At 41.0% G+C, this 68949-nt stretch overlaps 1 protein-coding gene and 1 long non-coding RNA gene across 2 annotated transcripts; one reads left to right on the top strand and one right to left on the bottom strand.

The window, feature by feature from the left end:
- Window positions 1-10727: 10727 nt before the first annotated feature.
- On the top strand, window positions 10728-12645 carry LOC139028242 (uncharacterized). Its single transcript, XR_011480433.1, has 3 exons — window positions 10728-10799; window positions 11973-12026; window positions 12132-12645. It is a non-coding gene; the product is annotated as an uncharacterized lncRNA (long non-coding RNA).
- Window positions 12646-34569: 21924 nt separating this feature from the next.
- LOC111962165 (bridging integrator 2-like) lies at window positions 34570-59681 on the bottom strand. The gene is made up of 12 exons (XM_023985036.2): window positions 59457-59681; window positions 57276-57356; window positions 53557-53611; window positions 51481-51575; window positions 44807-44902; window positions 42943-43050; window positions 42762-42847; window positions 40933-41008; window positions 40640-40722; window positions 39700-40393; window positions 39482-39574; window positions 34570-35014 (listed from the first exon to the last, which is right to left on the bottom strand). The coding sequence occupies exons 1-12, from the start codon at window positions 59547-59549 to the stop codon at window positions 34970-34972; spliced, it is 1605 nt and encodes a 534-aa protein (XP_023840804.1). The 5' UTR covers window positions 59550-59681; the 3' UTR covers window positions 34570-34969.
- Window positions 59682-68949: the final 9268 nt, after the last annotated feature.

Raw genomic sequence — 68949 nt, 5'->3', positions numbered from 1 at the left:
GTCATCGAGACTCACCTGGACTGCTTCACCTCTTTGATTACCTGCCCTATATAAGTCACTCCCTTTGGTTCCTTCCCCAGGTTCATTGTTCTGTTTCATGTCTGTGCATTGTTCGTGTTTCTTGTTTTGTATTATGTTTCATTTATTTATTAAATGATTCACTCCCTGAACTTGCTTCCCGACTCTCAGCGCACATCGTTACAGTTAGTTGTACTCTTGTGAAAAAGATTTGCATGATGTAATACCAAAAATTACAATTTATTAGGACTCATTACAATATATTATACTGTATGTTAACGCTATTATGTATGTTAACGCTATTCAACAGATGTCAACACTACAGTTCTGCATTGATAGTAATTCAATTCTATAGACAAAAAACTCACCAAATATTATAATTTTTCAGCTAAAGGACTCCACAATAATGAGTCTCGAAGGTGGAGTGCTTACGCCAATGATGTATATCCACCCTGGGTTGCTGAGTATATTTATTGGCCATATAAAGGCTTTGAAGCCACCGGTCAGCGATATTGGCACTCCCCAGTAGGAGCTGTCCTCGATAGAAATTAATGGATTCTACAGTATTTAATTAAATGTTTCAAGGACAGAATTACATGTATTTAAGTATTTGGACAGTAACATTAGTAATCTAAAAAAATATGTATCTAGATTATATTTTTATATACAGTTCCAGTCAAAAGTTTGGACACACCTACTCATTCCAGGGTTTTTCTTATATTTACTATTTCTACATTGTAGAATAATAGTGAAGACGTCAAAACTATGAAATAACACATAGAATCATGTAGTAACCAAAAAAGTGTTAAACAAATCAAAATACAGTACATTTTATATTTGAGATTCTTCAAAGTAGCCACCCTTTGCCTTGAGTACAGCTTTGCACACTCTTGCATTCTCTCAACCAGCTTCACCTGGAATGCTTTTCCAACAGTCTTGAAGGAGTTACCACATATCTTAGCACTTGTTGGCTGCTTTTCCTCACTCTGTGGTCCAACTCATCCCAAGCCATCTCAATTGGGTTGAGGTTGGGTGATTGTGGAGGCCAGGTCATCTGATGCAGCACTCCATCATCTCTTTCTTGGTCAAATAGCCCTTACATAGCCTGGAGGTGTGTTGGGTCATTGTCCTGTTGAAAAAACAAATGATAGTCCCACCAAGCGCAAACCAGATGGGATGTGTGTGTATCGATGCAGAATGCTGTGATAGCCATGCTGGTTAAGTGTGCCTTGAATTCTAAATAAATCGTTTCTCTTTGCTTATTCTCTTTGCTTATTTGAGCTGTTCGCCAAATATGGACTTGGTCTTTTACCAAATAGGGCTATCTTCTGTATACCACCTCTACCTTGTCACAAACACAACTGATTGGCTCAAACACATTAAGAAGGAATAAATTCCACAAATACATTTTTAACAAGGCTACTTTGAAGAAGCCTTTTTAACAAGGCTACTTTGTCGTCTGCCACGACAAAATGCTTTTCACCAGTGTATTTAATGCATATTCCCGCCTCAGTGCATGATGCACCAGATGATTACCCAACCCCGCACTCTATGGTGCCAACGACACCCGCATCCTGGGAGATCCAGATGACCCTCTACAACCAAGGCTGCTGGCTCCCTTAAAAGACAACAGCCATCTATCATGAGTTCAAAAAAAGCTTCAACAACTCACTCTGCAGCACAAAGTGCACAATGGAGAGGTCCTTCGCCCACCTGAAGGGAAGGTTCAAGGCGCCTGAAGTACCTTGATATGAACCGCATTGACCTGATCCCACGCTGCATACTCACATGTTGTGTGCTACACAACATTTGCCTCTACAATGATGATACCATTGACGGTGTGTCTCGCGCGTGCTTCTTTGTGGAACACCGACAGAGAGCAGGGCATGATCAGGTCAATCTGGTTCATAATCAATACTTCAGGCGCTTGAACCTTCCCTTCGAGGTGGCCGAAGACCTCTCCATTGTGCACTTTGTGCTGCAGAGTGAGTTGATTGAAGCTTTTTGTTCTTCTCATGATAGAATGCTGTTGTCTTTTTAGGGACCAGCAGCCTTGTTGTGAGGGTCATCTGGGATCTCCCAGGATCGGGTGTGCGTTGGGCACCATTAGAGTGCCGGCGTTGCGAGAATTCACTGGATGCATCATGCACTGAGCGGGATATGCATTAAATACACTGGTGAAAAGCATTTTGTCGTGGCAGGACGACAAAGTAGCCTTGTTAAAACAAGCTTCTTCAAGTAGCCTTATGTTAAAAATGTATTTGTGGAATTTATTTCCTTCTTAATGTGTTTGAGCCAATCAGTTGTGTTGTGACAAGGTAGAGGTGGTATACAGAAGATAGCCCTATTTGGTAAAAGACCAAGTCCATATTATGGCAAGAACAGCTCAAATAAGCAAAGAGAATAAGCAAAGAGAAACGATTTATTTAGAATTCAAGGCACACTTAACCAGCATGGCTATCACAGCATTCTGCATCGATACACCATCCCATCTGGTTTGCGCTTGGTGGGACTATCATTTGTTTTTCAACAGGACAATGACCCAACACACCTCCAGGCTATGTAAGGGCTATTTGACCAAGAAAGAGAGTGATGGAGTGCTGCATCAGATGACCTGGCCTCCACAATCACCCAACCTCAACCCAATTGAGATGGCTTGGGATGAGTTGGACCACAGAGTGAAGGAAAAGCAGCCAACAAGTGCTAAGCATATGTGGTAACTCCTTCAAGACTGTTGGAAAAGCATTCCAGGTGAAGCTGGTTGAGAGAATGCCAAGAGTGTGCAAAGCTGTCATCAAGGCAAAGGGTGGCTACTTTGAAGAATCTCAAATATAAAATGTACTGTATTTTGATTTGTTTAACACTTTTTTGGTTACTACATGATTCTATGTGTTATTTCATAGTTTTGACGTCTTCACTATTATTCTACAATGTAGAAATAGTAAATATAAAGAAAAACCCTGGAATGAGTAGGTGTGTCCAAACTTTTGACTGGAACTGTATATAAAAATATAATCTAGATACATATTTTTTTTAGATTACTAATGTTACTGTCCCCAAATACTTAAATACATGTAATTCTGTCCTTGAAACATTTAATTKAAATACTGTAGAATTCCATTAATTTCTATCGAGGACAGCTCCTACTGGGGAGTGCCAATATCGCTGACCGGTGGCTTCAAAGCCTTTTAATGGCCAATAAATATACTCTCAGCAACCCAGGGTGGATATACATCATTGGCGTAAGCACTCCACCTTCGAGACTCATTATTGTGGAGTCCTTTAGCTGAAAAATTATAATATTTGGTGAGTTTTTTGTCTATAGAATTGAATTACTATCAATGCAGAACTGTAGTGTTGACATCTGTTGAATAGCGTTAACATACATAATAGCGTTAACATACAGTATAATATATTGTAATGAGTCCTAATAAATTGTAATTTTTGGTATTACATCATGCAAATCTTTTTCACAAGAGTACAACTAACTGTAACGATGTGCGCTGAGAGTCGGGAAGCAAGTTCAGGGAGTGAATCATTTAATAAATAAATGAAAACATAATACAAAACAAGAAACACGAACAATGCACAGACATGAAACAGAAACAATGACACCTGGGGAAGGAACCAAAGGGAGTGACTTATATAGGGCAGGTAATCAAAGAGGTGAAGCAGTCCAGGTGAGTCTGATGACGCACAGGTGCGTGTAACGATGGTGACAGGTGTGCGCCATAACGAGCAGCCTGGTGATCTAGAGGCCGGAGAGGGAGCACACATGACAATACCCCCTCCCCGASGCGCAGCTCCTGCCCGCAGGACGCCGACCAAAATGACGATCCCGGCGATCAGGAGCRGACCAGACACCTCTGCTGAGGCGCGGGAAACCTGTCAGTCTGGCTGAGACGCGGGAACATGGCGACCTAGAGCGCCGGAGAGAGAGCATATGTGAAGGTACCCCCTTCCTGGTGCGTTCGGCTTCAACCGCAGGACGCCAACCAAAGGGACGATCCCTGGGATCCGGAGCGGACCARTCGCCTCCGCKGAGGCGCAGAAACCTGACGAACCGGCTGAGGCATGAGAGCTTGATGAGCCGGCTGAGACCTCCCTGGTTGCCTCGGTCGAGGCATGGGAACCTGTTCACCAGCTGAGGCATGGTAGCCTATCGAGCCCGCTGAGGCATGGAAAACCGTCGAGCCAGCTGAGGCAGGGGAACCCGACAAACCGGATGAGGCCTCCCAGGTAGCTCCGGTTCAGACACTCGGACCCAACATTCACTCTCTGAACTTGCTTCCCGACTCTCAGCACACTTGTTACAGAATAACATCTCACCTAAGGGAAGCATCAGGAAGTTGTTGTTTTTTTGTCAGAGTAATGATGTCGGTTCCGGGAACTGCTACAGGCTCTCATGCCTCAACCAGATCACAATGCTTCCCTGCCTCAGCCGGCTCGTCAGGCTCTCATTCCTTAGTCGAATCRCCAGGCTCCCCTGCCTCAGCTGGCTCGTCGGGCTTTCATGCCTCCGCCGGATCGCCAGGCTCCCCTGCTTCCACTGGCTCATCAGGTTCTCATGCCTCAACCGATCTGTCAGGTTTCCCGTGCCCCAACTGACTTGGCAGGTTCCCGTGCCTCAGCTGGCGTAACAGGTTTTCGCGCATCAGCAGGGGTGACCGRTCCGCTMCKGATCCCCGGGTTCGTCCCCTTTGACGGCATCCTGCGGCTTGGGCCGCGCGTCGGAGAGGGGGTACTGTCACATATACTCCCTCTCCGGTCTCTAGGTCATCAGGCTACTGATTATCCCGCWCACCTGTCACCATCGTCTTATGACACTCACCTGGACTCCATCACCTTCTTGATTATCTTCCCTGTATCTGTCACTCCYCTTGGTTCTTTCCTCAGGTGTTATTGACTCTGCTTTTATGTCGATGTGTTGTTTGTGTTTCGTGTTCATTGTTTCTTTTATTTATTAAAACATCCACTCTCTGAACTTGCTTCCAGACTCTCAGCGCACTCGTTACGCTAACAAGATCTCCAAGGGGCTGGACGAAGGTTACAAAGGTCGAGTCAAGTGCTGCCTGTAAGGTTCCAGCCTCGTAGACTGGCGGAGGAAATGCAAACCACGTACATAAGTATGTGATTATGGAAGGACTCCAGCTAAGACCTAGATCAGGGAAGGTCAACTCCCGTCCTCAGGSMCCTGATTGGTGTCACACTTTTCCCCAGTTTCTAACTGTCATTAAACTAATTGCATTCTAAACTGAAGACTATGATTAGCTGATTATTGGAGTCAGCTGGGGCTGGGGCCCCAGAGGACTGGAGTTGCCCGTCCCTGACCTAGATAGACAACAAATCAAACATGCTCCATCAATCCCAATCCTAATTTGGAATATGATTTTACCACTTCCATGACCATCATTCTTAGATTTCCAGGGTAAATACATTCAGTTTAGGATTTTTTTCATCATTGGATAAACAAGGTTTTTAGGCAGAATGTAGCGAGTAGATTCTGAACCTACCGTTTCAAGTTTTAGTAGTCGTATGTATGGGGTAAACAGTACATGCACCAGAATTAGGGTACACTTTATGACCTCTCAGATAAATATCAGCAAGCTTGGCTAGCTATATACAGCAAAATAGCTAGCTAGCTCTCTGCTTGGCTAGCTAGTTCGCTGCTTGGCTGAACACAGAACGTTAGCGCACTGTTAATATGATAAGCTAAATCGATTCTTCTCGTTGCAAGACTTTGGCTAAAGAGTTTAGCTATTGTAGGCCTAGTTACATGTTGAATCTTCTTGGAAACTCCAGCCAATGACAGATCAAACTAACCACTGCGTCGTGTCTCATTTTATGTATCTGAACTGGGCTTTATGATCAGGGATATTCCGTGCCAGTAGGGTAGTGTGTGAAGTAGYTAGCTAGCTAGCCAATATCAGCGTGGCTTTCAGACCACAGACATCAGAAATATAACACAAGGTAAAGTAGCCATACATATAATTTAGCTAACTAATTACGACTATCTAGTGAAGTGACATTTTATATTAAAATGAAACAAACCAGTCACAGTCAGCTAATAAGCTACACTAGCTAATGTTAGCCAGCAAGCTAATACAAACTAATGGATGCGTGGCTTGAAAACAACAATCAAAACAAGTAAAAAACACTTGTATATACAGTGGGGAGAAGAAGTATTTGATACACTGCCGATTTTGCAGGTTTTCCTACTTACAAAGCATGTAGAGGTCTGTAATTTTTATCATAGGTACATTCAACTGTGAGAGACGGAATCTAAAACAAAAATCCAGAAAATCCCATGTATGATTTTTAAGTAATTAAAAAAGCTGTCTGTAGGCTCGTGTCACTGGGCAGCTCTTGGATGTGCTTCCCTTTGTAGTCTGTAATAGTTTGCAAGCCCTGCCACATCTGACAAGCGTCGGACCGGTTAGTACAATTTGACTTTAGTCCGTATTGACGTTTTGCCTGTTTGATGGTTCATCAGAGGGCATAGCGGGATTTCTTATAAGCTTCCGGATTAGAGTCCCACTCCTTGAAAGCAGCAGCTCTACCCTTAGCTCAGTGCGAATGCTGCCTGTAATCCATGGCTTCTGGTTGGGGTATGTACTACAGTCACTGTGGGGACGATGTCCTCGATGCACTTATTGTAAAGCCAGTGACTGATGTGGTGTACTCCTCAATGCCATCGGAAGAATCCCGGAACATATTCCAGTCTTGCTAGCCAAACAGTCCTGTAGCTTAGCACTTGTTCATCTGACCACTTTTTTATAGACAGAGTACTGGTGCTTCCTGCTTTAATTTAGCTTGTAAGCAGGAATCAGGAGTATAGAGTTATGGTCAGATTTTGCCAAATGGAGGGCGAGGGAGAGCTTTGTACACATCTCTGTGTGTGTAATAAATGATGTCTAGAATTTTTTCCCACTGGTTGCACAATTACATGCTGATAGAAAATTGGTAAAACTGTTTAAGTTTCCCTGCATTAAAGTCACGGCCACTAGGAGCGCCGCCTCTGGATGAGCGTTTTCCTATTTTTATGGCGGAATACAGCTCATTTAGTGCGGTTTTAGTGCCAACCTCCTCCGTGGTGGAATGTAGACAGCTACAGAAAATACAGATGAAAACGCTCTTGGTAGATAGTGTAGTCTACAGCTTATCATGAGATACTCTACCTCAGGCGAGCAAAACCTTGAGACTTCCTTATATACTGTGCACCAGCTGTTGTTTACATAAATGCGTAGGCCCCCGCCCCGTGTCTTACCAGAGGCTGCTGTTCTGTTCTTGCCGATAGAGTGTATAACCCGCAGCTGGTGTGTCTTAATGTTGTCGTTCAGCCACGACTCTGTGAACCATAAGATATATATTTTTTAATGTACCGGTTGGTTGATATACGTCTCCTCAGTTCTCCATTTATTTTCCGCGATATATTATCTACTAGCAATGTCTATCCTATCTAACAGAAAAAAATGAAACTCTGGGTTAATTTTGAATCCCTCAACTCTTTAGTTCTCTCCACTGTGTAAACGCAAATCCAAGGTTTACTCGGTCCTTAGAAGGGCTCTATCACTTCCCTTGTCCTGTTGCTGCTTCCAAATGTCTCGTTTCTTTGGCTTAGATGGAGGAGTACAGTAGCTACTGCTAGGTCAGTATTTGCCCCTCCATCTGCCATGTCTGTAACTAGGTCTCCTCTAGCCAAGTGGACATAGGCTCAGCTAGCTAGATATCGCAGCTAAGGACATGGCTCAGCTGCTAATATCCGCAAGCCAAGTGTGGTAGCACAGCCCAGCTAGCTAATATCCAGAAGCCAAGTGTGGCATGGGCTCAGCTACTAGAATCCGAAAGCCAAGTGTGGACATGCTCAGCTACTAGATATCAAAGCCAAGGTGGACAATGGCTAAGACTAGATATCCTACCACTACCCGTTAAAATATCCTTGAACAGTGCACGCCCAACTCACCATCGGAAAACACATCACTCTTTACGTGTGCACAAAATCTGATGGGAAATCGGACCCGACAGGGAAAATTAAAACTAATGAACGCAGTGGTTCTCAGGCATGATGAGGTGCAATATTGTTAATGTTATATCACATTGGATTGCCACGATCATCACATCATCTGAGGTTTATTTTCTCACACATACACATCATACAAAATGATTGCCTGATGATCTTCAGAACTTCCCAATACCTTCAAACCATGCTTCCTTCAGCTTGAAATACTGCCAAAAGTACTCAGATTGATTTGTAATAGACTGTTATAGTCCCAATTAAAAAAGTAAACATTGGCCGTTGATTACATCACTTTTTTTCTAACCTCACTTACATACTCTTCATTTGTATTTATTTTATTGCCCCATCCACCCTCCTCTTCGGAGGACAAAAGTAACTTTGTTTAACTTTTTTACATGTAGATTATTCATACATTTTACATACATGGTACTTTTATACACAGTATTACCATGATAGGAATACAGTGATATACACAATGCCAGTTGAAACAGGACAATATATACAGTCCCCACATGGATCTTAGTGACCACAGAGTTTGGGTACACCGTTTAACAGTCCCATCTTCAATTTCATTGAGGAACATTCCAATTGTTAGCTAGTAACTTCAACATGATCAAAATGAAATAAATATTGTAAAAGTGTATGGTATATAATGACAATGATCTGTCTTGTAACTTATGGCCTTGTTCATGTTCAGCAGCATATTTCTTTTCTTTGGCTTTTGTTTGTCTTTCCCCCCTGGTTGTCATTTCATACGTCTTTGTGCCCACAACTTGAAACAGAACACCACTGCAAATGGAGACTTTCTTACTCTCCCAACTGCGTTTTTTCCCCCTGCTTGAAGTTCAATAAATTCTATATTACTGAGGCTTGTAGAGAAACAAACAATGTTCGGAATCCGCTATGGAATCCCCAAAAAAGAAAAGATAACTCATCTTTTTGTCCTTTCTCAATGTTATGAATTCTCGGGACATTATTGATCCCGAATGTATTTCGTTATTTGGTCCTCAAACTTGCCATTTAGAAAAGGAGGCATTTCTCCAGAAACCAGAATACACATAATACACACTCCCTCATCTGATTAGTCAGGTAGAAGGCTTCTGACTTTGTGGCTCTGGTAACTAGTGATGACCGGAAAAACAGGAGAGAATAATGACTGACCTTTTTTTAAGTTTTGGCTCCTTTCTGTGGAAAAAGAGCACATTCAGGACCACAGGTGGCTGGGTAATTCAAACAGTCTGAGGGAAAACGTTTAGAACACCTATTGCAGCTTTCACTGCAATTACTCTGTCATTATTTTGTAATGTAAGTGCTCATTAAGTATATGGGATTTTATTTTACTCTGGCTGACTTTGTGCAAAGCATGACTGAGAACCTCTTAAAGTACCTAGAGGATTTTATTGGTGCTGTTTTCACAGTCAGATGTACTTACCCACACACCACCTCTGACAATTCCCTTGTTTCTCTGCTATAAACATGCATAATATGCAACAAATCATTGTTTCAGACATTGCACAGAAATAGGACTTTAAAGAGTTGTCTACAATGATATTGTTTACATGCAGACTAATAATTCAATATTAATTTGATTATGGCAGAAGGCCAAGTATAGCATTACTCATGTAAACACCTTAAGATGTGGATGTCGATTAAGGCAGCCCTCCGCACCTCTCTGATTCCACATTGTGGAAGCTTGGCGAATTACAACAGTTAGGCTATTTTCAAACAACTTTCCCTCGCCCCTCCCATGCCCCTCCTCCGCCCCTCCCCTGCCCCTCCTCCGCCCCCTTTCTCAACAAGCCAAAAGTCACTCCCCCTTTGCACACTCTCTCTTTTGTTTTAAAACGTGTGGATTTGTTTACATAGGCATAACTAGCTAGCCATTTTGTGGGTGAGAACAGGTGCGTGGGCAGACTTGAAAAGTTCTGTTGTTCAAAACTTCCTTCTCTAACCTATCGACTTAATAGAGTGGGGACTTGGTACGTTCTGCCTGGCTGGTCTGTCCTTGTGGAAGTTGTAATYTAGTGCTGCCAGCAATGATTTGGCTTCATAGACTGGTGGTGAAAAGGAAAAATGCTTGCTTGCCTACATCAGAATATGGTTCTGGTAAGACTCAGTATGTGACTAGTTTTAGGAAACACGTTCCACAAGGCATTTCTGCCCAAAAAAATTCAAATGCCTCTCATGTGAAGTCACAGGACTTCACAGAATTTTTTGGGGCAGAATGCCTTCTGGAACGTCAACTTTCATGTGCCTTAATAATAAACTTGTGTGCCATCTGTAAATATGAATACAATTGTTAAATTGCGAGCCTAGTGGYTGGCTTACTAGCTAACGTTACGTGTATGATCTGTGTAGTAATATTATTCGTGTCTCAGAGCCATTTGCATTGCTAGTTATAGCCTAATGTTAGCTAGCTAGCTAACATTGAACGTAGTGTGTTAGTTACCTGTAGATTCATGCAGGGCAGTAACGTTATGAGTTGGGATTATAGTTCATTGTTTAGTTAGCTAGCTACATCTTTAAACAAAGACTCCACTATGCAAGTACCCATTTCACTGTACCGTTTACACCTTCTGTATCCTGTGAAATAAACTTCGATTTTATTTCATATAGTGTGTGTTTACCAGAGATGGTAATGTGAAGAACAACATGACCTGCACCAAAGTGAAATTAGGATATAAAGTTAGGCCAACCAGACAGTGTCCAAGTTCTAAAATTCTCTGGTAGTATGCCCTGCTTTTATTTCGTCACACTCACAACCGTAAGCCATTTTCTGTATTTAGCTTTACATTAACTTGTAAATAATGTTCTTGTTGTGAGTTTCTTTTCCTGTAATAATGAATACAAATTAGCTAAAGTTAAGATGTTGTCAGCTATATGATATGGTCATTATTTGAACTGGCTAGCCAGCTAACTTAACAAGCTAGAAACGAACCAAAAYATTGTTTAGAAAGTTGCTTTTAGTAGCCTGGTTTGCTCGATTGAGATATACTAMATTYATTTTTAAACAGATGTGRTTATTGGTGTTAAAATACACCAGTTATGCTATTTTGGACCACCAGGCTGCTGATGTCATGCATGTGAATCCTTAAASAGATGGGTGGGGATAAGGCTTAAGARGGTGTGAATGATGCTGAATGGGTGTAGACAAAGAATAGCTCACCAGTAKGTGTACCAAAAYATTCAAGCGCCATTTTTTCAAAAGTGAGGTTACAAGTTTATCAACTTTCAAAGCAGAATWACTTTCCCATTGTTCCTCAACTGTAGTGTATGATATACCATTTTCTAGCTCTGAGTCTCTACTTTTATCTAATGTAAARAACACAATTTCAAATGTTGMTACATWAGACSGAATCRAGCAGGTCGGTCACATATCAGCTGTYGATCTGTAAAAAAAGTTAAAATAATAATTGAACACAGACAAGTCATAATGAATGCATCATGAAATCAACAAATGTGTAATCCTCCTTTGGATGTGTACATGTCAAACATAACCCTAACACCAGGATTCCCAACCCTCTCCTCTGTGACCAATATACCAATATTTTTTTATAAATGTTCTTGTAGTCCCTAAGGACAGTACTGCAGTAATGCATAATGGAGCATTATCTGTAACCAATTGCTAAATAGGGGGAAGGATTCTTGAGAAAATATGTAACCAACCTGAAGTTTCTTGTATTTATGAAGACCTTTCAGCCACGTTTGGTGAGGACAATGTCTGTGAAAGCYTGATGTGCCTAAAACTAACCCTTTTTTATCCATTCCTTAGTGAAGTTGTCCCCTAGGCAATCATTTTCGAAATGTCCCAGTGTCCATGTGTGTTCATTCACCACATGGTGAATAACACCTCTCCACAGGTCCTGAAACATACAATTGCAATGCATGCATTTTTTTCAACAATAATCAGTGTCATTCCCCATTTTACGTATTGCAGATATGATTTCACAAACTCAGGGACAAGTACTTGCTCACAGCAAAGCACARTACAGTAAGTACAATATCACTCAACCATCATACATACATGAGAGTAATAAATAAGACAAGATAAATATGACTTACAATAAACTCCTCATATGTGTCTGCCCTTTTACAGAACAACCAAAAGTGGTTGACAACCTACTTCAACCACAGGATGAGTTCTGCCTGGCCTTTAATCTGTGCTGTTTAGATATGATAACAATTCTAACACTGGAGCAACATCTTCACACCATGCCACATATCGAGAGAGTGCTTTATTCCGCTGTGTTGATATTTTCCTTTTGCYGGGGCTGAAAAAATATGAGATGTATGTATTTCTAAACGATTCAATTTTGCAAAATAAACATTTTTAGATGTGCATAGTCATAACCAAACTTACTCCTTAAAGCACAAATCTGAGAATGTGCATCTGTGCAGATTTATTTTAGCRGGATCTCTGTAATCAGTTGATCCATGGTCCTAATCCATGGTGACAGTTTCTCTGGGTCTCCCTCTTGTCAATGTTCACTACGGAGATGATTTCTCTGAAATCATTCTCCAATATAGTGTAGGTGCAATACTGTGCAGAGTAGCCTGGCGAGTCCATGCGGCCATCAGCTGAAATTGTAAGATACATTGAAGGAATCAATAAAAAACCATTACATCCGTGTTAAATAATTGTGGTGTACTGTAAGCACACAAACAATTAAKTCCTACCTAGGACTACAACACTGTCTTTGGTTCGCAGACGGTCAATGATCACATCCCTTTTCTCCAACAATTTTATTGAGTCCACACAGTACGAGTTTTGAATGTTGAAAAAAGTGCTACTGGAAACCATCCCATTGTTCATGAATTTGAAAAGGAGGACACATTTTTGAGTTGCTGTCCMCAGAATCTTAAAACTCGTCAGACTCCTCTTCATCATAATCTTCATTCACCTGGGATTCCTTTGAGGGACTCCAGGTCTCATCAGCACCACTCTCATCAGCACCAACTTCATCATCCCATCGATGCTATCACAAATAATACATAATAATATAATGGTACATTGTAAATACAAACCACAAAAGTAAGCATACTAGCACATCACAAATACTAAGAAAAATCTTACACTCACACACTATTCAGTTAATTCTATGGTCTCTTCGGAGATGCTTCATATTCATCAGGCTAAATAAACTCAGCAAAGAAATAAACGTTGTCTCACTGTCAACTGCGTTTGTTTTCAACAAACTTAACATGTGTAAATATTTGTATGAACCTAACCAGATTCAACAACTGAGACATAAACTGAACAAGTTCCACAGACATGTGACTAACAGAAATTGAATAATGTGTCCTGAACAAAGGCTAGGTCAAAATCAAAAGTAACAGTCAGTATCTGGTTGGCCACCAGCTGCATTAAGTACTCCAGTGCACTCCTCCTCATGGACTGCACCAGATTTGCCAGTTCTTGCTGTTAGATGTTACCTGTTAGATGTTACTCACGCTTCTATCCCAAGCAATGCAACTGATAAATAGCTAACAAAATAGCCACACAGACTATCTTATTTGACCTTTATGACCTTTTGCTCTAATTGGGAACCATACTCAAACCCAAACATAGAAATAATCGACTAGAACACCCCTTAGTCACGCCCTGACCTACAACACCATAGAGAACCCAGCGGCTCTCTATGGTCAGGGCGTGACAGTAATATGGTACAGGAAATTACTTTATAAAAACATTTCCTGTATATAGTATGCTTACTTACTTACTTTATTGTGTCTTTCCTATTCTTATTTCTCGTGGTTTTTTTTCAAGTAATACATTGTTATTGATTATTGCGTTGTTGGTTTTGAGTTTGAGTTTACAAGAAAGGCATTTCACTGTACGAAAAAAATCTTTCTTGTAACCAGGCTCCTCCAGAAACTCAACCCCCCATTAGAAAAAGACTGTCGGTTATACTCCAAGCATATAGTACTTTCATTACTGGCAAACATTTTGAATACTAGAGAGAAAGACATGACAGTAACAGAGAGATACACCCCCACATAGGCTACTCAAAGAAGGCAGGCACAACAAGAGGGACACAAAAACACAGAAACCAACCATAAATGATGCACACACAAGAAAGTTCACACTACCCAATAGCGATCATAGAAAGGAATAGGAAAACGGTATSGACTTATTCTCCTACCACTCCTAGTGTGGTGCTGGAAAGCAGGCAGAGGTAACACTTTTCTTGACCGAACATTGTACTGTCTACACAGTTTGTTTATATCTAAAAAACAATTCATTAAATCGATTTTAATCAGAAGTAAAGTTTTGTTGCTAAGGATTCCACGACAAGGTTAGCATTTAAGGCTGGKACTGCAAGTTTGTGTTCCATTATTTGCGTGGATTCCACGAGTGCTAGCTGGCTGTACGAGACACCTGTCGTCATAGTGGGAAAGACTCATTGTTATCTTTTCGTAAAACAACTGGTTGCAGTAAAGAGCCAACCTGGATACTAAAGAGATCCTGAGAGAAATTGACGAGTACCAACAGCTTTACGCTATGGAGGAACAACATACTCCATCATGGAAAGATCCTACTACCTCACAAAATAACTTTAACCCGACAAAAAAAGAAAAACAGATTCCTCTACAGACACAGACAATTTACTTACTGTTGAAATAGAGACTAGTGCTCTGGCTGTAACACTGGAAAAGTTGTGTGAGGAGGTAGTAGGGCTGAGGGGGAGTTTTGAGTTTAGCCAGAGTGAAATTATCACGCTCCAAGGAGAAAACAAGGCCATCACAGCCAAGGAAAAAAACCACGATTCCAACATGGATTGTCTACTCAGGGAAAACAGGGTGATGAAGGAGTCGCTACTAGACATACAAAGTCGTAGCATGTGTGAAAATATTTTTTTCTGGGATTCCTGAGGATGCATCCAATAATCCGGAGGGCGCGATCAGAGAATTCATGCAATTCGCCTTGAAACTTCCTATAGAGACTGTTAACAATGTGGCTTTTCACCGAGTACACAGACTTGGAGCTCGGAGCGATAAGACCAAGGGTCCCCCGACTGATCATCGTAAAATTTGAACACTACCAACAAAAGGAGCTGATCAATATCAGGGGAAGGGAGCTTAAGGGGMCCAAATTCGGGCTCAATGACCAATTTCCAAGRGAGATAAACAAAYGTCGTAAGAGACTGCATCCGGTACAAAAGCAACAAAGGGAGAAGGGTAAGCGTGCCTTTCTCATTGTAGACAAACTCTTTATAGATGGACAGCTATTACGAGACAGCTCCATAACACCATGGCTGTACTAAATTCTACAGGGACTTCAGGTTACGAAAAAAAGAAAGTATGGGAACTGTAAAAATATCTGAACACTATGAAGTGGATATGAACAGACACGTACTCAATTACATGCTCGCTTACACATACAGACTTATACATACACACCTGATATCGCTCTCTTCTCTCCCTCTCTCTCTAKTGTCGAGAACCATTTTATAATWAATATGTTTATTGTTTGTCTATCTTTTTTATGTATTTGTCTACAAGTTTATATATTTTTACAATAAGCAAGGGGAAGATATCAGAAGAGGGGCATTGGGGAATAATAACATATTGTACGGAATACATTTGTACTGTAGTGAAGCCGTCTCTAGAGTAATGCAAGGTCTCTTTCTTGATCATGTGAAACGTCAATTGCTGTGGAAATGCTGGGATGTGTTTTTCAATTATGTTAAAGGTAATTATGATGCTAAAGGTAATTATGATGCAACTATGATGGTGATATGATATGGATTACAATTATCATCATTAATATTAAGGCTATACGCACTACATGTTACACATAGACACTCAAACATGCAAATTGTCGGAGTTATTATTTATTTGGACATCACCCATTATAGTCTTACTCTTACACAGGCATCATACACACTCTCACAACCTACTCAGATTTACTACACACATAATATTTTGTCTCAATTTTCTAACATCTGTGGCATTGGCTCACAGGCAAACAGGCAAGGGAATAAAACATACTGCTGGAACCTATTTCTTGAATTCTAAATATGACATTTGAAAGCTCTAATTTTGACCATCATAAAACCTCCGATGGCAGTAACTTTACAAGCACTAATTATGGTCAATTTAGACTGAGAACAGTATCTAGTTATGGTAAGGGGTGTAATAAGTATAGCCAGTTATAATTGTAACGGTTTAGCAGATTATAAAAAAGAAGATCAGTCTTTACATGGCTAAAAGAAAAGGAATATAACGTAAACTGCTAACAGGAAACTCACTCTACATCCTTAGATGAAGTTGCGTGGAAAAAGTAATGGACAAAGGAACTGAAAAGGTGTGATGATATTAAATAACARAAATTTCGATCTGAATGTGCAAATAGTCAGGAATGATTCGCAAGGAAGGTGGATCTTTTTGAATATGAAAGTGGACGAAAAAGAGATTTGGCTCATTAATCTATATGGTCCAAATTTTTTTATAATCTGCTAAACTCCTTCAAAAACATTTATACCAATTTATTGAACTTACAGGCAACAAATGATCTAATCATTATGGTAGGAGACTATGACACAGTGTTAAGTACCTCAATGGAGCGTAAAGGTAATCACTCTACAAACTATCATCACCGTGCCCTTAAGGATATCACAAATATTATGGTCACATCAAAAATAGTGGATATTTGGAGACTAAAAAACCCCCGACTAAGTGACGATAATTGCATGGAGGAGACTTAATCAAGCTAGTCGTCTTGACTACTTTCTTATCTCTCTTTCTCTCTTGCATCAAAGGTTAAAAAAGTTTTAATAGGAGACAGAATGCGATCGGACTTATCTAATTGGCATTCACATAACTCTTAAGATTTTCGACGTGGACGGGGATATTGGAAATTTAATCAAAGTTAACTGGAGGACAACTTATTTTAAGACTAGACAAAAACTAAGACAAAATAATGTATAACTGAATTTGTACAGTGTTAATTGGTTCAGCAAATCCCCTTATTGTTTGGGATACTTTAATTACCTTCAGAGGTCATGCAATTCAATATTCATCAATAATAAAAAAGCAGTTTCTGACTAAAGAGACAAGACTAACAAGGGATCCATGAACTATAGTACAGGTAGATAGCAATAAAAACAATACTACAGAGATGCAAAATAAGTTAGAGGAAAAACAAAAAGAACTTGAGGAACGTATTCAAGAATGATCTATTGTAATTTACAAAATTAAAGCAAACTGGATGAATATGGTGAAAAATGCACAAAATTCTTCTCCTGAATCTCTAAAACAGGAACGCTAAAAAAAAGAACTTGCAGAAACTCGTTACTGAAGACGGAGTCATCTATGATTCTGCAAATTATATTTTAAAGAGGAAGCTAATTATTTTAGGCAGATGTTTTCTTTTTCGTCTCATCCTCTCCCACTGAATGAAGATTACGGTAAGGAATTCTTTCCAAATAATATAAAAAATGGAAAATTAACAAATGTACAGAAAGATCAGTTGCGAAGGCCAAATTACAGAGGAATAACTTTTTGAGGCTATTGAAACCTTTCAGTCTGGAAAAACCCCAGGGCTTGATGGCATACCGGTGAGGTATATCAATCCTTTTTTGATATACTAAAAGCTCCATTGTTAGATTGTTTTAACTACTCCTATAGAAATGGTAGTCCGTCAGGTACTCAGCAGGAAGGTCTGATTTCTCTATTATTAAAACAGACCCAGATGGCAAATATAAAGACCCATCTATCTAAAAAAGAACTGGAGAACACTTACACTTCAATGTTGTAATGCAAAAATACTAGCGAAATGCATAGCACTCAGAATTAAAAGGGTTTTACCTGGTATTGTTCATCCTGATCAGACAGGTTTTTTACATGGACGATACATTGGAGATAATAATAGATAACTACTAGAAATATAAGAACAATCATGAAAGCTGTCGCGACCGGAGACCCATGAGGCGGTGCACAATTGGCCCAGCGTCGTTAGGGAGGGGTTGGCCGACGCGGATGTCCTTGTCCCATAGCGTCCCATTGTCCCATTGTCCCTTGTCCCTCCTAGCGACTAATGTGGCTTAATGGGCGCATGCATGCCGACACAGTCGCCAGTTGGATGGCGTTTCCTCTGACACATTGGTGTGGCTGGCTTCCGGGTTAAGCAAGCAGTCTGGCTTGGCAGGGTCATGTTTCGGAGGATGCATGGCTCTTGATCTTTGCCTCCTGAGTCCATATGGGAGTTGCAGTGATGGGACAAGACTGTAACTACCAAGAAAAAGAGGTAAAAAAAATAGAGAGGGGAGTATCACAAAGTCTGGTCTAAACGCATCTCCTCACAGTTTCATTCAGTAGTACAACACAACTCACATTGCATTTTATCATGAGCACAGTGGGAATTTATATCTCTGATGTTTAAATGATGTCTTAACCGCAGAGTGTGCGAGAGTACATCACTTCCAGCAGATATCCTTGCTGAGGGTGGTGTTGATCATGCACTGTTTCTCGTGGGGTGAGCCAGATGTTCCGCATGTCAYGCCTTATGTCTAAAACATGGGGATTTTTCTTCTTCGAWGCATCTACRAATTCAATGTTTTACACTATATGATGTCATATTTGATGAATTACTGACCTGTCCGTCCGCAGGTTCAATGTGCTGTAGTCTCCATAACTGGACGCTAATGCTCAGATCACATTGGCACAGGATGTACATGCACCAGATGGTCTGAAGTATGCACTCCTGTTGGACTGGAAAACAAAGCGACATTTAGTCAGTGTTTTTTTTTTTTTCAATGCGTTATCAACATCTTTGTCTGGACAGAAAAGGCATGGTTTAATATAACACAGACAACCCACCTTGGACAATGTGACAAGTGGTCCCTCAACAACCAATCCTCATGCCTCATTGTTTGTTCTTGTTTCKCAATCAACAGTCTTGATCTTCCTCTTCTGCCATGATGGATGAGCTACCTTTTCTTGTAAATACAGGGTAATTTCTCTTTCCAACCCGAAAATGGCAGCTGCAGACACAATTGTTGTCACTGGGTTTCCAGTCCGTGTATCTGAAAGACAAAAAAAAACATTTATTTTACTAGCTAGCTAAGTTGATTACTAAAATGGTAACTTCTATATTAAAATACCATAACCCACAGACCTGACTGTAGTAATGGTAAAATAGACTGGGCTTTGGTCTATCTGCACATCTAAAATCCTACTAGCACAGATTGGAATTTGTTCCGAGATTCATCCGATGGCATTGAAGAGTATACCACAKCAGTCACTGGCTTCATCAATAAGTGCATCGATGACATCGTACCCACAATGACCGTACGTATGTACATACATATCCCAACAAGAAGCAATGGATTACAGGCAACCTCCGCACTGAGCTAAAGGCTAGAGCTGCTGTTTTCAAGGAGCGAGACAATAATCCAGACGCTTATGAGAAATCCTGCTATACCTTCTGATGAACCATCAAACAGGCAAAACTGCAATACAGGACTAGATTGAATTCTACTACACTGGCTCTGATACTCATCAGACGTGGCAGGGCTTGCAAACTATTATGGATTACAAAKGTCAACATTTACAAGGCCGCAGAGCCAGATGGATTACCAGGACGTGTACTCAGAGCAAGCGCTGGCCAACTGGCAAGAGTCTTCACTGATATTTTCAATCTCTCCCTGACCGAGTTTGTAATATCTACATGTTTCAAGCAGACCACCATAGCCCCTGTGCCTAAGAATGCCAAGATAACCTGCCTAAATGACTACCGACCCGTAGCACTCGCATCTGTAGCCATGAAGTGCTTTGAAAGGCTGGTAATGGCTCACATCAACATTATCTTCCCAGAAACTCTAGATCCACTCCAGTTCGCAGACCACCCCAACAGATCCACAGATGACGCAATCTCTATTGCACTCCACACTGCCTTTTCCAACCTGGACAAAAGGAACACCTACAGTGCATTCTGAAAGTATTCAGACCCTTTCACTTTTTCCACATTTTGTTACGTTTCAGCCTTATTCTATAATGGATTTTTTTTTTTATCTACACACAATACACCATAATGACAAAGCTACAACAGGTTTGGTCATTTTGGGAAATGTATTAAAAATAAAAAACTGAAATATAACATTTACATACAGTAAGTATTCAGACCCTTTGGCAGAAATTACAGCATTGAGTCTTCTTGGGTATGATGCCACAAGCTTGGCACACATGTATTTTGGGAGTTTCTCCCATTCTTCTCTGCAGATCCTCTCAAGCTCTGTCAGGTTGGATGGGGAGCGTCGCTGCACAGCTATTTTCAGGTCTCTCCAGAGATGTTCGATCGGGTTTAAGTCCGGGCTCTGGCTGGGCCTCTCAAGGACATTCTAAAACWTGTCCCAAAGCCACTCCTGCGTTGTCTTGGCTGTGTGCTTAGGGTCATTGTCCTGTTGGAAGATTAACCTTAACCTCAGTCTGAGGTCCTGAGCTCTCTGGAGCAGGTTTTCATTAAGAATCTCTCTGTACTTTGCTCCGTTCATCTTTTCCTCGATCCTGACTAGTCTCYGAGTCCCTGCTGCTGAAAAACATCCCCACAGCATGATGCTGGCACCACCATGCTTCACCGTCGGGATGATGCCAAGTTTCCTCCAGACGTCACACTTGGCATTCAGGCCAAAGAGTTCAATCTTGGTTTCATCAGACCAGAGAATCTTATGGTCTGAGAGTCGTTTAGGTGCATTTTTGGCAAACTCCAAGTGGGCTGTMATGCCTTTTATTGAGGAATGGCTTACATAAAAGGCCTGCTTGGTGGAGTGCTGCAGAGATGGTTGTCCTTCTGGAAGGTTCTCCCATCCCCTCGGAGGAACTCTGGAGTTTTTGGGTTCTTGGTCACCTCCMTGACCAAGGCCCTTCTCCCCCGATTGCTCAGTTTGGCCGGGCGACCAGCTCAGGAAGAGTCTTGATAGTTCCACACTTCTTCCATTTAAAGAATGATGGAGGCCACTGTGTTCTTGGGGAACTTCAATGCTGCAGACATTTTTTGGTACCCTTCCCCAGATCTGTGCCTCGACAAACAAATACACCATGACAGCGCAACACACAAGGGGTGGAACAGTGGCAAAGGTACCCACAGGACAAACAGAATAATATTMGTCTGAGGAGAGATTAAATAGCATTAATACAACAAAAATAATTCAAAACACACTCCTTTAGTTTACACCAAAGTTAAACAGATGTATTTTTTCTTCATAATAAGTAGGAGTAATATTCTTAGATCAGAATGACAGCAGACTGTACTTCTATCCATGTCACTAAAGACTAACAGAAACAAAAKACAAAATTAACTAGAATGGCTTATCTTTTCTCCCCAACCCACCAAGAGGTAACATGTAGATATACACATTTACTTTCAAAGCATACACATGAAACACACCATAGTAGCAATAAAAACWAAAATTWAACTGAGGTACACTTGCGACATGTACTGAGAGTAATATTACTTGTACTGGCAACCACACAGAAGAGTTATTGCAGCATATATCAATGGGTTTGTTTTTTTGCATAGGCTAGTCAGTTACGGTACATTACAGATCTATGGACAATTCCTTCGACCTCATGGCCTGGTTTTTGCTCTGACATGCACTGTCAATAATAAGATTTGAAGACTTCTTAGGCTCAGAAATTTAATTTTGAGCTTGGTAATAGTTTGCAGTTGATATGGACAGCACACCAATGGACATTAAAATGGAGCTGATAGAACTGCAATGTAACAGCACACTGAAGGCTTATTAGTAGGATTCAGAGAACTGCAATGTAACAGCACACTTAAGGCTTAGTAGGATTCAGTCAGGGCAGACCACTTTCCCCCTTTCATCCCAGAAACGGTGCCACGGCTCCGCCTACAGGCCGCCCGTATGCTGTGCATGTGCGGTAGCACATACCTTTGTGAGCAGCTGTTCTCCGTGATGAAGAGGAACACAAAAATCTCACAGATCACATCTCACTGATTAACACCGCTCCATTCTGAGAGTTGCAGCAGCCAACCCAAAGCTTGATAAACTTGCATCAAAGAAAATAAGCCAGGTGTCTGGCTCAAGCAGTAGGAAATAGTTAGCTTCAATAGGCCTACAAACCTCCCGGGGGAACCTTAAATAGGTTGGACAATTATGATTGTATRATTGTTTTAAGTTTGAATATTACAACCTGTCTACGTGTTGTTATTTGGAGTTTTGAAACACTTTAAAGAGGCATCTTTTTCTATTAAATAATTGCCATTTTAGGTCGTAGCAGAATACATGTTTAATAAACTACCCAAAAATATATATAGGCTATGTCTGGCCCGCGAATCCAATTTTTTTATATGACCCCTGCAGTGATTGAGTGACACCCTCCGACCACACATGCAAATATACTGTAGCTCTAGGGTACAACATCTCAGCCCTCACTTCTCTAGAGTGAGTTTACCTCATGTTTTACTTTTTCAATCAAACATCTTGACTGATTTTCCAGTTGAGGAGACATTAGGTAGGTTCCCTCAACAAACGTTTACACATTTTATGTGCAGGTCTGCTCAGATTATAGGATCGTTCATTATAAAAATCTGAGCAGACCTGCACATAAAATGTGTATTTGGAATGCACCCTAAAGGCTAAATGAACTGTTCGTCCAACCACTAACATYATGTATGAATGACACCACCTTTCGGGAGACAATGTTCACAGGAAGATGCTTCCAATTTTTATAAAGACCTCCAGTTTTCCAAAGAAGACAATTGTCTGTGAGGGGAGTAGTTGTATAAACAACTGCATAGACACGGCTACAGCCATGTAGCTTAGATTGAATCCAGTTCCTTAGTTTAATATCCCATCTCGATTACCTTGGGCATGCATGCAACCAAAGAAGAACAATGTCAGCATCGGTTCAAACTCCAGATGTCTCTAGGGGACTGTATAAAAACTTATYTGACCATCTGTCATCTGCCTTGTCGACAAAGTGACATTTCTTAATGGGACCAAACACTAATAAAACACAGTTATGCTTGCGCAACCTCCATACACCCTTTCCCAAGAGGATTGGGAAGAAAAAACACACAACAAGCAAGCAAAACCAAGTACGAGTAAGTGGGGAAAGTCAGACCCCTCAACGAGAAAAGACAAGGAACGGAATGTCGATCCTTTCTGGAGAATATCACCTTTGCCTCTTAACCTCTCAGACCTTTGTAAAAGTACTATTAATAACAGACTTGCAGTCTATTCTACTGAGGGGGTTGTTATAGTGTGTGACCCCCTTTTGGCACCTGTTGTTAGAATGGAGTATGCAAGTGTATGCATGTGTGTTTTCCCAATGGTCAACTGAGAAATGGCCCTGTCGAAAGTCTGGCGCTATGAGGGCCAGGGGAGAGGACTAATATTCATGAACTTCRTTCTGTGCGCCCATATGTGACCTGCATAGCCAAGAGAAAAATAAACTGTTCGTAATGCAGTTGGAAGAGACACACAAGTGAAGTGTTGTTGATGATGGCACTGCTTCAAATACTCCCTGTTGCAGTCTGCTCCCTCTAACAAATTAACACAGCATCGAAAAGAAAAACTCTCCCCTACTACACGGCTTTAAACCCCCCCCGCACTAATAACAACCCGAAGAAGTCATACTCATGATTCCAGTTTAAAGGGATACAGAGACATAAAAATGGTGTCCACGAGTTCATCTGGTTCCAGGGCAGTAGATACAGGGTCTCATTGCCAAAATCCTGACCTTTAACATACTGTATGAAAAAAAGAGGAAACAAGATTGTCAGCCATTGGACAACCTGCGCAACAGGGAAACAGTGAATGGAGCAGATTGTAGTTGAACAAAATGTTGTTTGTTTTACCCTTATTAAAAAGGAAATGCTGCATAGATTTTGTGATACTAGATTGCCTTGTTGCTTATTAACTTGAGGAACTGCACTTAAAGCTGCAATATGTAACTTTTTGGGCGACCTGACCAAGTTCACATAAAAATGTGTGTTATAGATCTGTGACTCATTGAAAGCAAGTCTAAGAAGCGGTAGATCTGTTCTATGTGCACTATTTCTATGCTTCCTGTTATGTTTCATTTTTGCGTGTTTTACTTTCGGTTGTGTACAACAGCTTAAACAGATAAAAATACAATATTTTTTGTTATAGAAATTATATTTCACACCGGTTTAGATGGTACAATGATTCTCTACACTATACAGCATACCACCCTGCATCCCACTGCTGGCTTGCTTCTGACGCTAAGCAGGGTTGTCCCTGGATGGGAGACCAACTGGTGTTGGAGGGCCAGTAGGATGYACCCTTTCCTCTGGTCTAAATTCCCCAAGGCAGTGGTTCTCAAACTTTTTTAGTCCCGTATCCCTTCAAACATTCAACCTCCAGCTGTGTACCCCCTCTAGCACCAGGGTCAGCGCACTCTCAAATGTTGTTTTTTGCCGTCATTGTAAGCCTGCCACACACACACTATACGATACATTTATTAAACATAAGAATGAGTGTGAGTTTGTCACAGTCTGGCTCGTGGGAAGTGACAAAGAGCTCTTATTAGGACCAGGACACAAATAATAATAATAATAAATAATTTTGCTCTTTATTTAACCATCTTACATTTAAAACTTTATTTGTTAATCGAAAATTGTGAATAACTCACCACAGGTTAATGAAAAGGGTGTGCTTGAAAGAATGGCATAACTCTGCAATTTTGGGTTGTATTGGAGAGAGTCTCAGTCATAKATTATTTTCCACACACAGTCTGTGCCTGTATTTAGTTTTCATGCTAGTGAGRGCCGAGAATCCACTCTCACATAGGTACGTGGTTGCAAAGGGCATCRGTGTCTTAACAGCACGATTTGCCAAGGCAGGATACTCTGAGCGCAGCCCAATCCAGAAATCTGCCAGTGGMTTCTGATTAAATWAAATTTTCACAGAACCGCTTGTTRCAATTTCGATGAGGCTCTCTTGTTCAGATATCAGTAAGTGGACTGGAGGCAGGKCATGAAAGGGATAACGAATCCAGTTGTTTGTCTCATCCGTTTCGGGAAAGTACCTGCGTAATTGCACACCCAACTCACTCAGGTGCTTCGCTATATCACATTTGACATGGTCCGTAAGCTTGAGTTCATTTGCACACAAAAAATCATACAATAATGGAAAGACCTGTGTGTTGTCCTTKTTAATTCAGACAGAGAAGAGCTCCAACTTCTTAATCATAGCCTCAATTTTGTCCCGCACATCCTCTCCCCTGTAACTATTCCCCAAGTTGTTGCTGTAAGTGAGAATGTATTTTCAGTCAACTTACCCCATAAAATAAGGGTTCATAAATAATAAATAAATAAAACTTGCTCATTTTGTCACAAACTGAAATTAGGCTAACTTTTAGAATTTTGGAAACGAGGAAATAGCTGAACGATTTCTGCGTATTGCACCTTTAAATCACAGAGCAAAATTGGCAAGGAAATTGATAAGGTGTCTATCGCTGTTATCAACATGCATCCTGTCCTCCAATGGCTTCCTGGAGTTTAGAATAGCTGATTTATTGATGGTAGTTGTATTTACAATTGAGGAAGAGATTGTTGCCAAATCCTGTTCTCTCCTTCTAAAGCATTCCAACAGTCAAAGCCATAGGTCAAACCACATATCATCTCCTCTCATTTATAGACTGTCATTACCACGTCACTCATTACATCACAAAAAACACAGCTGAACTCAACATATTCCGACATCATCTTGGAACAGCTGTCACATGGGGATTTCCTTTGCTATTGATCAAGACAACCTAGTCTCCTTCCAGGAAAGCCAGGGCAAAATATAATTCCAGTTCCAAATCAATCCTAAATATTACTCAAGGTCCCTGACTGTGTCATTGTGGTGACTTCATGTGAATATCTTTGGCCCGTAGCCTGCAGAATGAGGTTTACGACACCAACGGGGATTTCAACAGAGCCATGTGTTTTTTGAACTGAGAAGGCCCCAGGCTCTGCCTCACAACTTTTGTTTTTCAAAAGCATTTTGAAAGTAGGCCTTCAGCAGCCGATTGTCCTTGTTTTGCCMTTTTGTTACAGAATTTCCAAAAGATTTAGTTGTTTTTAGAGGAACTATTTTTCCCGATTCTTTTATGGGAATTATCCCAACTGATTGACGGTGTATCATCGTTAAGGTTGTGTCAGGWCCAAAATGATAAAGGGTTAGCCATGTTTGAAGGTACAGTGGTTCCTCCTTTAAAAGTTGCGAGCTTACACCGCGGRACTTAGAGGTAYCCAGCGYCACGGCATMATTTCTCCAGACCACCGCAAGGGGGAGTTAGAGCACTCATTATGCATTTGGGTCCCAAGGTTTTCATATGACCAATCAAAGAGTGGTTCCAATGACGAATTTGACGCGAGCCATCTGTCGCTGGTGACTTTCTTCAGCAAAGACGTCTGACAAAATATTACAGTGGAAGCAAATGTAATTAATTTTAACGAGTCCAATTTTTTTTACAATTGAGAGGAATATGTCAATGTAGAGACAAACGATTGTGCATATTTTTTTGTCATAAAGTTAATTTCAGAAAATCGCTATTTAGCAAGTTAGCTGACTAGCTAACATTAGCCAGCTAGCTAGCGTTATTACATGAGTATGAAATTGTTATTTGTGTTGTTTAGTGTTTTAGGGACTGCTGAGCAAACCAGGCAGTCATCTTGTGAAACAGTGGATGTAAAGAATCTAGCTAGCTAAATATAGCATTTACTGCAAATTGAATRTACAATTGTGTTAGCTTGCCTTGCTTATATTTGCTATGCAATGCAGCTGAAGTAACATAGCTAGCTAACTACTTATTTGCTTATTGTATAATGGAGAATAAAAATAACTGTATGCCTATGGATGTGTTGCTACCTTCAGTATGTAGCCGATCTGTGCATGGACCCTAAAATGTTTGGTGTTACATACACCTCTTGGAGGAGGGAACGCAACATCCTGCTACACTCAACTCCCCGTGGAGTGAAAGAGGTAGGTGCGGGTAAGGATGACAGAGGCAGAAAATATTACCGTTGACTGGGAATTTATTTCCTTAACACAGTAATGTGGGGAAAAGGGGCTGGATGGAACCAAAGCAAAGAAAGTAAAAGTTAGAGTCCCCTCTCCTACCTTACCCACATGCACCCACTACTTACCTAAACTTAACRCCACCTGGCGCACTAACCAAAATACAGGGGGTGGTCCACCCAGGTCTTACCTAGTGTGCATAGACAGAGTACATACTACGGGTATATGTATGCCCGCAGGCCTCTTGCCTAAGCACTCCCAAGGTGCCTTCCCCTTCCCCCCCTAGGAACAACTGAAACAGAATAATACAAACTTTAAGTGCACAATTTCAATAGTCAAAAACACAATTCTATTAGCACACACATGCCTCAGAAGTAGCAGCTACAAAATACTTTACAATAAAACTGTCGCTGAGCAACAACCAACACAGTACATCCAAGAAGCTCTCTCTTCCTGACAAAGGAACACTGTCTTTTCAAGCTGCAGAAGGAGTCGGTAATTGCAAACAGCTGTATCTCCTGACGAGAGGGCGGGATCAGAGCTCATAATCTGCAATGGGGTCGACCAATCAGCTACTTGGGGGAATCCAGGAAGCCATTTCCTGAAATACACACATACATATACACAAAACCACAACACAGAAAATGGGGAACTTAACATTTGGTATGAATATTAGTTCAGAACCTATGAATCTCAGCTATCATAGTTGTTGTATCGACTTGAAGTCTATATGGCATTAATGAAGCCTATGGATTGAGTACAATATAATAACTTTATTGTGCCAAGCATGCAAGTCCTATATACATTTTTTTAAATATATATTTTTTATTTCACCTTTATTTAACCGGGTAGGCCAGATGAGAACAAGTTCTCATTTACAACTGCGACCTGGCCAAGATAAAGCAAAGCAGTGGGACACAAACAACAACAACACACATGGAATTAACAAACATACAGTCAATAACACAATAGAAAAGTATATATACAGTGTGTGCAAATGAGGTAAGATAAGGGAGGTAAGGCAATAAATAGGCCATAGTGGCRAAATAATTACAATTTAGCAATTAAACACTGGRGTGATAGATGTGCAGAAGATGAATGTGCAAGTAGAGATACTAGGGTTCAAAGGAGAAGAAAAAAAAATAACAGTATGGGGATGAGGTAGTTGGATGGGCTATGTACAGGTGCAGTGATCTGTGAGCTGCTCTGACAGCTGGTGCTTAAAGTTAGAGAGGGAGATATGAGTCTCCAGCTTCAGTGATTTTTGCAATTCGTTCCAGTCATTGGCAGCAGAGAACTGAAGGAAAGGCAGCCAAAGGAGGAATTGACTTTGGGGGTGACCAGTGAAATATACCTGCTGGAGCACGAGCTACGGATGGGTGCTGCTATGGTGACCAGTGAGTTGAGATAAGGCGGGGCTTTACCTAGCAAAGACTTATAGATGACATGGAGCCAGTAGGTTTGGCGACGAATATGAAGTGAGAGCCAGCAAACGAGAGTGTACAGGTCGCAGTGGTGGGTAGTATATGGGGCTTTGGTGACAAAACAGATGGCACTGTGATAGACTGCAAGTCATATATACAGAAAAAACAGTATACTCCACTTCCTATTTATATCTAACTCCCTTCATCTGCATTAATCTGAGGACACAGGATAGGTGTAGTATTTCAATGACATACTTAATTTCAACCAGTGGGGAATGTGAAACACTTTAWTGAAAGTTCATTATCCAGGTGTTATAAATACATAATACATGCATTATAAATATTATAATTGTAATATATTATAAATACAAGTTCAATATGTACTTCAATGCACATATGGTATGCATTATAAAAAAAAGCGGAACAAAGGAGGTGGGGAGAGAGGTGTAGAAGACAGAAAAGGAAAGAGATAAAACAGAGGAGCAGGGAAGACAGCATATGATTCATGAATTATAATATTCTCTCAGTTCATTACAATTACATAGTGTCTCTAGCAGTGTCTCCTAACCAGCCTTGGGCTCCCAGTCGGCCCGAAGGTTATTTTAAGAGCRGGTGAGGTGGCGATGACAGAACTGGCTTACTCTCTCACATCAAAACATACCTGCCGACGAGAGACAGATGGATAGAGAGAGAGCATGATTAAGCTTTGTTTAAAAAGAAATTCTAACACAGTCAGTCATCATAATCATCAGGAGGTGAAATGTAAAACTGACCTTGGATTATTAACTCTGGGACTACTACATCTCTATCTGTATTTCAATGTGAAGCACCTCTTAATAATACTTCCTGTTGACCCGACCAAGTGACCTCTCACCTATGATCATGCTGTGCCCTCTGTGTCAGYCAGTTCAGATGCGGGAGGGGTTCACCAACAAAGCTGATATAACTGTGTGTGTGTAATCTCACCTGGTGTCCACACTAAGTGGCTACAGAGTACTTTATGCTGAAAAACAGACACATGAGGACAAACAATAGAAGATAATGTCATTATTAGACTTTTACATTAACACATCACAAATGAATACATAAATACCACTTGAAGCTGGTGGTGAGGTGTCAGGTTCGCCTCTGTACTTAAAGGGTGATTATTCCAACTCTCTGTGAAATGCTGCAGTTCTGCCCGGTACGAGGTAGGAACACATATCCCACACAGAAGAGGTGGATAGAATTCGACAGGTCAAGGTAGCCTTCTTCCTCCAAACTGTGCAGCAAATTGTAGTACTGACATGTCACAGCACTCCAAACATTTATCCATAAGCGTTCCATAAGCGTTTTGTGGGGGGAGGAACCTAATCTCTGTGGTCTTCCTCCATGAATAGTGAACACTGAGGTTGGTCCGAGGTTATAGAAATGCAAGTTGTGTGTGCCTCTGTGAGTGGTTACTGACTATATGTGACACAGACACCTATCCGAGTGTACCTGAAACATTTAAATATAGAGGGCTATGTGTCTCACCACTTGGTTATTGGTTATTGAAATCATGACTTGGCAGCAACAGGGGCTTGATAGTCCAGTGAAAATGGCTGAGTGTTTATGTGTGGTAAATCTGAAAATTAGCAGCTGACATCTTTATTTTTTTTAAATTAATGTATGTGAGACAGCTTCCATGTACAACAAGACAGGCAGAGAGAAAGAGAGAAAAAGAACACATAACAGTTAAATTACCTCTGGTTATGGGCACTTTTGCCAGCAATAAAGCTTCCACGGCCTGTTCCTCGGACAGTGAAAGTACATCTGGCAATATCTACATTTTCGACCCCTTGATCAGCTCGCACTCTGAAAGTAAAGAAAATAGCTTATTTTTTGTAGATATGAAAACAATAAGTGAGATATGACCGTTCAATCTAAAGCAGCAAATGTCATTTTCAGGATATGTCAGTACAGCACAGAAAGCTTAACACCAGACTGGTATTGTGGTTGTTCATTAGGTGATGGGAAATATGCAAYATGCATACAAAATAATATACTTACCTTCCTTGAAAATCCATCTATACCGCCAAAGTTGACAATGTTGTATCTTGAAAAGAAGTATTGGAATTAAAAGTGAAATGTTTAACCTATTAATCTTTCATTATATATGTATTACCACATTTATGTATTTATGTATTACCATGCATCATTTAAAATGTATCTACGAATAAGTAATGATACCTGCACCATCTACATGCTGCAAAGACTCCCAAACTCTTCGCCATTGTACACGATGGCCCATTGCTTGGAGACTTCCTTTGACCATTCTAAAGCCTGCATGGGACATCCTTGCCTTAATGGCCCTGACTTTCTGGTTTAACTMTTCATCTGACATATCAGAATAGCATTCCCTGACAGACATATTGTGTTCTTTCATCCTTCTGTAAAAAAGCTAACCGTTACACTGTCATGAAATATGATTATATATCGACTATGAAACAAATAGGACATGGCCTGCTTATGAGTTGCCATGAAAGAAAGTTGGATGAATTCAACTGAAAATGGCGAGAACAGGCGTTCGTAGCAAAATGTTTTTGGTTAGCCTGAGAATAATAATTGCATGATTTATCATTCTACGGTATGTATGTATCTACATAATATAGTAGAATGTTATGAACCGACACTGAATCGTAGGAGCTAACTACTAGCTATGTAGAAGTTGGACGGAAGAATGCCCAGTGCTGCTTACCTGAGATGCCGTCATCACACAGTCCTTCGTAGGTGTCCGCTATGACTTCCTTAGTGTCGGAARAAAAGTCTGAACACTCATAAAATGGCCAAAATGGAGGGTGGTTGATAGCAAAATTAAGTTTTCTTTTCAAATACATTTTTTGTTCTCAAAATATTTTGGGGAATAAAATGCATAAAGTGTTGCACTCTAATACAAAATATTTGATTGCAAAAGACTTTGAAGCATCGTTTTTGCTTTCAGAACAATTATTTTTGATGGAAAAGAAAAAAGGTTTTGCTCTCAACAAAAAGACACAAATGTCCCTCCATAGCATATAACAATTTGCCTGTGAATAACCAGACCTTAATACAAACTTGCTATGCAGAATTCTTGACACACAACCGAAGATGCTGCCATATCCTGCCAGCACGCCCACAAGCGAGCCACTCGTGGAAGAGGGCGAGGAACGAGATGGGAGTAATAACAATTTGTTGCAAGTTGGGGAGGGGGGCTAATAGCTGAACATTCGACTATTCAACCTTTACTGAAGAATAGTCTAATAGCCCAGCTAGGTGTGAAACCCCCCCCACCTATCACAGACCAGATTTGCCCTAACGACCAAGGGTGTTAGAGCACTGATTCTGCTTTTGGATCCCAATGCACTACTGTGTCTTTAACTGACAACGAATGGGCAATATAAACCAAATAATAAGTTGATAATTGTGCATGACTTCAAATGAAAAAAGCAGGGAGCAGGTTTCGAACCCTCAACCTTCTGGCTCGAAGTCCAGCACGCTTTCGACTGCACCAAAAGCATGCTCAAGCCTCAGAGTCAATAGAGTGCGCCTCGCAGTAGCTTGCTACTCAATGTAATAAAGTAATGACTTTTCAAATAAGTTACCGTATACGTTATGTTGGCTGACAATTTGTTAGCTACGCTGTCCTTAGAAAACCACAGCAGTATGTACCGGTATGTTAGCTAGCTACCTAATGTTAGTAGTTATACATCAAACTTGCCAGTATATTAACTATAGGCTAACTACCCAACGTTTATTGACTTGATTATTCTCGTCATTGTTAGCTTAGCTAAATGGTATAGTCGTTGTTCGCGCTCAACACCCATTGAATATGGCCGGTGTCAGTAAACGTCGGCAAAAAGCRTAATTAAATTGTTTCCAACAGCACAGTTACAGTCACCAACGCTCTGGTTAACACAAAAATTGCCTAACCAGCTCTGCTAGGGGGAGTAAAATGGTCAGAGTGGTCTCATTTGTGTCTAGAAGTAGCTAGCAAGCTAGCCAATGTTAGCTTGGGTGCTTGACTGCCATTGTAAGGCCAGAACGCTCAAATCAACTGTACTCCTCAGCCCGAATGTCCAGTGTGCRCTCCGAGAGCAAAAYGGTCTTAATTTACAAACTGACAACTGAATTTATGAGCGCAGGCAATCCAAATTGAATTTAACTAGGCAAGTCAGTTAAGAACAAATTCTTATTTACAAGGACAGCCTACTCCTTCCTCCCCGACGGGCAATTGAGCCATGCCCGCACAACACAGGGATTCTTTAGCTAAACAGCCCAGTACTGTACTGCCGACCGTCACGTTGTACAGCGCCATATTTTCCGTTCCATCCTAACAGAAACCCAGAGGGTTTTTTGTTTTTCTTGGAATAGAAACACCATAATATTAATCAAATTTATTAAGCAAGTACCAGTCAAAAGTTCAGACACACCTACTCATTCTGTAAGGTTCTGTATTTATTTTCTTAGTCAACCTTGTGTTCTGTTTCATTGTGTTCTTAAATGTAGCCCTGTTTCTTTGTGTTCTTGAATGTAGCCCTGTCTTTCATTTTTGTTCATTGATTTCACCTGTGTTAGTTATTCACCTGGTCTCATCAGCTCCTTATTTAGTTCAGTTCATTATGTTTGTGCCTTTGTGAGGTATTGTTCGTTTTGACTTTACTAAGCCTTTTCCTAGCTCGTTTGTGAGAACCAGTTATAGCCTTCAGTCCTAGTTTTGATTCACCTGCCTGTTTGCCTACCTGTGTATGACCATTGCCTGCGACCACAATTCCTGCCTTCTGCGATGGCGATATAAACACCTGCTGCACTCTGCGTGTGAATCTACACCCTTTTCTCCCTCAGTATACATTACACATTCCAGGATTTTTTGTTATTTTTTWAAATGTTCTACATTGTAGACTATGAAATAACACATATGGAATCAGTTAAGAACAAATTCAGCATACTCCCTCCTCCCCGTCAGGTCTCCCTCCGTGCCCRAATTCTGTAGTACAGACATGGCCTGCGCTCCCTTATGTAGGGGATTAGGTACTTTCCCATGTTTACTACAGTATGTATTGTAGACTATGTTTCATTGTCAGACTGCACAGTAGCCTAATAAATGCAGGGGGCTTATATCTTCTAAATGCTTTATTATCCAAATGTAAAAGCATATACAGTACTGTTTTTCTTCAGCATCTTTATGCTTTCTTTAATAAAATAATGATCTCCCTTTCAAAATGCATATGTTGATTTAGTTATGGATCCATAAGAATTATTATGGGAATAAATCACTGATTTACAGAAATATTGGAACAGTTATCTAATGAAGGCAAAACAATTTAGAATCCTTCAATCTTCCTATGCCGTAGCCTGCTCCGACCGTCACATACAGCGCCATATTTTCCATTCATCCTAACGGAAACCCTGAGGGTTTCGTTTTTCTCAGAATAGAAACACCATAATTAATCAAATTAAGCCAAATTTCTAAATCAATCCCATATACTATGTTATTACAAAAAAGGTTTTAAATGATCTGGTAATGCCAATATGGAAGACTATCAAATGCTTCTCAAAGATGCCCTCTGGTAGTCAAACTAGCACTAACTTGCATTAACAGAAAAAAATGACTGACAATTAGATAACGTGCCACAGAATGCTGCAGCAGCCCGCAAGCTGTGCTGGAGTATGACAACTTTTAAATGAGCAACCACTGTAGGGCATTGGGATTTATAAAATTGATGCTAATATAGCTTCAAAATCACTGCAAAAAAACTTGGAAAAGCATCTCAAGTGGAAAAGGCTCGTCTCTGTAGTTTAAGTGTTAGACCACTACCGCCACCTTGTGCTGTAAAGTGTGATACACAGGTGCTTGACTACTTAGGGCAGGGTTTCCMAAACTCTGTCCTCGGGACTCCAAGGGGTTCACGTTTTTGTTTTTGCCCTAGCACTACACAGCTGATTCAAAAACCAAACCCCCCTGGGGTCCCGAGGACTGAGTTTGGGAAACRTTGACTTAGGGGCATATGGAAAAGTAACTGCCCTAAAAACACATGAAACCCATTTTAGACAGAATGGTAAGTATGCTGAAATAYAGCTTTTTTTTTCTTCTTACTGCTCTTTGAACAACAGCTCCACTGCTCTCAGCACTTAACTTTATTAAACTATACATCTTTCAACGGCATCAATACAAAGAGGGTTTCTATACATTTCAGTTTCTAGACTTACACAATAACAATACAAACAAGGGCAAAATACTGTAGATTAGACAATCATGGGTGAACAATCCAGAACATTCTGCAAAAATCTCCCGGTAGGTATGAAACTCATCAGTATCTACCAACAAGTTGCGACATGGAAGCATGTGAGTAATAATCACATGGGGCTTGTGTTCCTCTTTTTTTCTCGCTTTTTTTAAGAAGTCCTCCACACCATCTTGGTCCATTGCCATTTTGTGTGCAGTTGTGCTGAGTCACGACAGCAGGAAACGAAAGGCCACCATTGGCTCATTCTGAATCTGATAGATCTCCCTGCTAGATACAGGTCTTCTCCTTCACCCCCTTCGCCATGCTTTCCTGCTGTAGTGGGTAAGGGTTAACAAAAAACACACAACCATGTTATTCACATTTTAGTAGAGATCATGGCCCATATTCATAAAGTGTCTCAAATAAGTGTGCTGATCTAGGTTCAGGTCCCTCCTCTCATTCATTATGATCTTAAAGGCAAAAATGATCCTAGTTCAGCAATCCTACTTAGACGCTTTGAAAACAGGCCAGGTTCTGTTATCTTGGTAAAAAGGGAACTCTAGAGAAACTCTCGGAATTTACATGTATTTGGTGCACATTAACAAGCACATTTAAAGTGACATGCATATGGGCAAACTGTTCAACTTCAGTGTCACTGAAACTAGGGCAGTCTGATGCACAGTGCTAAGTTAAGACTGTGACCTTTAGTATTACTTACTTAGTGTTCCTATTTGGACGTTACACTACACCAAGGAGTAGTGTTGCGATTGGTTACTTGAAAAAGTAATATTAGTCGTTACATTTAACAAAAGTAAAGCGTTACTTTCCACACAAAGTAATATTGTAAAGTAATGCGTTTTTACTAATTATATATATGTGACCTGTTTCAGGAAGCTAGGCACATGTCGCACTTCACCGGAGAGGCATTAGAACGCAAAATGCGTTTTTGGGCAGAAATGCCTTCTGGAACATGTGAACTTTCATGTGTCTTAATAACAAACGTGTATGCCATCTGTAAATACAAATAATAGTATTACTTTGCGTTACTTTCATGAAAACGTCTCAAAATCTCACTGTTTGTTTGACTGTCGGAGGGAGCAAGGCGAGCCTCGCACGCTCTACCAAAGATAGGCTACTTACTAACTCAGGTTTGACCACTAGTTTCTCTTTTCATCTGTGGAGCTGCTTTTACTGTGCTAGTCTACATGTGCTACACTATACAGTGCCTTCAGAAAGTATTCATACCTCTTGAGTTATTCCATATTGTTGTTACAGCCTGAATTCAAAATGTATTTAATACATTCTCATACACCTTTGCTATGACACTCCAAATTGAGCTCGGGTGCATCCAATTTCCTTTGATCATCTTTGAGATGTCACTACAACTTGGAGTCCACCAGTCACCAATTTACCTCGATATTGTGTGTATGTACTGATATGTAGGCTGTGTGACGTTTTACATTTATTTATTTCAGTCCTTGACTAATAATGTTCTGTACAATGTATTATGTCATGTTTCATCTGGACTCCAGGAAGAGTAGCTGATGCTTTTGCAGTGGCTTATGGAGATTCTAATAAATACCAATTACAATTGGTTGGATATGATTTAGAAAGAAACACACCTGTCTATATTAGGGTTGTCATGGTACCAGTATTGCGATACAAGGAAGTCAGGAAGCAAAACATGAAGCAGACTCAATTTCTTGAGAAAAACAGTCCTAATCGGGAAAAAAGCCTGTGTTGTMACCTAGAGTCTTATTTGTTTCTTTTGCAAGCTATAGCACACTATTTCACAAAAGTAGGTTTTAAAGGACCCGAGAGTTAAGTCTGCTTTGTGTTTTCTTTTTTTCTTCTAAATCTGGTATCGTAGTATCGCAATACTGGTATCGGGACAACAGTAGTCTATATAAGGCCCCACAGTTGACAATGCATGTCAGAGCAGAAATGATACCATGAAGTCCAAGGAACTGTCCGTAGATCTCCGAAATATATACAGCATATATACAAAGGTATGTGGACACCCCTTTAAATTAGTGGATTCAGCTAATTCAGCCACACCCGTTGCTGACAGGTGTATAAAATTGAGGACACAGCTATGCAATCTCCATAAACAAACATTGGCAGTAGAATGGCCTTACTGAAGAGATCAGTGACTTTCAACATGGCACCGTCATAGGATGCCACATTTCCAACAAGTCATTTCGTCAAATTTCTGCCCTGCTAGAGCTGCCCCGGTCAACTATAAGTGTTGTTATTTTGAAGTGAAAACGTCTACGAGCAACAACTCTGCCGCAAAGTGGTAGGCTACACAAGCTCACAGAACGGGACCGCCGAGTGCGTAAAAATCGACTGTCCTCGGTTACAACACTCACTACCGAGTTCCACTGGAAACAACATCTGCACAAGAACTGTTCATCGGGAGCTTCATRAAATGGGTTTCCATGGCCGAGCAGCCGCACACAAGCCTAAGATCACCATGCGCAATGCCAAGTGTCGCCTGGAATGGTGTAAAGCTCGCCGCCATTGGACTCTGGAGCAGTGGAAATGCTTTCTCTGGAGTGATGAATCCCCCTCACCATCTGGCAGTCCGATGGACGAATCTGGGTTTGGCGGATTCCAGGAGAACGCTACCTGCTCGAATGCATAGTGGCAACTGTAAAGTTTGGTGGAGGAGGAATAATGGTCTTGGGCTTTTCATGGTTCAAGCTAGGCCCCTTAGTTCCAGTGAAGGGAAATCTGTGGCAACAGTTTGGGGAAGGCTCTTTCCCGTTTCAGCATGACAATGCCCCCGTGCACAAAGCGAGGTCCAAACAGAAATGGTTTGTCGAGATTGGTGTGTTRGAACTTGACTGTCCTGCACAGAGCCCTGACCTCAACCCCATCGAACACCTTTTATGAGAGAGAGTGGCCAGACAGATGCTACTGAGAAAAAGGCATGATAGCATGCAAGTTTGCAAAAAGGCACAGGAAAGACAGATGATAAGGCGAAAGAGTCTGTGGTCTGATGAGACAAAAATGTTACTTTTTGGCCTGAATGAAGCGCTATGTCTGGAGAAAACCAGGCAAAGCTCATCACCCGTCTAACACCATCCCTACCGTGAAGCATGGTGGTGGCAGCATCATGCTATGGGGATGCTTTTTCGCGACAGGGACTGGGAGTCTGGATACAGGGAACGATGAATGGAGCCAAATACAGGTTGATGAGAACCTGCTTCAGAGTGCAAATTACCTTAGACTGGGGGGCGCATACATTTACATTCCAACAGGACAATGACCCCAAGCATACAACCAAAGCAACGTTGGAATGGCTTCAGAACAAGAATGTGAAAGTCCTTGAGTGGCCCAGCCAAAGCCCAGACTTGAATCCCATTGAAAATCTGTGGAAAGACTCGAAGATTGCTGTTCACCGCCACTCCCCATCTAACTTAACAGAACTTGAGATAATCTGCAAGGAAGAAAATCCCCAAATCCAGATGTGCAAAGAAGACATACCCAAGATGACTCATAGCTGTAATTGCCGCCAAAGGTGCTTCTACAAAGTATTGACTCAGTATTGACTCGTCTAAAAACATGTTTTCATTATGGGGTATTGTGTGTAGATCGGTGAGATTAAAAAATATATTTTGTCCATTTTGAACTCAGGCTGTAACAACAATTTCTGAACGCACTGTATATGGGCTGCTTTATTAGCCATATATCTGTACAGATGTAAAAAAATAAATATATATATAATAATTCAAAATCTCTCGAGCCGCCAGTTCTGATTATAGACTGCATGTACACGGACCAATATAGATGAATAGAGGGCACACTTGCCACTAGATGGGAAAGCCCTCTATGGACTTTGCTATCACAGAAGCGATCCATGGCAAAGATCAGGTGCCCCCTGTATACATTTAAGGATTAAATTACTTCACTATTCGAATAATATGACATTTTTATTCGGATATCCGGATAGTCGAAAGACATGTTTTAAAGAAGAAAAAAAAAACTGTGTGTGACAGTCTATGTGTGTGGCACAGAGGGATAGAGAGAAAGTAGCCAAACCGACTCACGCTAGTTAGACAAACATATTGCTGCCATAGGTTATCTATCATACCATCTGGTAGAGGCTAGCTAGCTACAGTAGCCAGCTAAGTTAGCGAGATAAAGTAGCAAGGCTCCATTCATATATATAACAGCCTACCTGTTGGTTGATCATTGTAGCCTACTTCTTATTTAGCCAATTTTTTGTCCATTTTGCATTGCTTGCTTCACATGAAGCCTGTGACTATCGCCGCTTTGATTGACAGACAGTAACAAAAAGCTACACCTGTGAAGGCTACCGGTGTATCTTTTTTTAATGGGGAGCTGTCATGAAACTGTTGTTTTATAAAAATGTCAAATGTAATGGTCTATCCTTGTAGGCTATGCATCAATGTCAGTTTTATTTCATTTTAGACAAACCCTTTTCATTGTTAAAATATATWTTTTTTTATTCTCAAATGAATACTCTCCAAGTAATCTAATACCAATGTCCGTTCGGAGAGTCAAATAAACGTGCCCATCCCTAATACATTTCTATGGACAGCAGCTGTCATGACATTTCTCCAAACAGCCTTTCTCTGCTCGCTCGAGAACTAAATTAAGAAATAAGTTGATACATTTGACAAAGTAACTGTAATAATATTACCAAATGTGAAAAAGTAACGAGTTACTTTACACTGTTACTCATAAAAGTAATCTGATTACATAATGCATTACCCCCAACGCTGCCAAGGACACAGAGGCTGACATACAAACAAATAAACACAAACATACCTTCTCCTCTGTGTCGGCAAACATGAGAATCACGTCTTCCACATCAAACTGCAGCGTCCCGTCTTCTGAAGCGTGACCCTCCAGCGCCACTCCCTGATATCAATCACAGCGCCACATAAACAACTTTTAGACAAACTCAGCAGAAATGCTAATAGTAACGTTGAATTAAACTTATAATATATTATAAAGAGAGTACCACTACTACAATAGAGAATCACCTTGATAAGGAAACCAGGTGGATTCTGGGAGTCTGAGTAATTTCCAGTCTTCTTTGCATCACCTGCCTGCAGGGCCTGGGAAGCCCCTTCTCCCTCCTCCACCTGGCTGGCCTCCGCAGGGGGGAAGGAGTGCCTCTCAGAGGGGGGGAAGGAGCAGCGTGGAGCAGGACGAGGTGGGGGCTTGGCTTTAACATTCTCTGGAGAAACAGGTGCACTCTCCTGCTCAGTGTCATGTGGGACGTCGCTCTCTGTGGACATTGGAAGAGCCTCCTGACTGATTGTGACTTCACACCCAGTCACCTCTGACATTTGAACTTGCCCTTGCCCGACGGATTGGCTAGGGCCCTGCTCCTCTGAAGCCCCACCCTCTCGGACATCACTCAGACCCTCTGACGCGACGTCGCTCCCGACCCCGTTGTCGCTGTCACACATCGACCGTCTGTTGGGCGTAGCAGCGCCRTTGGAGCTCAGCTCGTCTGAGAAGTCGGACGTTTCTGACGTGAGGACGCTGTGAGTGCCCTCATCTGCCTCTCCTGCGAGGGAAACGTGCTCCTCAGAGATGCTCTGGGTGTGGGTCTCGTTGCTGTTTTCGGGGGCTGCGGATGCTTGGAGGGATGTGTGGTCCGAGGGGAAGGCAGTGTTACAGGGGATGGGTGCCGAGATGACCAGGGATTTCTTCTTCTTGGACTTGGTGCTAAGAGAGGAGATAGAGGGTGAGTTGATCTGGCTGGTGGCAGAACATTTGGTCTGATATTCTCAGATCATTTTCCAAATTTCAGACTTATTGAGAGAGAGTCAAGAGTAAATATTTGTTTTTTTCAATTGAAAATAAATTGACTGTTGACTTTTACTTGATTAGCAATATATACAGTATATCACATATGGACTATGAGAGGCTAAACCAATGTGATACATTCTCATGGTCATCTAAATCACTGACCCGTTGAGGCCTTTGATGATGAACGCTTTTCCTGAATGCTGAGTCTCCAGCTTCTTCATCACACTGTAAAGCTCATGGTTCAGCTGCAACCAATAGGGGTTATTCTATTAGTCAATATCAGTCGACTTGCAGTACATTTCTTAATCTGATCAGTGAGATGCCACACTACATCACACAGAGTAACATCTATTATTTATATCAGTGATGCAGATGTGTCAAAAATACTGTAATCGCTTTATTCCTTTTGGGAGAATAAAATCCATATTTAGAATGTAGGAAAAAAACAACCTCACCACACTTATTTCCTTATAGAAGACATCCCTCAGGTTGGAAATGTTTTGAAAGACGGTCACGTAACAGCCAATCCGGCTTCAGACAAAAGGRGAAATAGTCTGTTACACTGGAGCCACTTGGTGCAAATAAGTTCAGGCTGTTTACAGATAGAAATATACTAGACAAAGGATTCTTCTTTCTACACTGAATAGAAATATGAACTCAAYGTGCAACAATTTCAAAGATTTTACTGCGTTACGGTTCATAAGGAAAATCAGTCCATTTAGAATGATTGTATTAGGCCCTAACCTATGGATTTCAAATGACTGGGAATGTGACGCATTTCTTTTGAATAGTTGACCAMGCTGTTGATTGTGGCCTGTGGAATGTTGTCCCACTCCTCTTCAATGGCTGTGTGAAGTTGCTGGATATCGGTGGCAACTGGAACAAGCTGCTGTATACGTAGATCCAYAGCATCTCAAACTGCTCAATGGGTGTCATGTCTGGGGAGTATGCAGGCCAATGGAAGATGGACATTTTCAGCATCCAGGAATTGTGTACAGATCCTTGTGACAAGGGGCTGTACATTATCATGCTGAAACAGGTGATGGCGGCGGATGAATGGCACGACAACGAGCCTCAGGATCTCGTAACGGTATCTCTGTGCAGTCAAATTGCCATAGATAAAATGCAATTGTGTTCGTTGTCCGTAGCTTATGCCTGCCCATACCATAACCCCACCGCCACCATGGGGCACTCTGTTCACAACATTGACATCAGCAAACCGCTCGCCCACACGACACCATCTGTCCAGTACAGTTGAAACCGGGATTAATCTGTAAAAAGCACACTTCTCCAGTGTGACAGTGGCCATCGTAGGTGAACATTTGCCCACTGAAGTCAGTTAAGAAASCGAACTGCAATCAGGTCAAGATGAGCTTCCCTGAGACTGTTTCTGATAGTTTGTGCAGAAATTCTTCAATTTCGCAAACCCAAAGTTTCATCAGCTGTCCGGGTACAATTCTCAGATGATCCCGGAGGTGAAGAAACCGGATGTGGAGGTCTTGGGCATGTGTGGTTACACGTGGTCTGCAGTTGTGAGGCCAGTTAGACGTACTGCCAAATTCTCTAAAATCATGTTGGAGGCAGCATATGGTAGAGAAATTGACATTCAATTCTCTGGTAACAGCTCTGGTGGACATTCCTGCAGTCCGCATGGCAATTCCACCCTCCCTTAACTTGAGACTTTGTGAGATTGTGTTGTGTGACAAAACAGCACATTTTAGAGTGGTCTTTTATTGTCCCCAGCTCAATGTGCACCTGTGTAATAATCATGCTGTTTAATCAGCTTCTTGATATGCCACACCTGTCAGGTGGATGAAATATATTGGCAAAGGACAAATGCTCACTAACAGGGATGTAAACAAATGTGTGCATCATTTGAGAGAAATAAGCTTTTTGTGCATTTGGAACATTTCTGGGATCTTTAATTTCAGTTTATGCAACATGGGACCAAGACTTTACATGTTGCGTTCATATTTTTGTTCAGTATACATGTTAGTTCAATTCTACCATGTCTGCTCTACACATTCTGAACACTCCATCCCATTAAATAGGCCCCTGCATACACAGCCATTCTCATGGCCAGTCTTTTGGAACCACTACTAGTTTACAGTAAGCTGGTCGAGTTCATTACGGTATGCAACTGAACAATATTTGAAAACATTTTGTAACAGAAAATGAACATTCWGTATTTCATAAGTACAGTAGTTCACCCATTTCAGTAAAAAAAAAWTTTTTTCATGCATAATGAACATGAYGCTGATGTGCTGTGGTCCATTGACTTTACCTTTGATAGAGAACAGGCAGCTCCTCCCTCATCTCTTKGTTGATTTCCTCAAACACACTCTGGGCTATGTTGAACTCCTCCTCTGCCTGGTTAGAGAGAAATGGCATTCAAATGCCTTCAGTACCTTTATCCAAATATGTTGACAAAAAAATATATAATTGACGTTTCATTTTCAACACACCTTTGTGATTTTGGCATCGTCTTTCTTCTTGGTATTCTGCAGCGCCTCCAAGTGGTGCCGTGAGGAATCGTAGTCTACTAGCTTCCGACCGCGTTTGGCCAATCGTTCCTAAGAGGCACGGGGAGAAGTGATATTTCTAAACATAATCCCCATGAGTCAAGCGACACTATAAGTCTCTTGATTGTACGACAAAGCAGCAATGTAAACACATGGGGAGATAAAAGTTGATGTGAACCAGATACAGTGGGGAGAACAAGTATTTGAGACACTGACGATTTTGCAGGTTTTCCTACTTACAAAGCATGTAGAGGTCTGTAATTTTATCATAGGTACACTTCAACTGTGAGACGGAATCTAAAAAAAAATCCAGAAAATCACATTGTATGATTTTTAAGTAATTACATTTGCATTTTATTGCATGACATAAGTATTTGATCACCTACCAACCAGTAAGAATTCCAGCTCTCACAGACCTATTCGTTTTTTTTAAGAAGCCCTCCTGTTCTCCACTCATTACCTGTATTAACTGCACCTGTTTGAACTCGTTACCTGTATAAAAGACACCTGTCCACACACTCAATCAAACAGACTCCAACCTCTCCACAATGGCCAAGACCAGAGAGCTGTGTAAGGACATCAGGGATAAAATTGTAGACCTGCACAATGCTGGGATGGGCTACAGGACAATAGGCAAGCAGCTTGGTGAGAAGGCAACAACTGTTGGCGCAATTATTAGAAAATGGAAGAAGTTCAAGATGACGGTCAATCACCCTCGGTCTGGGGCTCCATGCAAGATCTCACCTCGTGGGGCATCAATGATCATGAGGAAGGTGAGRGATCAGCCCAGAACTACACGGCAGGACCTGGTCAATGACCTGAAGAGMGCTGGGACCACAGTCTCAAAGAAAACCATTAGTAACACACTACGCCGTCATGGATTAAAATCCTGCAGCGCACGCAAGGTCCCCCTGCTCAAGCCAGCGCATGTCCAGGCCCGTCKGAAGTTTGCCAATGACCATCTGGATGATCCAGAAGAGGAATGGGAGAAGGTCATGTGGTCTGATGAGACAAAAGTAGAGCTTTTTGGTAACTCCACCCGCCGTGGTTGGAGGAAGAAGAAGGATGAGTACAACCCCAAGAACACCATCCCAACCGTGAAGCATGGAGGTGGAAACATCATTCTTTGGGGATGCTTTTCTGCAAAGGGGACAGGACGACTGCACCGTATTGAGGGGAGGATGGATGGGGCCATGTATCGCGAGATCTTGGCCAACAACCTCCTTCCCTCAGTAAGAGCATTGAAGATGGGTCGTGGCTGGGTCTTCAAGCATGACAACGACCCGAAACACACAGCCAGGGCAACTAAGGAGTGGCTCCGTAAGAAGCATCAAGGTCCTGGAGTGGCCTAGCCAGTCTCCAGACCTGAACCCAATAKAAAATCTTTGGAGGGAGCTGAAAGTCCGTATTGCCCAGCGACAGCCCCGAAACCTGAAGGATCTGGAGAAGGTCTGTATGGAGGAGTGGGCCAAAATCCCTGCTGCAGTGTGTGCAAACCTGGTCAAGAACTACAGGAAACGTATAATCTCTGTAATTGCAAACAAAGGTTTCTGTACCAACTATTAAGTTCTGCTTAATGTCATGCAATAAAATGCAAATTAATTACTTAAAAATCATACAATGTGATTTTCTGGATTTCTGGATTTTTTAGATTCCGTCTCTCACAGTTGAAGTGTACCTATGATAAATTACAAATCTACATGCTTTGTAAGTAGGAAAACCTGCAAAATCGGCAGTGTATCAAATACTTGTTCTCCCCACTGTATATTGCACCAAAAACAGTTGATATAAGTACATCAGAAGCTACCTTGACTTCATGAAACTGGCCAGTGTAATTCTCCATGGTGCGGACTATTTGGTCTGTTAGTTTCTCTTCGTAATCGTTCCACAGCAAGTCCTCACTCTGTAATAATGGGAAGAAAAGGTAAAAGATTAATTTAAAAAAAACCTTCAGCCTGCTTTCGACATTTACAAAATATTCACAGAAAAAAACTGCCTCACCTGAAACATACTGACATGGAAATAATATACTGCCCAACACTAAGAGAATGTACAGTATAAGAGAATGTTGAAACATTTAAATCAACACTATTCTATATGACCACCAATATGGTTTTCATAAAAACTACAACACAGATATTGTTCTTTTGCAACTTGTGGATAAAATCTTTACAGCCCTTAACAACAATACGCTCTTGGCATCTTTTCAGATTTATCCAAAGCGTTTGACACGGTGGATAATGAAATATTACTTTCTAAATTGTATTACGTTTTTTTTTCATAATAATACATATAATTGGTTATATAGCTATGTTTATTATGATGAAGCACAATTTGTTCATGCAAATGGCAGTGCATCTAACAGGGCCAATATATCCTTCGATAATTGGACCTTTGTTATTCCTAATCTACAGTATATTCATKAACTTGCTGCTGTGTCTTCTACCATACTTCCCATTCTCTTTGCTGATGATACCAATTTGGTTTTATCACACAATAATTTTGATTCACTAATTAATGAAGCCAACTCAGGTATGGCCACATTTTCTGAATGGTTCCAGATAAAAAATTAAAAAATAAAATGAAAAAAAATCCAACTTTATTGTATTCACTAGTAAGAATAAGAAATACTGTAAAAAATAACCAGAATATCAATTAGGGGAAATGAAATGGAACAAGTCACATCCACTAGATTCCTTTGAGTTCTAATTGATGAAAAGTTATCCTWGAAAGATCATATTCAATTTGTCCGTAGCAAAGTGATGAAATCGGTTGGTATCATCAGAAAGATTAGTGGTTTGGTTCATCAGGCTTGCTTCCTAACTCTATACTATAGCTTAATTTACCCATATCTCATTTACTGTAATATTGTCTGGGCCAGTACATATGCCTCCTACCTACACAAATGATTCATAATACATTTGCAAGACTAGCCACATCCTCTAATTACCTGGCTCCATCTGCACCTTTGTTTAAGAAACTAAATATCTTGTCTATTTAGAACATTAGTCTATTTAGAACATACGTCAATTATGCACTACAAATACTCATACCTCCCAGACAGTTTACCTAAACCCTTCAATGGATTCTTCCAGGTTAATTCTGAAATCCATCTATATAACACAAGACACTGAGATTACCTTCACCCTCCCCACTGCCACACCTCACATACTTAATTCTCTATCAGATACAGAGGTATCATACTCCGGAATTCTTATCTTCACATAGCCAAAACCTCATCATCCCTCAATAACTTCAAGCGAAGACTGGGGTCAGCTTGATGAACCAAACTAGCCAATAATCCCATCCATGTAGCCTCAAACATGTTTTTTTCTTGTTTACTGAGTATATCATGTACAATTATAATTAATATGCTTTGTTTAACTTATATTTGTGGTGTGGTTTTCATATACAGTGCAATCAGAAAGTATCAGACCCCTTCACTTTTTCCACATTTTGTTACGTTACAGCCTTATTCCAAAATGGATTAAAGAAAACATTTTCTTCATCAATCTACACACAATACCAATAATGACAAAGCAAAAACAGGTTTTTAGAAATATTTGCAAATTTACATAAAACATTTTTGAAAACGTATTTACATAAGTATTCCGGCCTTTTGCTATGAGACTCGAAATTGAGCTCAGGTGCATCCTGTTTTCATTGACCCTCCTTGAGATGTTTCTACAACTTGATTGGAGTCCACCTGTGGTAAATTCAATAGATTGGACATGATTTGGAAAGGCACACACGTCTAAAGAAAGTCCCACAGTTGACAGTGCATGCCAGAGCAAAAACCAAGCCATGAGGTAGAAGGAATTTTCCATTGAGCTCCAGGACAGGATTGTGATGAGGCACAGATCTGGGGAAGTGTACCAAAAAATGTCTGCAGCATTGAAGGTCCCCAAGAACACAGTCGACTCCATCATTCTTAAATGGAAGTAGTTTGGAACCACCAAGACTCTCGAGCTGGCCGCCTAGCCAAACTGAGAAATCGGGGGAGAAGGGCCTTGGTCAGGGAGGTGACCAAGAACCTGATGGTCACTGACAGAGCTCCAGAGTTCCTCTGTGGAGATGGGAGAACCTTCCAAAAGGACAACCTTCTCTGCAGCACTCTACRAATCAGGCCTTTATGGTAGAGTGGCCAGACAGAAGCCACTCCTCAGTAAAAGGCACATGACAGTCTAAAGGATCCTAAAGGACTCTCAGACCATGAAACCAAGATTGAACTATTTGGCCTGAATGCCAAGCGTCACTTCTGGAGGAAATCTGGCACCATCTCTACGGTGAAGCATGGTGGTGGTAGCATCATGCTGTGGGGATGTTTTTCAGCGGYAGGGACTGGGAGACTAGTCAGGATTGAGGGAAAGATTAATGGAGCAAAGTACAGAGAGATCCTTGATGAAARCCTGCTCCAGGGTGCTCAGGACCTCACCTTCCAACAGGACAACGACCCTAAACACACAGCCAAGACAATGCAGAAGTGCCTTCAGGACAAGTGTCTGAATGTCCTTGAGTGGCCTAGACAGAGCCCGGACTTGAAATCATGTCCGATCGAACATCTCTGTAGAGACCTGAAAATAGCTCTGCAGTGGCGCACCCCATCCAACCTTACAGAGCTTGAGAGGATCTGCAGAGAAGAATGGGAGAAACTCCCCAAATACAGGTGTGCCAAGCTTTTAGCGTTATACCCAAGAAGACTCGAGGCTGTAATCGCTTCCAAAGGTGCTTCAACAAAGTACTGAGTAAAGGTTCTGAATACGTACATACATGTGAAATTTAAGTTTGATTTACTTTTAATAAATGTGCAAAATTTCGAAAAACTGTTTTGGGGTTTTGTGTGTAGATTGATGAGGGAAAAATATTTAATACATTTTAGAATAAGGCTGTAACATAACGTAAATGTGGGCTTACAACACCTGCACACCGTTTTTACCAGTTTGTTTATCTGTACTGTTTTTTCTGTCACTTCTTTTCTTTGGTGTGAGTAAATAAATTAAACAAATGAAAAAGCACTCGTCTTTCAAAATGAAATTCTGGTCAACACACTGGTATTCTTGTAGGCTCCACTGTTATTTTAAATCTCAAACAAATGTTTCTGTCAATAGAATCCTTGTTAATCAGCATTCTAACTATAGTCTAGAGATGGACATTTGAAATGATTTAACTATTGAAATATATCATGATATTTTTTAGGATATCCGGATAGTAGAAATACATGTGTTTTAAAAGAAAACATTTTGCGGGGGAAACATCAATGGAGACTTGCTCGCGCTACTCAAGAGAGCAGGTCTTTGTTTCGGCACAACGGTGGGGGAGAGGCGAGAGAGGACGAGGGGCCAGTGTTGGTAGCTGTGGAGAGGCAGAAAGTAGACAAACCGACTCACTCTAGTTAGACAAACTTGTTGATGTCATAGGTWATCTATCATACCATCTGGTAGAGCCCATCTTGACCRCATCAAATCGYTGTAAAGAATTTAGCTAGCTACAGTAGCGAGGTAAGTTAGCCAGCTAGCTAGCTAAAGTAGCAAGGCTAATTAAGGCAATTTTTCTGTATTCCCCATACATGTCTACAACAACTACATTCATATGAAACAGCAGACCTGTTGGTTGATCATTGTAGCCTACTTCTGTAGGAGAGTTAAACTGGTTATTCCAGCACACTTCAAATTATTAGAACAGTACACAACACAGAACAGAACATCCAGGTTAAGGGTCAGTGGCCCAAGCCCGCTAACACGAATGTTCCAAGTTCAGACAGAAGAGGGAATCAGATCGCTATGACCGCCAGGAACTTTAGTTTTGGTTTATATTTTAATTTGTTGTGCTACTACTGCCTGTTGATGTTAAGTTGGCAGCTACAGTAGCTGGATGATATCATCTTCGGTTTTCATTTCATTAAACCTAGGTGCTTACGGAACCTAACACCCTGGTACTACCCGTAGCTCCCGTTCTCCTCAGTCTGAGAAAACACTGAGAGAGAAAGGTATGTTTCAGGTATGTTTCACAGATTGCTCCTGTGTAGAAGTCCACAAAGTTAAATAAATAAAGCACCCCACGGTTAATGCTATAGGTATTGTTATAAGGGAGTGTGCGACTATTGAAACACATAACTTTCAGAGTTGTATCATTGTTATTGTATCATTGTTATTATATAGTTTTACAGAGTGCTAAAAAGTATTGCTGTTGCTAGTTAGAAAGTCTTTCTGTGATGCCGATGGTTATCTGAGCTGCCAACGTATGCTAGGGTTGCATTGTGGGAGATGTAGTTTTAGCTCCTTAAGGTCTGAATGGGATAAATACAATTTCACTTTGTAGATTGTCTGTATTACAGTGTTTTTGTACATGAGTTGTATTTTAATACTGTCAACACTGAAAGCACCTAGCAATGTATTAGAGATGTGAGACAGAATATGTGTTTCACTTTTCTTCATGCTCCTGTCATGACCGTCTCTCCTTGGTGAGGATCAAATGGAGCCATCAGCTAGGCAAAGATTTGAGGATAGCCAGACCCCCCCCCCCATAAATACCTTGCAGAAACTCTCCCCCACTCTGCAGAAATGGAAGACTGAAAATCCTTTGTTACACAGAGACTTTGCCGCCAAAACTCCAACATCCAAAAGTGGATAATGAAACAATATTTCTAACAAAGAATGTTGGGAATGATGATAGATGGAATATGGAAAATTCATGTATATTTTGTGATGTCATTAAAATGATCAGAAAGACATTATAACGGAAACATTGTAACTTTAAGAGCTTTCACAATGTAYAKATCAGATTTAAATCTAAATGTTGTAAAAATTACATGATTAACTATTTTTGAAAAGATAGAAATGTGATTTTAGCCTTTAAATKAGATRATGGCTTTWCATATAAACCTGAGCCCAGWCATAACCATGCCCATGTGAGCACAGACATTGKGTCAACAGGATGGAACACCCACCAAGGCCAGAGTGCTTAAAAGGACTCGCTGAGAATTTAAATACAGTCCAGAGAACGTGAGAATGTGGTCCACACGTTGAAATGGTTAAAACTAGAAGACCAGAAAATGGTAAGACCCTCTGAAACTCGACGAGTGAAGAAGGTGAAGACTAGACTAAAACATGCACCGTCTGCAGCTCTGCATGTAAAGTAGTCTAGGAAAATTGACCAAAGACGTGAAGACTGAACCCTTTCACCACTGTGTGGTAAACCTGAAGGATCCATTCTAAGAACACTCCAGAACAAAAGGACATTGTGACCTCTGGTGGACAACCAGATACTTACATCGAACTACTCCTCATTGATGGCCCGAGTGGTTTTAGAGAGACGACAGAGAAAGACATCTACGAGTAAATATACGTTGCATTTCTAATCCTAATAAGTGGTTGTTAGGGTGTTAAATATTTATATTTACGGTGAGCGTAGTTTCCAAATGTATGTACGATAAGTTCACCATCTTTGTCTCTCCCACGCTTTATCTTTCCCCATCCTCTTTCCATTATGTAACAAGCCATCATATCGGGTTAGTCCACTAGGGACTGTTTTCATTGCATTGTGTTAGTAATCAATAACCTATACCGTGTGTGTGTGTGTTTATGTATTTCTGTGTGATTATTTAGTTAATTAGTAAATACATAATTAAGCCAATTTGTGTATCGCTGATTCATCACTTAGGTTAGGGTTCGTGCAGATTTACAAAGTCAACGACGTTCAGAATGAGACTGATATGAGGAAATAATTAATAATTGACTGTTATTGATGTAAAAAATATTTAGATCATCTTTAGAGTTTAAGTTGGGAGATAGTAACTCTAAACAACTTAACCTGTGGTGCCCCAAATTCCTAATGAGTTAATTGTTATATGATTAATTTAATTGAGTAATAATTAAACATAGGTATTTATTCGATAAATAGCAGTCATCACATTAATGATAGTCAGGTCACGACCCTCCTCTATAGAACAACTTGTCAGATGGTGCATTGAAGACTGAAGTATTCCTGTCCTGTCTTTTCATAATACCATTGCAGATCTACATAAAAGCCCCAAAAAGACAGCTGAGGTGTCACTCTTTATTTCTTGGTTCTTCTGTGGTACATATAAAGACCGCTACACTTTCTCATTTAGCCAACTTAATTCCGTCATTTTAATTCCATTTTGCATTGATTCTAAATATGCCCACTTCACTTGCGACACATGACACTGACTAACGGCAATTTGATTGACCGAGAGTAACAAGCTACACGTGTGAATGCTACAGGTATTATAAAAAACTTGTATTATAAAAAATTATATATAATGGTCTATCCTTGTAGGTTATGTAGCAATGTACGTTTTATAAACATTTAGACATTTTTTATTTGTTAAAAATATACCTKTATTTTTTCTCTCAAATGAATACTCTCCCAAGTGATCTAATATTAACATCTGTTTGGATATTCAAATAACCGCACCCATCCCTGCTATAGACCACAACAAAATACYCAGCTRTGGCCCACCTCCATGATGACAGACAGGTCCTCTCCTCCCTGCCAGTCAGGTTCGTAGACGTCTCTTAACGTCTGGGACAGTCGCTTGGATGTCTCATGCATCACTGTAGAGAAGGACAGAAGGAAAATTGACTGCATTTGTCATAAAAATGTTTGTGTGTAGGTATAACACCTAACAAGATCACTTGTTAACTAGGCTAGGGGACAGGGTTTGGGGATGTAGTATTCACTACATCCCCAGACACTGTCAAGGGTAGTATTCACTACCAAACAAGGTGGGACTACATGAAGTTGTCCAATAAGAAACTCTTATTTTCTGCAGCAAAACATTTTGCTACGGTGTACACTAATAAGGCTGTGTCTAGACTTCACAGTTCATGCAGCTTTAGTATTCKGATCATAGTTCTGATCATGGAATTCCGAAGGCGTCATGAGTCTACATTTAAGTGTCTAACGTGTCCAGTGTTTCCGGATTCCCTTTTCCCRCGCTATATTCAAATGCCAGTATGCAGTCTACAAACGGTGGAATAGGTTAAATATGATGACAACACAATTGGCAGTAGCTAACTAGGCAGCTAACTTCTGTAGCTAGCCAGCAAGCTAGCAAGCAATGCTAAAGTGATTGCAAACRGATTAGCATAACTCTAGCCAGACAAACATTATTTTCTAAATATTAGTTAGCTGGCTAGCATTTGAGTCCAGCAAACACTTTCCTCACACACTTGGAACCCATTTCCTCCGACATTATAATGAAAAGGTGCCTCGGTCCCAACATACAATTTTTTTGGGCGACTTGTGGGAGGGGTGCTGATGACGTCGCCCACTGTATGCACTTTCGGTAGCCTGATTAAATCAAGACTGAGGAGAAATCCGCACACAATCCATCCCTGACCACCTCCTGAAGGGGTCAGTCAGATCTGAACACAATCAGACCCGTCTTTTCAATGCGATCTTCATATTCTGATAGCAGAAATCACAGGTAAGTGTCAARTGTAGACCTAATAAATACAACCTGGCATGACAGAAATCATAATGGAAAGAACATGAAGATAAAGTTTTGGATTTTAGGCACAATTCTGATTCGGCTAKACCTACGCAAGGTCAAAACAACATGGGCTTCATTTGAAGTGGTGTGCAAACGGTTGCACTAAAAACAAACAAAACTAACACAATCATTTCTTGCTTTAATGAATAATACATTCATTTGCTGAGTCTGCCCTTTTTAATGGTCCTCAGTTCTTGGCTTTTATAAATTGACAGTATAGACAGCATTGCAAAAACAACGATCTAATAATAGACGGAATTCACTTCCCTCTTTACTTTCTCCCTCATGCCACCAGAGAGGATTTGAAAGTATGGTCAGTTTACAAAAAGAGACTTGGGCCAATGTGTCAAAATTAACACATTACTGTACAAAATATAGGCCTACAACTACATCAAAGCCAAAAKAAAAAAAATAATAGGGTAAAGATTTCTGATTTTGTGCCAACAAAGATTATAGATATTTGGTTTTGACCTGAATATGGCAGCCTGAACTGCCTAAATGCACATGGCAACACTWAAGATAAGTATTGAATCTATAGATGGGTTAGCTGACAACATCATGAACACAATACGGAARCCTTAATGGGGCAGAGGTCTGAGTTGTTGCAATTCTGGATTGACAGATAGCTAGCAACAATGACAAGAAACTACCTTGTGGGGAATCATAAGTGGCTCTTTTCAGCTAGTTTAATTTTGTTCTTGATACCATGTCTCTTTTTGAGGTGTTTTGACTGATTTAATTTCAATGGAAATATGGCAACAAAAAAAATGCTAGCTAGCTAACCAACAACTGTAACAATGTATTTGAGAGACAAGTGCTCATTGTGCAAATGTATTTATGTTTTCAATAAAAATTGGATAACATTTGTCAACASTCTAAGYCAACCCTGTCTGTTTTGCCAGTTTTGTTGTTTAACAACTTAAATTAAGCCACCGGTTATGTAATTGATTTGATTAGACTGATCAGAACTGTAGGTGCTCCCTGTGCCCATGAGAAACCTCTGCTATGGAGTGAGATGAAATAGACAACTCAGCTCCTACCTTTCACTGCACGGAAGTATGCTTGGACTTCTTTGAATAGYCTTCCCCCATCATTCTGTTGGTTGAAAAGACAGAAGATTCAATGAGGGAGTTGTTATAGTACATTTCTTACAGAGAGAGCATCCATCAATCAAAGACCCATTCCAGTAGTTGACGTCACCTTYACAGAAGATAAATCTCCAAAAACACTGAAAGAGAAAGACACCAGGATCTTCAACATTCAAGATGTACAATTATACCACAAACAATAACAGTAAAGAATGTACCGTATGTGTTTTAAAAGTGACAGTGTCCTTTTCGAACAAGGATGACCTTTTTTACTTATATGTTGATGCTTCAAGGAGCCAGAGAAACTAACGACAAAAAAAAAGGAATCTCTGAATAAGGAGTACAGTATATTGTTTTACGCATGGTGGCCCAACCTGGTCTCAGAGCATTTCATATTATTCTCTACGGAAATCCAGACACTCCATTTTTTATGATATGTTATCAATTACAATTTGTATTATGTTACCAATTTGCAAAATGTATGATATGTTATGAATTCTGTCTAGGTGGCTAACATTAGCTAGTTCGCTAACGTTAGGTAGGCTTGGTGTTAGGGTTAAGTTTAGGAGTTAGGTTAAAGGGTTACGGTCAGGTTAAAGGGTAGGTGAAGGGTTAGCTAATAGGGTTAGGGGAAGAGTTAGCTAACATGCTAAGTAGTTTCAAAGTAGCTAAAAAGTTGCTAATTAGCTAAAATTTACCATGATGAGATGGATATACACCCACCCATCCACCCCCACCAACCACCCTCCTTTCATTTTAGCCTTAAGTAACCATCTCTAACATATACTAAATGGAATGTCTCAGATTTACRTACAGAATAATACGAAATGCTCTAAAACCAGGTTGGGTGGCCATTGTTTGGTTAATTAAATGCTAGCGGCCATGACTGAATTCAAACTTGAGTTGRTTTTGGGGTAAGGTTTGATGTGGGTGTCTCGTGTGTGCTCGTAGGTGGGAAGAGTGGCAAATTTGTTTTGACTTTGGATAGCTTATCTCTGGAGATMGTTAGGGACCGTCAATAAATTACAATGTAAATGGGACAATATTTTCATGTTGTCTCATTAAATGCTGTCAATATTTATATATGAACTTCTACAATTTATAGTTGGTTTATGATTTCTAAATCATTAACATTTGGAGATATTGACCTTTAAAATATTGTCCCATGTACATTGTGTAATTTCCTGATGATCCCTAAGCCCAATAAGGATATCAAATGTCAAACCAAATTGACCATGGGCATTATGATCAGGTTACTTGGGGGCTGCCAGCTGTGGGCAGGATTATGGTTATGGTACCCTTAATTTTTTCCTATCTTCTCCCAAATAAAWTTTTTGGACAATACTACTTTATGACCAAAATTAACCCATTCACACATTGTAGTCAATTTTGACACTAGAATAAATGTTTCTGACTTATATCAATGCCACATYGGCCATTTTCCAAACAAGAAGTAGCTTTTTAGCATCAGTCGCTCTTTAAAAAAATTATAATACATTTTATATATTTAACCTTTAAGTCAGTTAAGAAACAATTCTTATTTACAATGACAGCCATCCCCGGCAAAGCCCTAACAYGGACGACGCTGGGCCAATTGTSCGCCGCCCTATGGGACTCCCAATCACGGCCTGGAATCAAACCARGTCTGTAATGKCTCMTCTAGCACTGAGATGCAGTGCCTTAGACCGCTAAGCCACTCAAAAGCCCCTTTAAAACAACTTTTTTCTTAATGTGTTGATTTGGTGAAATGACCCAAAATACAGATATTTAAAAATGCACACAGATCTGAGGGCAGATAAACAGTTAACCGAACATCAGAGATAGCTCCCTTGCAACATACAGTGCATTCAGAAAGTATTCAAACCTTGATTTTTTCCACATTTTGTTACGTTACAGCCTTATTCTAAAATTGATAAAAGTATATTTACGGGAACAAGCACTGTTCATGACAAACTGTTCACACTCCTCTTGTTGGTGGAGAGATTTCTTTGGGGTACTTTTACCCCTTTTTCTCCCCCAATTTCGTGATATCCAATTGGTAGTTACAGTCTTGTCCCATCGCTGCAACTCCRGTACGGACTCAGGAGAGGCGAAGGTCGAGAGCCATGCGTCGAAACACGACCCTCCCAAGCCACACTGCTTCTTGACACACTGCTYGCTTAATTAACCCGGAAGCCAGCCACACCAATGTGTTGGTGGAAACACYGTACAACTGGCAACCGAAGTCAGCTTGCAGGCGTCCGGCCTGCCACAAGGAGTCGCTAGAGCACGATGGGACAAGGAAATCCCGACCAGCCAACCCCACCCCTAACCCGGACAACGCTGTGCCAATTGTGASCCGCCTCATGGGTCTCCCGGTCACGGCCGGCTGTCACACAGCCTGMGATCAAACCCGGGGTTATAGTGACGCCTCCAGCAGTGCCATAGACTGCTGCACCACTTGGGAGGCCCTAGTGGAGAGAGTTTTACAGGTTTGAAGCTAATTTCCTATAATTCTACACATTTTGTCATGGGGTGCAAAGAAAATGTTGCAGTTTTAAAGCTAGTTGATCTGGACATTTCTGACAAATTATAAATAGCTCTAAGGTATGCAATAACTAACATGACAAGAGGAAGTGATGCGTCTTGTGCATTCTACTATTACAACATTCAAAACTAAATTTAAAGCCGGACCCTCGCGCCCCACAGTTTGGGAACCACTGATTTAGCAGACAAAACAACCTCTGGTTTTCCCAGTGCTTTTTCAAATGAGCGACCAACCAGTGGCTAGTTAGTTGGCCATTTGACAGCATATCAGTCAATGAAATTACATAGAAAAAATAATAATGTCAACAAAAAATGAAAGGAAGACAACCATTCCTAATGCTCAGAGTTTGGATCCTAAAGTTATCAACGCAAAAAGATTTCAGTCGAGTGAATATGGTCCTTATGTGCCTAAAGGCCCACACAGACTAAGATTTTTCCGTCTTATGCCACGGCTTTGCTGTGCCAGACAAAATGTCCACGTCGTGGGCAAGTTCTTAGGTCATAAACGATTGTCTGACGTCTTCTCTCGTTCAGTATGACAGGGTATATATAGATCTGATGAGTATGTACCACTACGTGTGTTGTAAGCTCCGACAAAGTTCTGAAAGTGTCAGAAATGTTGAGCCTTTATCGTGGAGTTTGGCTRGTGTTACGAGCTCGTACGAGTCACCAGGGATCGGGTGACTGACCAATAGGAGGAACACTGCTGGCAATGACACCTTGCTGGTGTGTTGTCGTTCTTTMGATGCCATGCTTGATACGCCCAGTTGACACAGTTGATGTAGCCTACTTCGCTGAAGTATCCTTGCAMTGCATGACAATCGCAGAATGTGACGAGAGAACTGAAACAAATCATACGATCTGGCCAGGTTGATAATCAAGATTTGAATACGTCGCACAGTGTGACATGTAACATGTGTGACATGTAATAAAGACTGAATCCGACGTACAGTRTGGGAAGGCCTTTAGGGGATGGAGAGACTTGAGCAACCAACAGTAACAGTCAGTATGAGTCATATAGGCCTAGTACAGCATGTTACAAAAAGTGGGTGTGTCGATACAAACATCTATTGCATCAGAGTTGCAGTTCACCATGGGAGACAGAAACAGCATGACATTGAAGCAGAGCTTTTCTTCATCGGTACCTGTTGTTTGAGAAGGTTCTGGGAGTGCTGCTCAAACTGTTCATCTTTAGTCTCCATGTTCTTCCCCAGCTTCTGCATGACCTATGACAGAACAAAAAAAAAACGGTTGATATATCCACAGCTTTCTATCAATCAACATTAATGGGCATGACTCTCTATAATAGGTATTGTACCTTTGTTCAGGTTGACCTGTGTGAGGTACTGACAATCACCCTTCAAATCAAATCAAATGTTATTGGTCAAATACACATATTTAGCGGATGTTATTGCGRGTGTAGCGAAATGCTTGTGTTCCTAGCTCCAACAGTGCTGTAGTATCTAACAATTCACAACAATACACAAATCTAAAATTAAAAGAATGTAATTAAGAAATATATAAATATTGTGATGAGCAAGAGTCAGAGTGGCATTGACTAAAATACAGTAGAATACAGTATATACATATGAGATGAGTAAAGCAGGATGTAAACATTATTAAAGTGAACAGTGATTCCATGTCTATGTATATAGGGCAGCAGCCTCTAAGGTGCAGAGTTGAGTAGCTGGGTGGTAGCCGGCTAGTGATGGCTATTTAATAGTCTGATGGCCTTGAGATAGAAGCTGTTTTTCAGTCTCTCGRACCCAGCTTTGATGCACCTGTACTGACCTCGCCTTCTGGATGATAGCGGGGTGAACAGGCCGTGGCTCGGGTGGTTCACGTCCTTCATGATACTTACAGTATCTAGGCCCTACATTGTATYCCATAATGATTCTAAACAACTATCGAAACTTACTGGTGTAATGTTCACTATTTTCCAAACCCAGGCCAACAAAATGTATATTATTCCCCTTTACCAAAAATTACATCTGTTGTTGACCCCAAATGATAGGATGGAACTTGGGCACAATTGAAACGATTTCATCTGACAGACATTTCAAACTTTTCGGGGGTTTCAGCAGCAAAGTGAAACTAGCAGAGCAGTACGCCAGCACCAAGGCCAAGTGAACCACAAAGCCACCGAGAAAGAGCAGTGAGGGAGAGGAAGTGTATGCAGAGGCAGGAAGTCGAAGATTGTATCCACATGCAGCATCAACAAAATGGCATTAACAGACTAGCACAACATTAATGTGAATGCTTTCTGTTGGGATAGACAACTAACTTGATATAGGCTAGTTCACAATAAAAGGTCAATTGAATATTATTTGAACTGTTGTTKTTTTTTTGTCTTTTGAGGAATTAACCTGGGGTCATTGAGATATCAACATCAACTACATTCAGTAGGTTATGATTCTTCAAACAGATTAAACTCTCAAACCTGTCTAAAGCCCTTACACAAGCCATCAATTGCTTGGGTCTGTCAGTGTCGGTGGTAAAGAACACGCCAACAGTCAGCTTCAATAGAGACTGTCTGAAGAAATTGTATTACTGTAGTGGACAACGTAGGCCTACTGTTACCAATATCATGTAGTTCAACTAATAATTTAACTACATTTTGCAGTAGCTTGGTGGTAATTCAACTAAATTCAAATCTAGGTAGTGTTTTCAGTAGTTCATTACTTTTTTCCTACTGGAACTACACACAACTTTTTTTGCACAAAGAAAATAAAATATGAGTGAAGTTGGCAATAATTTCCTTTTATTTTTCAGCATCAGACCTGCCTAATTCTCACTTGAAACATAATCTTTGTGTTTAATAGGATAAATTACACATTCTGTTAACATATGACCCCAAATTGATCTGTTCTTGCAATTTATAGTCTGACATCTCTGATCTATATATGATCATTTTTCACAAAGTAGTTTGGATGTAGTGAACTACTTTTTCACAGTAACTTTAGTTAAGTATACTATACTTTTCGTAGTGGTAGCTTTAGTGTGGCTTAACTGCTTTTGGTGTGAACTAATTGGTAGCTTGGTAAACTATGTTTTCAGAGTAGGTTCCTCCACACTGACCAAAATACATAAACAGGGCCTGGTTTCCCAAAAGCATCTTTAAAACTAAGTTCATCTTATGGTTCTAACAATGAACTTAGCCTGAAGATGCTTTTTGGGAAACCGGGCCCTGGCCAATAACAGTTAAGTGTCATTAAGTTCAAGTAGCCCAAATGACTAAGCTAGTAGTTGTAGAATAGCCTAATGAATTGTGGCAATCTTGATTTCTGGATAACAGAGATATCACGGTTCACTAACTTGTTGCTTACCTTTTCCTGAGCACGATTCAATGACTTTTGTACTCGTTTGGCAAAAATTCCAGCCCCAGCCCCAATGTTTTGCCCCATCTTGTTCTCTGCCATAGTTTCTTCTTCTCTCACTCTGGTCTGCTAATGCTTCCTCTTGTGAAATCACTGCTCTGGTGCTTATATATTTGTTGAAGTACTTAGGGGAGGAGAGTGGAAGAGTCAGTACCAATGTCAGACAGGATTCTCTCTCTCTCTCACACACATGACTTTGCTATACCCATGTAACATTTGTGTCAGCCTTGGTAAAAAGGTTGTTTTGCAGTGAAACGGAGACTAGCTTTCTTCAAAATCAGTCATCATGAAACACATGTTCCATCTTCTTGTTGAAACTTGTAAACGAGTCAGTAAATTACCCTGCGGCCGGGGTATTTTATTTTTTTACAATATTCAAGAAATTGCTTCCACAGGATAAAGCCTACACTTAACTCATCATGTTAATCCTACCATCGTCAAGGTAGATCGCAGGATGATTACAAAAGATTATTTAGTATATTGACAAGATGGTTGTCTGCTGTAACCATGTAAATACGTATCTGCATCGACGAAAGGCAGGCGGGAGGAAGCGAGATCAGGTGGGAGGGAATATTCTAGCCCAGTCTTTCCAAAACTCTGTGCTGGGGACCTTGGTGCACGTTTATATTTTTGGCCGAGCACTACACAGCTGATTCAAATAATCAAAGCTCGATGATTAGTTGATTATTTGGATCAGCTGTGTAGTGTGAGGGCAAAAACCAAAACGTGCACCCCTTGGGGTTCCCAGGACCAAGTTTGGGAAACCCTGTCAGACGAATCTGGCCAATTATCTTTTGTAGAAAACATCAATATACTCGTAACAACCTATCATTGTAAAACTTAAATTTAATCAAATATTCCTCACCTATCAAAATACTGTAGGAATTCACTTTTATCTTGAACAAATTCGACACTCATTGTCCCCCCCATACAAAACCTCCTTACTTGGTCTGCTTAACATCTGCATGGTCAGATGTAGGGTGGAATCAACCTTCACCATTTGCCTTTTCCTCTGTGAATACTCACCTGAGAAATATGATACCTTCATTTGTTGTTACATTTTGCCGTAAAGAGCGGCAGGCAGCATCAAATGATGCGGATAGATAGATGGATAGCCATTCAATGTTTTTATCTGGGTCTATGAAAGTCAATGATCTAAGACCAGACCCAACTGCTATTGCATTGGTGTCTATGGGAGATACACCCAGTTATTAATTATACTGGAACTGACCATTTTTCTCAATGGTAAACAGCCTAAGTGACCTATCTACATTTATCCACCATCTTTGGTATCTTTTGCCAATCAAATCAAATCAAACTTTATTTGTCACATGCGCCGAATACAAGTGTAGACCTTACCGTGAAATGCTTACTTACAAGCCCTTAACCAACAGTGCAGTTCAAGAAGAGTTAAGAAAACATTTACCAAATAAGCTAAAGTAAAAAATGATAAAAAGTAACACAATCACATAACAATTATGAGGCTATATACAAGGGGTACCAGTACCTCACTGCATAGATAATAAACAGCGAGTAGCAGCAGTGTACAAACAAATGGAGGGGGGATATGTATTAGTCCGGTGGCCATTTGATTAATTGTTCAGCAGTCTTATGGCTTGGGGGTAGAAGCTGTTAAGGAGCCTTTTGGTCCTAGACTTAGCGCTCTGGTACCGCTTGCCGTGCGTTAGCAGAGAAAACAGTCTATGACTTGGGTGACTGGAGTCTCTGACAATTTTATGTGCTTTCCTCTGACACTGCCTATTATATAGGTCCTGGATTGCAGGAAGCTTGGCCCCAGTGATGTACTGGGCCGTACGCACTACCCTCTGTAGCGCCTTACGGTCAGATGCCGAGCAGTTGCCATACCAGGCGGTGATGCAACCGGTCAGGATGCTCTCGATGGTGCAGCTGTAGAACTTTTTGAGGATCTGGGGACTCATGCCAAATCTTTTCAGTCTCCCGAGGGGAAAAGGTTTTGTCATGCCCTCTTCATGACTCTCTTGGTGTGTTTGAACCATGTTMGTTTGTTGGTGATGTGGACACCAAGGAACTTGATACTCTCGACCCGCTCCACTATAGCCCCGTTGATGTTAATAGGGGCCTGTTTCGGCCCGCCTTTTCCTGTAGTCCACGATCAGCTCCTTTGTCTTGCTTACATTGAGGGAGAGGTTGTTGTCCTGGCACCACACTGACAGTTCTCTGACCTCCTCCCTATAGGCTGTCTCATCGTTGTCGGTGATCAGGCTCACCACTGTTGTGTCGTCAGCAAACTTAATGATGGTGTTGGAGTYGTGTTTGGCCACGCAGTCGTGGGTGAACCGGGAGTATAGGAGGGGTCTAAGTACACACCCCTGAGGGGCCCCAGTATTGAGGATCAGCGTGGCAGACGTGTTGTTGCCTACCCTTAACACCTGGGGGGGCCCGTCAGGAAGTCCAGGATCCAGTTGCAGAGGGAGGTGTTTAGTCCCAGGGTCCTTAGCTTAGTGATGAGCTTCGTGGGCAATATGGTGTTGAACGTTGAGCTGTAGTCAATGAACAGCATTCTCACATAGGTGTTCCTTTCGTTCAGGTGGGAAAGGGCAGTGTGGAGTGCGATTGAGATTGTGTTATCTGTGGATCTGTTGGGACGGTATACGAATTGGAGTGGATCTAGGGTATCCGGGAGGATGCTCTTGATGTGATGCATGACCAGCCTTTCAAAGCACTTCATGGCTACCGACGTGAGTGCTACGGGGCGGTAATCATTTAGGCAGGTTACCTTTGCTTCCTTAGGCACAGGGACTATGGTGGTCTGCTTGAAACATGTAGGTATTAAGACATATGTGTGCCTGGGAAATGCTGCAACCGAGATTACATTTGCATTTTACAGCTTGTAACATGCTTCTTTCTGTTTACTAGGCCTAGTAGTAGTGTGAAGGGAGAGGTTGAAAATGTCAGTGAAGACACTTGCCAGTTGGTCTGCGCATGCTTTGAGTACACATCCTGGTAATCCATCTGGCCCTGCGGCTTTGTGAATGTTGACCTGTTTAAAGGTCTTGCTCACATCGGCTACCGAGAGCATTATCACACAGTCATCCAGAACAGCTGGTGCTCTCGTGCATGCTTCAGTGTTGCTTGCCTCGAAGCGAGCATAAAAGGCATTTAGCTCATCTGGTAGGCTTGCGTCACTGGGAAGCTCGTGTCTGGGTTTCTCTTTGTAGTCCGTAATAGTTTTCAAGCCCTGCCACATCCGACGAGCGTCCGAGCAGGTGTAGTAGGATTCAATCTTAATCCTGTATTGATGCTTTGCTTGTTTGATGGTTCATCTGAGGGCATAGCGGGATTTCTTATTGGCGCCCAGATTAGTGTTCCGCTCCTTGAAAGTGGCAGCTCTAGCCTTTAGCTCGATGCGGATGTTGCCTGTAATCCATGGCTTCTGGTTGGGATATGTACGTACGGTCACTGTGGGAAGACATGTCGATGCACTTATTGATGAAACCGATGACTGAGGTGTTATACTCCTCAATGACATTAGATAATCCCGGAACATAATCCAGTCTGTGCTAGCAAAACAGTCCTGTAGCGTAGCATCCGCGTCATCTGACCTCTTCCGTATTGAGCGAGTCACTGGTATCCTGTTTTAGTTTTTGCTTGTAAGCAGGAATCAGGAGGATAGATTTTGATTAGATGTTTGATTACATTTGCATTGATGTCAGAGTGATTAGTAATGAGTACAAGGCAGTTAGCAAGTTTGGTGGGCTACTAATGACCATCAGCAGCATCATAGCTTGGAGAAGCCTAATTACCATGACTAAATGGTAACGTGGAATTTGACTGCCTTCTGACTCGTGACGACCAGTGTGGCGGTAATACGGTCACCAGTAACAGCCCTACTTGTAAGTAATAATTTCACAGGTGAGGTCTACACCTATTAGTAACAACTTTCCATTGTTGTAAGTGATGTCAAAAGAGCATATTGCACACACACATTGTGTCATGGTCTCTTGATAATTCCTTGTTGATAAGGTTGACATCTGATATTTATAATGCTCCTGCAACAATGGTGTTGTGCTTCATAAAAGGAAGGGTAGGGGGGGGGGGGGGGGGGGGGGGGGGGTAGCTTAGGCTTATCAGAGAATTTTGGTGGGAAGAAAATACACTTATCTAAAGAAAATACATGTTCAATACACTGCAATCAAGTGGGCCTTCCAGTTTCAGTTCTTCTGTGTTTGTCTATTTCTCATTAGGTTTCGGGTAAATGTTATTGAAGATAAATATTGATGATTTTTMAAATAGGCCTAGTAGTAGTGTGAATTATCAACATACTGTGGAGAATCACTTTTTTGACATGAACAAGATATTGTTGATGAATCAGTAGTTCTTAACGGGCACATATACATCTTTGTCCATTTCATGAACTGACTAATCAACATTTCATGCGTGTGTATATTATTTTCTTATACTTTTGAAATGTTGAAGATACATTTTTACAATCATACCTCTAGTTTTTGTTGTCTTTTGGCAGGAGGGTTCCATTGTGGTCATTGCTTGTGTGTTTAGTTCAGAGCCCTCGTCTAAATAGCATATAGGATACTTTGGTAAAAAATGCAGTCAGGGTTAAGGGTTASAGAGACCAGATCAGATTCAGTGGGTTTATTGATCTGTTACCAGATCAGTTTGTGTCATACCCTCATCACAGCTGCTGTCTCTGTATTCCCTCTGTCTTTTCACTGGCCTTTTGTCAGGTAACGTTTCATCCACGCTTTCAACTGCTGACTTCACTTCCGGAACTTTAGACCACTTCACAGCTTTTGGAAAGTCATCTAAAAAGATAGAAAAACATTAAGGGAAGGACAACTAGTACCTATCTGAAAAGTGGAAAACTTTCATAAGCCTTTCATAAGCCTGACTAGGACTGTTTGTGGAGCGCTGTTAATGAATTCAATGGAGACCAAAATGACAATAAATGGGTCCAACAGTACCTACCTCCAACAGTGGAACATCTTCTATTCGTCAAGATCTCAGCTAGGCCAGCCACCGTGTTTGTGTGTTTGTGTCAGTCTCCACAGCAGGCATCTCAAGAATGTGGTGAGTTCTGAGAGTCACTGGGCAGTTGCACGTCTTCCTGTGTGTCTAAGAGTGGCATCTCCTCTCCAGAGAGTTCCAACTTTACATCTTCAGCAGTCAGCTCTGTCAGGCCCACTTTTGTGCCACTAGTGGCATTGGAACACCTTCCACCCGTCAAGATCTCAGCTAGGTCAGCCACTGTGTTTGTGTCAGTGTGTGTTAGTCTCCACAGCAGGCATCTTCAGACCTGATGTAGTACTGACATAAAAGTGGTCTTCTGTCCTCACTCCACTCGTATGGCCCTCTGTCAGATCTCTGTGGTCGGTATCCATTTTACAATTGTGTTTCTCCTGTGGTATTTGTACACACCGATCAGGGATGAGCTGCATGTGTCCAATAGGAGAGGTTTTGGATGGTGGTACAGTTTGCACGGCACCTTTCCCTCTTTCTCAACTCCCTCCACAAGCTCACAGCTCTCTCCATCTTCCAACAGGTAGGCCTGGTCCTTGCTCTTTTTTGTGGTTAATTTTTGTTGGCTGTTCAATTGGCCTKGTCAGACTCTCCTCCAGTCTGTTGGCTATTTGAGCCATGGGACTCTTTCCTGATCGCACAATCTTCTTGATTGTCTGCAGGTGGTTTTCAAACATGAAAGCGCTGCAATTGTCCAGGCCACCAAAMCTGACAGCATCTGCTGTGCAGCATGATGTGCGTTTTGTAGACAAGGAAGGTGGCCCCGTGAAGTTCACGTCCTTTTTCAACAAAGTACTGCASCAGGTCGTGAGCATAGTGGTGATGCTGCTGTACCAGTGTTGGTACTAGTGTTGCAACCCAACTGCAACACTAAAGGTCAAGAAAGGCTGGTAGGAAGGTCCTTCTCTGAGGACAGCCTTCAGCACCGGTTTCCCTGTGTACAAGAGAAACTGACGTAACTCTTGCCTTCCATTTCTCAAGCTCATAGAGGCCTCGGGGGGTGCGGGCAAAGATGGAGGGGATCGACGACCTCAACTGTAGGAACCTGCTGCTCACCTCCCCACATGACCAGCAGAGATTCTAATCCCTTTCTCTCCTCTACACCAGGTCACCTGGAGTTTTTTGGTGACCCCTAGGCAGGCTTGGTGTATGTAATCGATGGGGAAACACAGCACCTTGTCAACCGGGAGGTCAGACAGTGGTGTGTTGCCGTGATGGTTCTCTGGCTGCGTTTGAGCGTGGAATTATGCATTTGTGCGCAAGGTTAGGTTAGTTGTCTCCTGGTATGTCACTCGGTTGAACCAGTCCCCCCGYGTAACATTTGGTGTTCTTGACCATGGATCTTGCTGGAGTATCACACACAAAGCATTGGACTGTTATTTTGATGTTCCTCCCTCTGTAGTCCAGGCCATTCGTCAAGATCTCATCTAGGTCAGCCACGTGTCCTCTAGGAACACAAAGTCTGCCTTTTCAGTCCACAGGTTAGTACTGTTGGGAAAATGGTCACTGGACTAAGCATGACTGCTCAGAGGACAGGCCACGAAGAGGCAGTCTGTCAACATTAAAAGACAACTCCAGAATGTTGAGGTCAGTCACCTGTTGCAGGGTTTCCCAAACTTGGTCCTGGGGCCCCCCTGGGTGCCCTAGCACTACACAGCTGATTAAAATAATCTAAGCTTGACGATGAGTTGGTTATTTGTATCAGCTGTGTAGTGCTAAGGGGGGGGGGGGGGCTGACCTGTTGAACTGGGTAACAATTCAGGGTTTTGACCAACTTCTCCGTTAGTGGGTAGTGGAGATAATCAATGCCTGACTTTTCCACGGCTTCCACTTCTCGAGGAGTTTTGACGAGAGTACGGGCAGTGGATGTCACTTGGGGATGGCCATGGCTTTGCAATAGTTTCAGTAGCTTATCCACAGAATTGTGCTTCACCTGGAACACACTGGTCAAAGCAGCCAGGTCTATGGCCAATGATGTGCCCTCAGGGATTCTGTCAAGGTCTGATTCATTATTCATTGCTGATGCCCCTGCCATTACAGGCAGTGGGTGAATCCACCCCACTTCCATAGTCTTCCACGACAGGGTCTTCATGAGGGCTAACAAGTGGGATGGAGGGCCGTCCTCCATCCCACTTGCATAGCTTTCACATGACTCTTCCATGACAGTTTCTTCATGAGGGCTGACATCTACACATTTTGGAAAACTAAAGCGTGGAAATTCCTCTCCTTCCCTACCCAAGCTAGTTATACTGAACATCATTATTGAAAAAAATTAGATAGATCATGCTTTTAATCAACATTTTATGTACGCCGTTTYTTGTTTGAAAGAAATATCAGTTTCATAGACTTGAGTCAGTCAGTAAACTGCTCGTCCCTCTCCCAGCCGCTAGTCGACTTGTTAGACCACCAGAAAACCCCCAGTGAATCCTTATACTATCTGGAGCAACTGTCTACTTCTGATGTATTGGAACAATTACTTATGATTGATGTAAAAAGAAATCTACTGGGGCTGATATGCTTGATCCCTTCTTATTACAGCTTTCTGCTCCATTGATTGCGGAAGCATTAACACATGATTTTTACAATTATATTGAGTACTATCCCTAGAGTTTGGAGGTGGCCCATGTGCTTCCTCTACATAAAGCTGGCAACCCGAGTTATCTAAATAATTATTGTCCCATTTCCAAACTCTCTTGCATAGCAAAAATCCTGGAATCATTGATTAATTTCTCAGCTTAGATCCCTTTTAACTGCTACGTCTTTTCTGAATGTAAAACAGTCAGGGTTCAGACCAGGCCATAGTAACATCTCTGCTACTTCTATGGTTTTAAATGATGTCATGAATTGTTTATATATGAAGAAACACTGTGCTGCCCTCTTCATTGCCCTGTCCAATGCATTCAACACTGTGGATCACACCTTACTTATTCAGAAACTCTCTACGATTGGCTTAGATCGGGCTGCTTGTAGCTGGTTTGAGAATGATTTAAAATATAGACCACAGTGTGTACTTTTTTCTTTTCTTTTTTCTTTTTTTCTTAGGGGTGGATCAGCTTAATATTGCGGAAAGAATGTTGCTTCCAATGTAATTGTCTGCATCATTTCCAATCCCCCATATTTTTGGGGGTAAATATATATATCCATACACGCATGCATACATATACACATATATACATACACATACCTATATAGACATACATACTTTTTTAAAGAATATACCTTTATTATTATTCCCCGCAACCCTACCACCGATCCCCCAATTGGAGTAAACTGATAAACATTTCTGCTTTTACCTTCAATTTATACATCTTATACCCATTTTACAGACACAGTCTACTTTATAATAGTTCTCTCTTGTTTGTTCTTAGTCCTTCCTTCCTATTTCTGTTGTCCATCCAGTTTTATTTCCACTTGTAACTGTGCTATTTCACAAAAGCTCCGCCTATACACATTTCACAGATCCCGTATGCCCTACATTGTTTATCTTGTTATTAGTCCCACCCTTCAGTTCCACTCAACCCTTCCCATCTATCTTCCAACATCATCCATTTCGGATTTTATTTGCCATATATTTTTCAACTGTGCTGTGATGCTTCACAAAAGATTTGAACCTTCCTATTCTCCTAGCTTCTACAGATTGTAAATTAAAAATAAACATTTTTGGTAAATAATATTATTATATTATTGATTGATTGACTATGGCTTTTCAAATACCCCAGTATTGCTATCTGTAGCGTTAGTTCTAGGCAAATGTTGCAATTCTTCAGCCATTCCTGGACCTGTGACCAAAAACGAGCTACATATGGACAATACCAAAATAAATGATCTAATGACTCTGCCTCCTCACAGCAGAATCTGCAGAGCTGGGAAGATTGTATCCCCCATATATATAACATTCTATTAGTTGCAAGAATTTTGTACAGTAATTTAAATTGAAAAATTCGAAGTTTTAAATCGGCGTTGTTTTGTGTATCAATTCATAAACCATGTGCCAGGAATGGGTACATCGAAAATCTCTTCCCAACTATTTTGCAATTTATATGGCACAGCTGTCAGTTTTTTGGTCCTTAAATGAAATTGGTATATGTTTTTATTTATCACACTTTTCTTTAACCCTTTATGTCTTTAATATAGGGCCGACATACAAGTTCCTTACTTTTTCCCCTTCTACTTGCCTCTTCCATTTTTGTGGTAATGCTGCAATTAATTGGTTGTAATTTTGGGTAGGCAGAACATTTCCATATGTCTGTGTTAGCTGCATGTGTGACATAACTCCACCAGTCCTATTTATGATATCATTCACAAAAATATACCTTTTTTAAACATTTCTTCGATAAATACCGTTTTTTTTATCAATTACTATATTTGAATTTAACTTTTTTGCTAACTTTCTATAAAAATGTATTGGAGTTGCAATTTCATCTTC

Source organism: Salvelinus sp. IW2-2015, linkage group LG1, assembly GCF_002910315.2.
Source record: "Salvelinus sp. IW2-2015 linkage group LG1, ASM291031v2, whole genome shotgun sequence".
Lineage (NCBI taxonomy): Eukaryota > Metazoa > Chordata > Actinopteri > Salmoniformes > Salmonidae > Salvelinus > Salvelinus sp. IW2-2015.
Note: the sequence above shows the minus strand (reverse complement) of the source record. Positions and strands in the feature narration are given on the sequence as shown.